A 72,089-nucleotide genomic window follows, 5' to 3' on the forward strand; every position below is an offset into this window, starting at 1 on the left:
CAGAAAAATGACTTATGTAATGGGATAAGACTCAAGGTGATAGCATTTGACAAACGTGTTATTGAGGCGCGTATCATATCTGGAACTAATATTGGAAACCGCACTTTTATTCCAAGAATGTCTTTAACTCCATCAAAAAAGAAGATTCCCTTCAAATTCCAAAGAAGACAGTTTCCATTGCTTGTATGTTTTGCAATGACCATTAATAAGAGTCAGGAACAGTCATTATCCAATGTTGATTTGTTTCTCAAACATCCCGTGTTTTCACATGGTCAATTATATATTGTCTTATCTAGAATTCAAAGCAAAAAAGAATTAAAATTATTAATTCTAGATAAGAATGGTAGTCTCATAAATCAGACTTCCAATGTTGTTTATAAAGAAGTTTTCCAGAATTTATAAACAGTGTTTTTGTACCATCTTTTATTTACTTTTCAAAAATAATACGTCATCCATCATATTAATTAATTAATTTATAATACTTTATTGCATTTCATTTACTCATGTTAATTACAATATCACTATTCTTTATTTTTTGTAAACTTTGATATGTTTTTTATTACTCAACCAAAATGAAAATTATAATTCTATTTCAAATTCTCAACTGTTAGTAACAAATGAAACAAAGATAACTTTGTTGCATAAATAAATTATAATCATTCATCCATGGATATTAAGTACTATTATAACCTTCTATGTTCTATCCAATACCTTTTTATCTCTTATGTGCAACTCCATAACAACTCAAACGCTACAAGAACACACACTCAAGGTGTGATTTTTGTGAATGGTTTATCTCATCTCCCATATAATGACATAATGTCATTATATACACATAAAATTGGTTTCTACATATAATAAACAAAAGAGAATATAACAAGAGAATGAAGCAACATCAACATTAACATGAGATTCTTTTATCTTCCCAGAAACACATCATAGTTTTACAAGACAATATGACAAGTGAGACCCGAAACAATGGCATTCAACAGAGTTACAAACAAACAAATACCATTTTGATTTTTGCATAAACACCTTCAACCCCCCAAACTTTCTCCCAATTTGCAAAAAAGACCCTTGGGAACACAGACTTATTTCCACCATGACTTCATACTTCATATGCACCTGGTGAAGAAGGTCTGGCCCACATACCCACCCGCCATTGCTCTTCTCACATTCGACTCAAACATCTTCGGGTTGTCTCTCAACACTGCAGCTGCCTCTCTGTTCAATGGATCCTCATGATTCGGCTCCTACACAAAAAATTAATAATCAAAAGGGCATTCTCATCTTTTTGCACACGACAAACTCCTTATCCCACCTTTTTACATAGCACAAAAAGTCAAGCTTTATTTTATTGACATCCAAGTCATGCAACAGTACAACCTGTTCTGTTTTGTCTTGTCTTTATAGGTGAGAGAAATGAAGAGGGCGTTTATGTCTTTTGCAAAAAAGCAAAACCCTCCCACCAAGTTTCGCCTTTTTGGGTGGTATAAAAAGTGAAACTTTATCCGACTGACACTGACTGATGTATGTGAAACACAGCACAACCTGTTATGTCAGGTGATGTTAAAGATATGGAGTTTACCGTGAAAAGATGATACAAGCCATAGATGATGGTGTTTATGTTGAGGACTGGTTTCCAATCTTCACGAAGAATGTTGAGGCAAACATTTCCATCCAAGTCAATGTTGGGGTGATAAACCTACATACAAATGGCATAATCAATATAATTATATGTTGAATGAGAAATTTTAATTAAAGAAATCAAAATTGTGAAGAGTGTTTCTCACTTTAGTTTTGCATTTGACCTTTGGTGCTTCATGGGGATAGATGGATGAAATCTGGAAGGTGAATGTAAATGTGCCACCTCTGAAATCAGATAAGAAGATAATCAGTTGGATAAAAGAAAGATAAATATGCATAGAAATTGATACACATATGATTTTGTTGCAGATACTTACAAGTAGTATCCATCATCAGGCCGAATGGTTACTTCAAAGTTCATGAGATCATCTTTTCCATTTGGGAATGATATGCTACATGTCTTGGGTAGGTTTAATTCACTTATATCTGCAAAAAGAATTTAAAAAAAAATGAATTTTGCAAAAGCAGAATCATGATTTGATTTGAAGTAACTTTACCTTTGTGAAGACGCAATTCGCCTGCACTTTGCTTCTTAACAGGTGGTTTGCCATTAGAATTTTCTGCAAGTTCTCTTTGTTTCTCCTTGACTTTAAACAATTTAATCATTATACCTATAGTGAAACAAGAGAGAATAAGTAAAATTAGTGTAGGAAACATTAGTATTTAACTATTTATGTATTGACCTTTATAAAACAGATGTACACACAAGCAAGATCCTGTGATATTGATGATCAAATGACAGCTGTTGATGGAACTAGCAACAAAATGAAAATAAATCTAGAAGATAACTGAATTTCACTATCAATCTCAAATTTTGCACTCTAAACACTATCTGATTCACAGAAAGGGAAAATATGTTCCCGAAATACTACGTATTTCACATTTGAGCAAAACACAGGGTAAATAACCGATGAATAAGATGGATTTTCACAGAATCTATCATGAAAGTCAGCGTAAGGGTAAAGCGAACTATAAGAAAACAATTAAAGGAAGCTTAGCAGTTGAGGAAACAATAAAAGCCCAATAATATCATCGGTTGCCAAAATTAGGGCACAAAATCAGTGGCCGGGATATTTAAAAGCGGAAACTAATCCGGTCAAAAAACAACTACTAGCTAAACCCTGAACAAGCAAATCCAAAACGAAGAAAGTCGAAACAAATACTTAGATCAAACCAGAAAAAAGAGAGAAATGAACTCACGATTAGTCAAAATCAAAACCTGAGCTACAGAATTGTTTCTTAAAAGGTAGCAATATTGCGATCTGATCGAATAACACGGAAATCAGGCGTCTTTATTCAATGATTATATGCATGTACATGTGATTTACAAGCATAAAGGAAGCTAACCTGTTGGATCAAAAGCCGAGTAAAAGGAGAGAAGAGAGGAGGAAAGAAAGATATTTGGGATTTCGGGGAGAGGGTTCTTATCGAAACAGATGGTGAGAGAATCTACACGAAACGACGCTGAAAGCAAGTCTACTTTTTCGAAATATGGCTTCTCCCAATTTATATTCCTAATAGTGATGTATTTTTTATTTTTCTTGTTATTGTATTATACTTCACATTTTTTTGTTATATCTATAAATTATCTTTACTATATTATTAAACATATTGTTTGTTTGTTGAAAATTAAGAGGTATAATACGTATTACCTCATATATAAGTACACGTATTACACGGTATTACCTTATCTCTTGATGTTACCCTAATCTCCTCTACACACAAACAGTCGCCATCAAACCAAATATCATGTCTCTGTTTATCTCTTCACCCTCGCGACGTCAGGTGTTCTTCCCTGACTCCGGCAACATCACACACAAGCAGCGCACCACCACCTGTCTCCACCAAAGATGCAATCGACGCCCTGGAAGTCCACCTTTTCCGCCACCGTTGTCCGCCACTTCTACCTTTTGTCAAGACGAGTAGCCCTAACCCTATCATGCCACCATGATCAACCACCATCTTGTCGTCGTCACTACAACCTATCAGTGGGTTACCATCCACCTAAATGTTCCTCCATCTCAACTGCATTATTGACGCCATGGAAGTCCACCTTTTCGTCCGTTTCTTAGCAAGCCACAACGATCGGATACAAAATGGATGTGCACCGATTTGGAGGAAACTCTGGTATGTTGGTGTGTTCATGTAAATCATTGTTACTAATATCAATTTGTGACACGGGTGATGTTTCAAGTCAATGTGTTAACTTCGGCATTACTAAGGTAGTGTTTTTTTTTGTCTGCAGATCTGCGAGATCTCTTCTGTCTACGCCGTGCAGACCACGCGCAGACATTAGTATTCGCAGACTGTTTGTTTTTTTGAAAACTACAGACCTAAGAATGTCTGCGCGCCCTCTTCTTGGCGCAGATGTGGACCAGAGTCTTCTAACATCTTCAGACATCTAAAAAACATATATATCTTTATTTTTTTTAAGTTTTTTTTCAATTTATATTTTTTCCAACTTTATTAATGATAAACAATTTGAAAAAAAAAATTACAAAACTTAAAAAAAACATTTGACGATACAAACATGATATTTTTAACAAATTTATAAATAAAAATTTATTATAATAATAGTCGTTGAAGTTGTTTATATAGATATGAAAAAAAATCATAATATATTCTTATATTTTTTTGCCAAAATTTTGTAAAACTTTATTTAATAGAGTATGATCAATTTCTCGAGAAAATATTTATCGTACGTTTTTAATAGATTTTAATTGAAAAAATCGATGTTTATTTTCATCTATTTATGTATCAAATTCTTTGATCACTAATTATAATGTTTAGTTATAACATTTACAATCAAAGTTGTTCGTTTTAATCAAATATGTATGTGAATTAATACCATTTTTATTTTTATTTTTTATATAATAATCCATAACAGTTGATCTAGATTCGTTATATATTTATAATAAAGTCGTAAAAATATATAAAAAAATCGCTTTGAAGTTTTAAAAAATCAGTTTATTTAGATTTCAGTTTATTTTAATAGCCCACAGATGTTAAAAAAACAAACAGTCTTTTTTTTTCAGACTGCAGATGTTTGGTCCACCTCTTCTACTGCAGAGGTCTACAGATGTGGTCCGCAGATTGCAGACATTTTGCCTCAGAAAAAACAAACAGCACCTAAATTGTTGATCTATAACGTCATGAACGATAGAACAACTAGTTAATTTGATGATGGTGACCATGTTTTTTATCTCACTACAGGACGATTTTGAATTCAATTAGACCATGGGTGATAGTTAGTACTCTTTCTCTCTAATAACTTTCAGGTATAATCTACATGTTAATTTCTCGAATGGTGATCAACTTTGATTTCACTTGAAATTACAAAATTGCTAGAACCCTTCATCTTATCACTACTTGTTGGCAGTCCTTCTGGGAAGCTTGCTTGTTCATATTGAACACGCCCTAACAGTTGTTGGCTCTGGTCAAACCTCTTTAGGAATGAAAAGTGATTACACTTTACAAGCTTGCATTTCTTGTTATAACAAATTTCTATAGCATGATGGGATATCATTTGAGGCTTGAGCAACAAGTTTACTATTTGGAAATTCGTGGTATAAAACTCTATTTGCATCTCATAAAATTTAAGTGATGACTTCAAAGTTTAGGTTCATTTTTCTATAACTATTAGAATCTGGTCATGTAACAGATTTTAATTCTATATGAAATTCTATAATGTGAAAGGTGTTGCACTAATTTACCTGATATCATAAACATAGAAATAGGTGTGATATGCAAATGTAAAAGTAAATGGATTTCCATCATTATTTGTATTTCTGATCCGGGATATCAACATCAAGTCTCCAGTAGGTCCCTTAGTAATCCTCAGTCAATATTCAAAGCTACAAATGAACATAAAAAATAGAATATAGTTATTTATGAGAAAGATAAAGCACAAAGTATCTAAGATTAAAAAAAATAGAATAAAAAATGTGTCTGTGAGGCCATACCTTCAGATCCTCTTCAGCGGGCTTAAGTAGCAAATCAACAAAAACTCTACTGGTGGTATTGGATGGAAAACGAGGTGGATTAATGTCTACAATCCAAATTCTATTTCTAGCAAATCCATGTGCTTCAAGAGTTCCTAGATTTGAGAATTGCATCAAGGAAACATGTTACATTGAGTATAATGAATCCAAAAATAGTGTATTAAATAGAAGAAAGATATAGGCACATACTTGAGGAAAGCATAAAGGAATACCCCCATGTATTGCCTTTGGAGGCTTAAAGATTGCCTGAAAAATACATGCATTTTTTGGATTAATCAAAACAACATAAAAATCACATCCAATTAAAGATTATAAATAGGAGTGTGAAAGCATTCATCAAAAGAGAATTTACGGATAGCTGACACCTTACTACTACCGACAAAAAGCAACTCTTCTCCATGTTCATTTTTCCAAGATGTCACGTGACCTCCATGCAGATATACTTGTAAGAATAGAAGATTAATAACATTTAAGTGGTTCTTACATAGTAGGCAACATAATTTCAAACAGAGATCTACACTTGCCAAAGATAATTCTGATTAAAAAAAACATTCTAATGGCCTTAGTGTTTGAAGGCACAAACAAACATGTGAAATATAATGTGTTGCAATTCCTCTTTTGGCTCCACAATTTTTAAATGAAAACCAGGAAATATAGTTCACATATTCCACGATGACTATCCCAGTAATATTAAATTTTATAAGGATATTGACGTAATATTTAAAGTTTGCAAGGATATATATGAAATTCTCCCATATATATATATATATATATATATATATATATATATATATATATATATATGTGTGTGTGTGTGTGTGTGTGTGTGTGTATCATCAATATGGAATTATTGTTTTTGTTAGTGTTTGATATGCATTTATTCTATTGTCTGTTAATAATTAGTAGAGTTAAGTGTTACAAATACAATACAGCTATATATTTATGTTAATTCATATAAAATATTTTTTAACAATACAAATGTAACAAATTATTATTTTTAATTATTTATTATAAATATGTTGATCTTATGCCCTTTTATGTTTCATAAAATAGTAATTTTTTATGCAAATAAGATAAAGAAATTATGCTATATAGATTAATAAAATAATCTAATTTTATTGCACTTTTTTGCTATAAGCACTAATAACCAATTAGAATATGGTCATGGCTGCTATGTTGAAACTATTTCACGTTCTTTGTTGTTATATTGCTTACATGTTTTACCTGCTGATTGCAGCTGCTAATGGTGTTGTAATTGCAATAGAAAAGAAATTACCATCCATTATGGTTGACGAAACATCTGTGAGTACAAATTTCTTTCTTTTTATTTTTTACTAAAACCAGTTCAAGAGGGTTAGGTTAATCTTCGATTCTAAAATCCAAATTTGTTGACTTCAGGTAAAAAGATTCAGATATTAACACCTAACATTGGAGTGGTATATATGTATGTTTCATAATATCTATCAACATGAAATAACATGGCACTAGACCAAGTGATGCTACTCAAAATGGTCATGAAGCAAAGTCAAATATTCATGAGGTTCATGTGTCACAAGTAAAACTTTATATCATCCATTTTTTTATCTATGTTATTTGTAATTAAATTTTATTTTATACAAACAGCTAGATGAATAATTTTTGGGGAAAATTATGAGAAACCATTATGTTTTTGGAAGTTTTGTTGTTTTACCACTTATGGTGATATATATATATATATATATATATATATATATATATATATATATATATATATATATATATATATATATATATATATCCAACTTCACCATTTTTCTTACTTGTATCATGTTTCAAAACTAATTGTTATACAATTTTGTTTAAAAAATATAATTTTCCTTACTTTGTCGTGTTAAGTTAATATATATATATATATATATATATATATATATATATATATATATATATATATATATATATATATTTTATTTACAATTTACTAACACATTTTCAACTAATGATTTTAATAAAGCTTGGTTGCTTACATGTTTTCCAAAAAAAAATCCAATACAATGTCTTTATCTTTGAAAATGATGTCATTTTATGAAACAAAATAATTACAATTTTTAATTATTTTTTAGTGAGGATTATTGATAAAACAAGTTTTAATTATTTTTTGTATGATTTAAAATATTTTTGGTATGATTTAAAATATTTTTGGTATGATTTATGATAGTTATTAAATTGACTTATAAATTATTTTAATATATTTGTTAATGTTAGTATTTATGGTATGATATCAATTTTTTAATGTTAATATTTTTAGTATGATATTATCTTAATTAAAATATTACAATAATATGATTAATTTTGGTATGATTTAAAATATTTTTGGTATGATTTATGAGAGTTATTAAACTGATTTTTAAATTATTTTAGTATATTTGTTAATGTTAGTATTTATGGTATTATATCGATTTGCTTAATTTTGGAATGATTATCATTTTCCAAAATATATCATAGAATATTTTATTCGAGCTATAAATCTAATATATGTTCTTACTTTTTACTCTTACAACACAATTCACCAACAAGGAATCAGGAACGAGAATACTACTTCATATCATTGCATTGCATTTCTGGATACAAATTCAGGTTATTTTACTTCTTCTATATGTTATAACTTGCAGTGAGTATGATATTTTATTTTTTACTTCTTCTGTTTAAAGTGATTGACTTCTTCTTATCTCTTCTATTTGAAGTGACAAACTTATTCTGTTTGAAATGATAAAATTCTTCTGCCTCAAATAATATATATATATATATATATATGTGTGTGTGTGTGTGTATGTGTGTATTTGTTTGTGACATCCTATATATGTATATGTATATGTTGGGACATTGTGTGCTTGTGTATTTGAGTGAATATTGTTTCGAAAATATGTCATGTTCTAATTTGTGATATTATATTCGAAAAATATCATATTCTAATTTATGAGTGAATATTGTTTCGAAATTTGTAGTGACAAAGAACATCGTTTGGCATGCAGAATTAAAGCTTGCACAATTGAACATGGTGATTTGGGTGTTTAAGAGATATATTGAATGTATATGGTGTTTACAAAAAGGATCTAGATCTAGATTACATAATTAACACACACTTACACACTCACTTCTACATCTCTCAAGCACACCTCTACAAGTGGTATGAACCCACTATTTATAGAGGTGTTTACATGTCTCTCTCTCACTCTAACTAACAAATGGGCCTAAAGGCTAAAGCACCACATGCAAGTGGGTTTTACAAAAGTCAAACATTTACAAAGTCATGAATGAATAACTTTGCACCCCAACATTCTCCCCCTCAAAGTTAGGAATGAATGACTCACTTCAAATCTTCCAAAATCAAGCACTACGCGGTTCGAGCCTCAAAGGTGACACATGTCGAAACGAACTTCAATCTTCAATTCTTCCATGACTCTTCAATTTGGGCTCTAGGGTGTGAGACCATACAATCCGAGCAGCAACGAATGATCAAGAGTATTCCAAACTCCAAAGAATCACCCAAAATTGCGCATAAAAACACACCCCAAAAATCTTCAATAAAACCAAACCCATTTCGAATACATCACTTCCGAACTTCCAATTGCATCATCTCGTAGCTTCCAAACTCAAGATCACTTCGGTCTTCAAATCCACGTAATATGAAAAATTCAAGTTCGAATTTCCATATAAAACTTCTCCCCCTTTTTATAATTGAAATTTGATTATAAAACTCCAAGGAAAAAGAACGTGCTTTATTTAGAATTTTTCATGTCAAAACTCCCCCTTAACATGTGACATAAACTTTGTGCTTCAATCCGGAAAACCCAAAAAATAATCAATTTTTATTGCCGTTCACGGATCGCCTTTGACAAAATTTCTCAAAAGTGGGTAGAAATTGTCAATTTCAAAATTCTGCAGTGACCCGTTGCGCCAAAAACAACCAAATATGCGAAACACACTCCCATTTGCGAAACTGGGTAGAATGTGAAAATTTGCACAAACTGCAGGGACCAAATTTGAAAATTTTGCAATTTCATCATTTTATGACCCCATTTGCGAAATTGGACCACTTATATTATTTCTTGAATAGAGCAGGGGCCAAATGCGAAACTCTTACCTTTCTTCTTCCCATATTCACTAATCAGTAAAAACTTCGCATTTTCATTCAATTTCCTTCTTCTTCGCATCTTGTATCCATCCGTCTTTGAGTTCATTCGCATTTCAGTTGTTTGAGAAACCCAGATGCAAAACCCATCAATCCATAGATGCGAACACAATACTGATCTTTGACTCCAAACATGCGAAACCAAACTATCAACATCGATTTTGATTCCAAGCCATCGTCAATTTATCAAATGTGAATTGCTTCAACTGTTCGCATCGTTTTCTGATTATCAAATCGACTTCAATCATGCGAAATCTTCAATCGTTCATTCAAAATCATTCAGAAATCGACATCAAACAAACTCTCATCAACATTGATCCATACATCGATTCTCCGAACATCGATCCTTTAGGGTAGACCTTCCTCAGTTCGTTCTTCAAACACTTAAACAATCTACTCCAAATGTTCGAAGAATTCACCCCAAAATATTTGTCGATTGAAAATCTTCATTCACGAACACAAGTATTCATAAAGTTCATTGATTCTAAATCAGAATTGTTTTCCAGTTCGTTATCAAAATCATCATCACCAGTATCAAACACCTTCCAATTATCAACATCAGGATATCAAAATCGACTTTCCAACCATCTGTAAACATTCGACTGAGTATTCAACATTCTTTGCTTTTAATCTCTCATCCTTCCCAATCGTTATTTAACAATCAACCTCAAATCATCAACATTTGAAGTCGATTTCAATACCAAAATGATATTCTTTGTTCATTTTTAACCATCGAACAATAAATCAATTTTGATGATTTCAATTTTGACTTTCAAAATCTTGTTTGATTTTTAATTAAGAGACTTGTGATACAAAAGAACAACGAAGATCAATTAAATCATCATCGATTGAAAAAAAAATGAGAAACCGAGATGAAGAACTCAAGAACAATCGATTAAGAACAGATACAGATGAAGTCAATGGTACAACTCAGTAAAGTGTATGATAAAGTCGACTGAGAATCGTATTTCTTTTGGATTAACTCACATAGATCGGATCTTTTAATTGAACAATTGAGCCCCAAATGATTTATCAATGAACTGTGAGATTGGGCTGAAGATTTGGACATGAGCAGTAAACGATCATGGGCTTATTTTGTTTAACTCAAAATTTTGATTAACAAAAGATCGAAGAATCAAACTAATTTAGAATTAAAATTTGGATTCAAGTGATCAATTTCAAAAATTCGAGAATCGAATCAAACAACAAATATGATTGGATCGGGCTTGATCAATGAAAAATTATTGGATCACAACAAATGGAATTTTCAACGAAAATTTGATCCAATGAGTCAAACGATCACAAATCAAGAACACAACGCACAATTTTAACGAATTTACAAGAGATCATAGAGTGAGACTCACCAAAATTGATCAAATTGCGACAAAAGTTGCCGAACCGAGAATCGTTCTTCAAAAGTCACGTTGATCGTGAAAACCAAGCTCTGATACCAATTGTAGTGACAAAGAACATGGTTTGGCATGCGAAATTAAAGCTTGCACAATTGAACATGGTGATTTGGGTGTTTAAGAGATATATTGAATGTATATGGTGTTTACAAAAAGGATCTAGATCTAGACTACATAATTAACACACACTTACACACTCACTTCTACATCTCTCAAGCACACCTCTACAAGTGGTATGAACCCACTATTTATAAAGGTGTTTACATGTATCTCTCTCACTCTAACTAACAAATGGGTCTAAAGGCTAAAACACCACATGCAAGTGTGTTTTACAAAAATCAAACATTTACAAAATCATAAATGAATAATTTTGCACCCCAACAAAAATATATCATGTTCTAATTATACAATAGATTAAAATTCTCCACCCTTAGTTACAGTAAAGTGACTAAGGGATTAACATAATTGGTCTCCAGGTATTTGTATATGGTCAACATAATTGGTCTCCAGGTATTTGTATATGGTCAATTTTTTTTTTTTTTTTTTTTTATTTTTTATTTTTTATTTTTTATTTTTTATTTTTTTATTTTTTTTTTTTTCAGGGCCTTTGAGATCATTTTTGAAATTAAAGTTGTATACGTCTTCTTTGTATTTGTAGTTACCTTTGTAAGCCAATGAGATTAAAATCAGTGTTATTCTTATTCACACCTACGTGTTATGGTTTGCTCCCCCACCTCCTACTATTACCAATTACATACGAACAACTTGGAAATATCCCCATATACTCGACTCTTCGTCTCTCTTTCTTCATTCTCTGGATTGTTCTCTCTCTATCCCTTTCTATTACAGCCAATCGTTTCCACCTTCCGCCTCCTTCCTCATCGCATTCTTCCCAATTCCCTAAATCGCACCCTCCATTATCTCTAAAACCCTCAATCTACACAAACGGACGTTACATTTGGCTTCTGTATCTCTGTCATCTCTTCAATTTTTTGGATCATGTCTCAGATAATCAGAGAAACATTTGAAGGTGTAGAGATTGGGGGAGATTGAGAGGGAAGAACGAAGAAGCAACAACTTACACTGGCGCTCCATCATTCCACCGATTCCCCCCTCTGCTTGCTTTCATTCACCAAAAAAACGAAGACGAAGAACAACAGTGATAACCCACCAACTTCTACAGCCTTCTGCTAGTAGGAGGGAGCAATAACTACCTAAATTTTTTTTTCTTCATCTGCTAAAGAAGCATCAGACCTCTTTTTTTTATTTGATTTTGTTGGTTTTTTGATTCTCCATTCTAAAGCTTAGTAAAGCCTCAACTGAATTATGCCCACCAACTGTTTGTCAAAATGCCAAGCAGAGATTTTTGGTTTGTTACATCATTGGTTGCACATATGGTCAATGTAACCTCACCAGATCTCTATAATTTGTGATTGAGGACAAATGCTTTTCTTGATTCAAATGATTCTTGTGTTAAATCATGAATTGATCCTCATGTCCCCCCCCCCCCCCCTTTTTTTTTTTTTTCTTTTATATTGAATTATTAATTATTTCTACAAACACGTGAAATGCTAGAGCAGAAAGAAAAAAGGCTTCTAAAGAAAGTTGGTGTAAAGGTTGAACAGAGAAAGGGGTTCACTAGAGCGAAAAACAAAAGGGGTATTAATACTTAACCTTATTATTCTGTGCACTCTTAATCTCTTATTGTTTGCAAAGTCAATTTATTCTAAAAATGTTGTTTCTCATTATGGAATAATTCAGCTGCAATACAGAGTGTTTGAAGCGAAAAGTATTTTATGAACAACAAGTTTGTTTAATAGTTTGGCAATTTTCAATTCCGTGTTCATGATCAGGTGCCTTTAAATTTTTGTATCATTATTAAATTTACTGTTGAAATAAGAACTAAGCCTCATGTACTTACATGGATGGTGTATGGAGATTTCAACGTGTTCGCCCTCTATTGTCAGGTTTACATTTTTACTTTTTGCTAATGCAACTTTTACTTTTTGCCCTCCATTGTCAGGTTTACAGATTTCAACGATGGCGGTTTCAGGTTTCGTCAAATAGGAGTAGTTGATACCTCCTGCAAATGGGGTTACTTTTGGGGATTATGCAGTAAAAGACACCTCAAGAAGGTTAATATCCAACATAGTTTTTTGTTCTTGATTGCTTTTATATTTTTCTTTCAGGTTTTGGTGTTAACATGAGTTTATATTCAACAGATGCATTAGAACCTCAAATCACTTCTTTATATGCACATAAACAGTGTCATACTGATAAAATGCTATTTAATTATCGTGTGTACTCTTTGACATTTTTTGGTGATTTAAACAATTGCATTATGAAGTTGCATGTCACAGCTGTTCGCATGTACACAGTTCAATCTGCAAAATATTTCGAAAAGGAGAAGGATGCTGGTATGGTTCTTCAACATGGTTAATTTTTTTTGGTTCTCTTTATAACAAAGGTTACTGGGATTTGGTATCTATATGAAATAACAATGGGGAGGGATTGTCACATCCTAATATAATATCTCCTATATCTAATGACCTGAAATAAAAGAAGACAGTTGTTGCTACATCTGTTGAAATGCAATCGGTTGCTTTAATTCCAAAAATAATTGCAAGATTAGCCCTTGATTCTTTTTGTTATGTTTTAGGGTTTTTTGAGAAACACATCTTTCGCTGTGCAACTAATCAAATATATACGATAATCTCATGAATTCAGCACTTGAAGAACACAGTTTTGTTATAGATATTGTTTTCAGATATCGTTAGTTTGCATTCGGAAAGTTTTCTTCTATTTTATTACGTTTTTACATAAATGGGTGAATTGCAAAGAATACCAACATACTTTACTGTGACTACCAATGAAGGAAAAGAACTACAGTTACACACAAAAGCAACAACTTCCAACCCCCGCAACGTGGGGGAACACGCATCTAGTTTATGATATTAAGTTCCATGAAATTTGGTTCGACTATTATATGTGCAAATCTCTCAATACACTCTGATCCTAAATGTATTGTTGCATCAATAGTTGGAGAAAAACAGACTTCAAAGATCGAAACATAAAAGAATCATCATCAGAAAAAGATTCATATTTTATCAAGATTTACTTTTACACACAGCTTTTTACTATTCGAAAAAGTATGATTTTTAGAGCAGGGGTGGAGCCAGTAGGGGGGCTAGTGGGTGTTTTGCCCCCCTTAACTCTATTGGTATTAATGTATTATCAGTTAAAGTTTCCCCTCTATATTTTTACGATGTATGTCTTAGCCCCAGTTAATATAAAATTCTAGCTCCGCCCCTGTTTTAAAGGTCAAAACATTTTAAATAACATCAATATCAAATAGTAAAAATCATAAGGATCATATGTATTATCTTTCATTTCTAAAATATAAGTAATATTAACATTTATAAAATTCTAATATCTTTACTATAAAGATAGTTAACCGAATATACTAAATATGAACATTTAACAAAAATTAACTTTTTATTTATTAATATACTATTTTTTTTTTTTTCTATTTTCCGTCCTTTATAATTTAGTTAATTAAGACACGCGCCGCATTTCATCCGATTAATTCTAGATTCATGGATTTTTAGATTAAAAACAAAATAAAGTAAATACATATTTTTTGTTAACGATTAAACCAAATTTTTAAAAGTAAAATGTTTCATTTAAAATATAAATATACCTATAGTGGTATTTTTAATTTTTAATGTATATTTGTAAACATCTAACTCTTTCTTGTATGAATGTGACGTAGATGAGTTTCACGAGATGATTTTAATTCAGTTATATTGTAGTTAGTTAATTTAATCAAATACAATTATGACTTTTACACAGTTAAATCGAGTAGATAGGATCACAATGAATAGAAAATACTTATGATTTTGCTAATTAAGGGGATTCTTTCCATTTTTATCATATTTACATGTTTCAAATTTCAATTGGAAATCAATAACAAAATTAAGAATAATATAATATATAATAATAAATAATAAATAATTCATATTTTTCCAGATTTATATTAATATAGGGGTAGTTTTGGAAATTCAGTTTGACTATTGGAGGCTTAAGAAGATGCCATGTGGCATAAAATATACTCTTTTATTAGATTTTCAAAAGCACGGATTACCACAAACAAATTTTCTCTTAATTATGACACCTAGATATAAGATGAATAATAAACTGGTGTGTGCAACAATTCTCGACCCAATAAGGTTTCCTAAAATGGATGATCTTGTCAAAAGTCACATGATACACGGTCCTTGTGATAGCTTACGAGAAAAAAAAATCCATGTATGTAGGGTGTGCCAAAAATATGTCGTTTCAGATATCATAGTCAATTCAATGAAAATACATCACAATGAGAGGACTCATATCCATTATATAGAAGGAGAAATAATGGAATTGAGGTGACTATAAGAAATACAACATTGGATAATAGATGGGTGGCTCCATACAACCCAAAGTTGTTAATGGTGTTTAATTATCATATCAACGTTTAGGTTTGTTCGAGTATAAAGTCTTTAAAGTACCTCTTCAAATATGTTTATAAGGGTCATGACAAACAAGTTATCCATATTGATAAAGACCAAGAAAATATTTTTATTAATGAGATACGAAAGTTTCAAGACGCACGTTATGTATCCCCTCCTAAGGCATTATGGCGAGTTTTTAACTTTCCTCTTTCACAAATCTACCCTTGTGTGATGGCCTTTCAAATACATCTCCCAAATCAACATTTGGTAGGTTCAAAGACACTGACAGAATGGAAGACATTGTTAATAGGGAGAAAGGGAAAAAAAAATCAATGTTGACGGCTTTTATCGAGAAGAATAAAGAAGATTCCAATGCGAGAAAATATTTGTATAAAGATTTTTCCAAACATTTTACATAGAATTGGAGCAACCATTGTTGGAGGACCAGGAAACATAAATCAATGATCGGTTGACTTTTTTATGCAAATCCAGCTGAAGGAGAGACATACTACCAACGCCTGCTTTTATGTTATATTACTAGGCCCATCTGCTTTGAAGATATATACATAGCCAATGGTGTATTACACCCTACATTTCGAAAAGCAGCTCTTGAAAGAGGTTTAATAGAGACTGATGATAATTTATCACAATGCCTTGTAGAGGCTTCCTTATTTCAATTTTCCAACGCACTTAGATGATTATTTGCAACGATGCTGATTTTTTCTGAACCAGGAAATATTCGCAAGTTATGGGACGACCACTATGATTCTTTCTGAAGATTATAGGAAACAATATGGATGTCCCGAACGAGTGCAAAATATGATCCTCATCGACATTAGAGTCTTCCTAGAATCTCTGAGTAAAAAGCTTAGTGATAACGACCTTCCAAATCTCAGTGCACATATCGATTTACAATCAAGAGGCTATCGTGAGGTGTGAGAAGAATACTCTATAAATGTGGAATATGAAGACTTACATGCACGATACTCTCTCAATCCAGACCAGAAGTTTGCATATGATGAGATAATGAGGCATGTGGATGAAAATATTACGGGTGTGTTCTTCATAGATGGTTCCAGTGGAACTGGAAAGACATTTTGGTACAAAGCTTTGTTGGCCAATATTCGTGCACATGGTCTTATTGCACTTACAACTGCCACGTCAGGCGTTGTGGCTTACAACATGCTAGGAGGGAGAACAACTCATTCATGATTTGGAATTCCCCTCAATCTTAATAATAACTCGATGTGCAATATAACAAAACAAAGCGGGAAAACTCAGCTACTTCGCAAGGAAAAGGTAATCATATGGGATGAAGCAACAATGGCTAAGAGGCAGGCGGTAGAAGCAGTTGATCGGACAATGCAAGACATCACATATGAGAAGCTTCCTTTCGGTGGGAAGATAATGGTTATGGGAGGTGACTTTAGACAAGTGTTGTCGGTTATGAGACGTGACACTCGAGCACATATTGTGGACTCTAGCTTATGAATGTCACCTCTATGGGATTCAGTTAAAAGGCTCCGATTAAATATCAACATGAGAACGGTAAATGACCCATGGTTTTCTGGTTTTTTATTACGAGTCAGTGATGGAAAGGAGGAAACATTGGATGAGACCTTTATTCGTATACCTGATAACATGTCCATTCCATACACTGATAAAAGTAATTCAGTGGACACTCTGGTTGATGCAATATTTCCTTCTTTGCAATCCAAAGGCGTCGATTCAAAATTTATAATTTCAAGGGCGATATTGTCAACTAAAAATGAAAGTGTTGATGAGATTAATAATAAGTTGATCGAACGATTTTTTGGTGAGCAAAAAGTTTACTATAGTTTTTGATGAAGTGGAAGATGACAAAAATACCTTATATCCGATGGAATATTTGAACTCGCTAAATGTTAGTGGTATACCCCCTCATTATCTTCGATTAAAAACCGGGTGCCCAGTAATACTTTTGCGAAATATCGATCCCTCAAATGGGTTATGTAATGGCACCAGATTGATATGTCGAGCTTTCCAACAAAATGTCATTGATGCAGAGATAGCTATTGGTCAACATGCTGGAAAAAGTGTGTTTTTACCAAGAATTCATCTATGTTTGTCTGACGATGAGATGTTCATATTCAAACTAAAGAGAAATTTATTTCCAATTCAACTTAGTTTCTCTATGACAATCAATAAAGCTTAAGGACAAACAATTCCAAATGTTGGTGTTTATCTACCAAAATCGGTATTCTCACATGGCCAACTTTATGTGGCGCTGTCCAGAGGAATATCACGTGTCAATACTAAGGTATTAGTAAAGCCGAAAAAAAACATTTGATAATGATGGAATCTACACACATAACATTGTGTATAAAGAAGTTTTATGTGATTAACAAGGTACAATCAACAACTTATTATTTTACAATTTGTTCAAATATGTATCTTAAATGCTCATTTGATGTTTAATGTAGGGCTAGCCGATGAAGCAACATAATTGCAGATTGTTGTAGTTTATATATTGGACATGTTATAAATGTATAAAACTATATGATTGCAGATTGTTGTAATTTATATATTGTAAAATCAAGTATGAGCTATTAGATGAAATTCCAAATGTATACTCAACTTCTGCCGTATTGTATGACTATGCACCTAGCTAGAAACTTTGGGTTGAAATGAATTATGCGAGACAAAATAGTCTACCAAAAGGTCACAATGAATAACTCACGTCTAAAAGAAACTAATCATCACAATAAAACTATCTTCCGAAAGAAACTCTTTGTCACCCGACGCTTGGTGCAGGTAAACGGCTAGTTTTATATAAAAGCTTTATCTTTTAAAAACTATACTATTATAGTAGCAAACTAGAGGGATTCATGTGTGGCAGCAAATACAATAAAAAAGGATAAAGTCACTCTTCGCCCTCGTTAGTGTCGTGCTCCGCTCGTCCCCTCTCCACCATCTCGAGGAAATCGTTCGTTCCAACTACGAAGGTATGTCATGTGAGCGTGAAAAGGTGGTGGAGGTGCTAACTCCATGTGTTGCATTATAACCTCTAATGAACTACCAACCAACTCATCACGAGACCCGCACATCATGTAAATACACACCAAGTACGTATACCCCTCTCGGATAGTTGTGCAACCTGTGAAGATATAAGATCCATGGGCGTAGCCAATATAGGGAAAGAGTGGGTCTTGGCCCACTCTTGCCCTATATTGACTACACCCCTGGACCTTAGATCTTCACAGGTTGCACACCTATCCGAGAGGGGTATACGTGTATATATATATATATATATATATATATATATATATATATATATATATATATAGTATGTAAAAAAAATATTTTTGTTAAATAAAAGGAATTAGGGTTGTAATATGGTATATTCGATTCAAAACTTGAAATTAGTATAAGAGAATACATTATTGTCTATGTCGATTAGACTCCATTTTAGTTATTTTAATGATGTAAGACAACATTGTGTGCAACTTAAAATAAACAATTTGGTTAAGAATGCATATATGGTTACATTTTGTTATCGTTTGAAAAAAATTTCCACTTGTTCATATTTTGTATATTATTTGGCCAACCCTATAACAAAATCCTGGCTACGCCACTACTAAGATCAATGACGTGTGTTGGCTCATGGATTGGTCCCTCGTCTGGTCTCCTTCTGTTTCTACGATGTTGATGTATTGGCTCCTCCATTCATCTTACCAGGTCATCTCGTGGTATAACATCTCCATCGCCCACATTCTTGACTATGCGCATGATTTCCAATTTTCTAATTGTGATTTCCTTTCCCAGAATAATAGTCATTGTGCGAGTAATAACACACTCTAATAACCCATATGAACAAGCAAGTTAGGAAACTAAGTGACCCCCATAAATTGGGCTTCCTCCTCTAGCACTAGTGACCCGCGTAGCGAAGAATGAAGCGATAGCATACGGAATATTACAGAAAACGCTTAGGGTAAGGATGCACCATTCATAAAACAAAACTCACTTAGGCACTTTGTCACCACCCTTCTTGTGATTCACGCTAAAAGTAACCAATATGTGTGTAAAGCGGTGAATCGACGACCGAATGTCGCTAGCCTATAAAGTTCCCGACTCGAATACCCCTTTTGCCATAGTAGCCCAAAAATAATACGAGCAAACATTATCAGGAAAATCTCAAAGACCAACTTCCAAAAATGAAGAATATTGTGGCATATCCAAAGCATTGTGGCTGTAAATCACCAATCAACAAGTTCTGCAATACTACAATCTCGTGTCTCCCCGCCTAGCATGAATTGCAATGCTCCATTGTTTGTCATATCTCCATAATGGTATTGAAAAGTGATTGTTGAGAAAAAATATACACATAATTCTTTATAAACCGACTCATCAATGTTAAAGAGATTCCACCACCCATTGCATGCAAATGTGAAAACCATCTTCGACATACAATTTCTCTAGATACTACATGAGTTGATATATTACTCCCACTTTATTCAACCAATGCCAAGTAATAGTAGGAGTTCCCAAAACATCGTGTTGATGAAGTGCCATAAACATGCCACTACACTGTGGTAAAGGGCTCACCAAGTCGTGGTGGACACTTCTTTTACATATGCTCCAACCTTTTCATGCAAACATCGGGGAAGCTTCTATGGTTGATACGTCACCACATCGTGGCATGCATATCACCACGATGTTGCATCCACTTTTGTACACAAATTCTTCCTTTTGATGAATACCTCTAGTCCATAGCTTCCACCTTGACTTTTAGCTCCTTTTTCCATAAGAATGTCTTTGTCAGGACAAAAACGAAATATAAATGTATTAAGTACCAAATATATTCATAGATGGATGTAACTAAATGTACTTAAACATTGCACAAAATATATGACTATATATAACAATATCAGAAACCCAAAGAAAAACGCAAACATTTTTAAACTTTGAATCGGATTACATGTTTCAAGTTTGATGTAGATTTCAACATTATTTTTTGGTTCTGGTTGATCTCTATTAATCTATTCTGTTGGGGGTTTGATTAGGTTAACGATTTTCGTATTTTTAGATTTGATTATGATTTAATTTTCAGAAAGCTTAGTTGATATTCAGATTTTCAGTTAGATAATGTTTGATAATTGTTTAAGGTTTCATTGTGGTGGTGTTGCAAGTTTTCGATTTATTTTTGGGTGGTTGGTGGTCAGTATCTAACGGTAGCTGGTGACTAGGGACTAGTGACTAATGACAGGTGATGGAAGCAGCAACAGAAGTAGGAGTGCAAATGGGTTTATGTCAATAAATCAATTAATTTATTTTCTGTAACGTGAGTAAACTTCAAATTTAATCTTTGTTGTTTGCAAAAAAATTGTATATCAAATCCAAAATCTTTTCCAGTTGTACCGCTATTCAAAATCCTAAATTTTTTGTGGCTTTAGTAGGGATGAGCATGGGACGGAACCGGTACCGACCCGTACCGTTCCCGATTTCCCAAAAATCGAATTCGATCAAAAGTTAATCCCGAGTACCGAAACGAATTAAAATCACCAGTACCGGTACCGGGAATGGTACCGGTTTTCGGTACTAGTACCGATACCGTTAGTACCGAATCCCGAATTTTATGTATTTGGAGTACCAAGTACCGTTCCATATTTTTAAATTCGGTACGGTTCGGTACCGGTTCCAGTACGGTACTGGTACACGATCAGGATTTGAAAAAACCTGCTCATCCCTAGGCTTTAGTCTCGAAAAACTTAAAAAGAAAAAAACTGTTTTACCCTTTTTTTTATTTTTTATACTTTTTTATTTTTAAAAGAATAATAAAAAGAATAATGAACCCAATCCACCCCGGCCCACCCCACTACCCGTAGCTTTCCCCTTCCCTCTTCCTCTCTTTGAACCTTTTTTCTTCTTCTTCTTCTTCTCTCTCTCTCATTGACTCCATCGCCCCTCTTCTTCCTTCTCACCCTCCACCTGCAAATCAAACCTCACACACATACATTTGTTCATTAGTGGTGAAACACGATCTAACCTAGTTACAAGTGATAATGGTCACATTTACTCAGTCTATCACACGTGAACATACGTGTCGCTGAAGAGCTGGAGCATAATACTCAGTCAATTCCATATTCCATACAATCAGGATTACCGTTGTATAGTGCATTATATATATAGGATCACTGTAACTCTATGCATTCATTCATAATTACACAAACAGAAGTTGAGAGCATTACAACTTACATGGTATCAAAGCGTTAGTGATTATTAGAATTATTATTTTTTTTTCTCTCGATCTCTCTTCATGGCTACCAATCAGCTTCTCCTTGGTCTGGTGACTACCTCTTCCCCCTCCACCTTTAATTTCCATCGCTGAGTATCAAGCTCGATCGCAATAACTACTGCTTCTGGCGTTCCATCATCATCTCAGCTCTAGAAACTTTCGAGCTCGATGCCTTTGTTCTTGCCCCAAACCCACCCGCTGAAACGGTGACGGTACCTTCCAACGACAATCGTGCAGCCACCACTCAACCCAACCCGGAATTTCAGATTTGGAAGAAACGGGATTGCCTTGTCCTTCTATGGCTCAAGTCGACTCTCTCTGAACAAGCACTTGCGATCGTTGCTCGATCCACTTCCTCTCACCAAGCCTGGACAGACATCGATAAAACATTTCAAGCACAAACCAAAGCTTGTCGGATGTCGATGCACACAGAACTGCAGAATCTTACAAAGGGCGCCTTGACCATGATCGAATATGTAGAGAAGAGAGCGATAGCCGATTCACTTGCAGAGAATTTACACCTAATTTCTTCAGATGACCTAATTGGTCATATTTTAAGAGGACTTGACGGGTCTTATGGCTCATTTATTACTACCTTTATGGTCAAAGATGACCAGTCCACTGTTGACGACCTTGCTGGGCTACTTCTTCAAGAAGAAGCCTGTCTGGAATACGACCATCATCGCCACACCGTTCCACCACCAACTTCATCTCCAAATTCTTCCATTCCAATTGCCTTAAATGTGAATCGCTCTCTTCCCCGCTCCAATTCCTCTGGATACAATTCTTCACATTCCCACTTGGCAACCAATCAACTGATTCTCGTCGTCATCCTTCACAATGCCAACTCTGTTCCAAGCTGGGTCATGAAACCATCGATTGCTGGTAGCGTAACAATCAGACTGACTATCCTTCTCGACGACCCAACCCACACAATCAGAATCGTCAGGCCCACATTGCTCAACACCACGGTCCTTCTACTGTGATTGATCCTTCCTGGTACTTCGACACCGGTGCTACGGACCATGTTGCCCCTGACCTACAGAAACTCAACATTGCTGAAGAATATCACGGCCCCGATAAGGTCTAAGTTGGCAATGGTAAACTTCTGAATATTTCTCATATTGCATATTCATCTTTTCATGGCTTAAAATTACCAACAGTGCTTATTGTCCCACAAATCAAAAAAACGACTCTTGAGTGTCTCTAAATTAACTTCTGATAATGACATCTTCATGGAATTTCATCATTCTCATTGCTCCGTCAAGTCTTTGCAGGGTCAAACACTTCTCAACGGGGACGTTAATCATGGTCTATATCGTCTTCCTTCAAGTTCAAATAACAGAGCCTCCATCATGGCGCTCACTGGAGTATGTACCACTCTCCATGGTTGGCATAAACGACTTGCTCATCCAAATGTTCTACTTCTTCGTCGCTTGCTTTCATCATTCAAGCTTCCAACATCCTCTAACGACTTCCCTGCTATTTGTGACTCTTGCCAACTAGGAAAAAGTCACCACTTACCTCTTTCTGATTCTCATGTTGTTTCTACAAAACCATTTGAACTAGTTTACTCTGATGTCTGGGGGCCATCACCCTATTTTTCAATAAATGGAAGTCGATACTTTGTATTATTTGTTGATGATTGCACAAAGTTCATTTGGATTTACTTTTTATTAGTTAAATCACAAGTCTTTGATATCTTTGTGACTTTTAGAAAAATGATTCGCACTCAATTTAACTGTGATATTAAAAGTCTTCAAACAGACTCGGGGGCGAGTACAGACCTGTTTCCACGTATCTTTAACACCTGTTTCCACGTATCTTTAACAGCATGGTATCATTCATCGCATGTCTTGTCCATACACACAGGAACAAAATGGTGCTGTTGAACGTTGCAATCACACTATTATTGAAAAGGGCCTTACCCTATTAGCTCAATCCTCCCTACCACACACATTCTGGGAACATGCTTTCCACACTGCTACATATCTATACAATCGCACAATCACCCCTGTTCTTGATTTTCTCTCACCTTACCACAAGTTATACAACAAACTTCCAGATTATAAATTTCTAAAGACGTTTGGTTGTCTCTGCTTCCCTTTTCTTCGACCTTACAATACACACAATATCGATTTTCGATCTCTTCCTTGTATTTTTCTTGGATATAGCAATTCACACAAAGGTTATCTGTGTTTTCATTCACCTTCATCTCGAATATCATTGAAAGACATGTAGTCTTCAATGAGAATGTTTTTCCTAACCCGACACAACCATCCCCATCATCCTCTACTCCAATCCCTTCCCCTAATCCTATTTCACCGACCCTTTTACAACAAGCCACTGATCTATCCTCGTTACCAAACCAATCCCCCCCCCCAAATTCGTCTCCTTCTACTCCTATTCAAATACCTACAGACTTGCCCAATCCTCTCACTAGCAATCCTCATTACCAAACCTCAACCATCAGCTCACGTGCGAAGCAACCAACCTCTATTCCCACTCATTATCGCCCTGCAAATAGAACAACTCATCCCATGCAAACTCGTGCCCGTACAAATTCCTTGAAACCTAAAGCTCTTGTCTCGATACTTTCAAGTGATCTTCTGTGTGAACCCAAAACCTTTGCTCAGGCAATAAAACACAATTGTTGGAAAATAGCCATGCAAAATGAATATAATGCCTTAATGAGAACTAGCACCTGGTCTTTAGTACTCTGTCCTCCTGGTGTGAATATTGTAGGTTGCAAATGGAAATACCGGATCAAACGACACTCTAACGGCAAGATAGAACGATACAAAGCGCGCTTGGTGGCTCAAGGGTTCAGTCAAGAGGAATCGGCCGATTATTTTGACATATTTAGTCCAGTTGTAAAGCCTACAACTATCCATCTAGTTCTATCAATTGCGGTGTTAAATGGGTGGTGTCTTCGACAATTGGATATCAATAACGCTTTCCTAAAGGAAGCAGTCTATATGAAACAACCTCGTGGATTTGAGGATTCCACACAACCCAATCATGTTTGTCGCTTGCACAAGGCCCTTTATGGCCTTAAGCAATCTCCTAGATCTTGGTTCACAAAGCTCAAGACATATCTGATCTCTCAGGGTTTCCATGCATGCCAATCCGATACCTTGTTATTTGTTCATATCTATAATGGTCAACTAATTTACATTCTGGTCTACGTTGATGATCTTGTCATCACATGTACAAATGCTAATTTGATCCAAAGATTCATCGACAAACTCAACTCTGTTTTTGCGCTAAAGGACTTGGGTAATTTGCATTATTTCCTTGGAATTCAAATTCAACAAACATCAGATGGTCTATCTCTGAATCAGACCGGTTACATTCAAGATATTATTGATCGGGCACACATGACTAATGCATCTCCCATCTCTACTCCAGCGGATTCTAATTCCAGATTAGTTCTTGCTGGTGAGCCTTTTTCAGATCCCAGATTGTATCGTTAGGTGGTAGGTTCCCTGCAGTATGCCACCATCACGAGACCAGATATCGCATATGCGGTAAACAGGGTATGTCAATATATGCATTCCCCAACCATTCAACCATTCAATATATGCGCATACTTAGATATCTCAACGGTACCCTCGAACACTGTCTCCAATTTAAACCAACATCCGAGAACGCTCTACATGCCTTTTCTGATGCGGGTTGGATGTCAGACAAAGACGACAGTCGTTCACAATATGGGTTTGCCATATATGATGGTTCTAACTTGATAAGTTGGACATCCAGGAAGCAACGTGTTGTAGCGCGTTCAAGTACGGAGGCTGAGTACAGATCCGTGGCTTATACAGCGACTGAATTACTCTGGTTGAAACAACTGTTACATGAGTTAAAACAGCCGTTACTGCATTCTCCATTGCTCGTGTGTGATAATGTTGGTGCAATTTTCATGACCAAAAATCCCATAATCAGCACTAGATCAAAGCACATTGCATTGGATTTTCATTTTATAAGGGAACAAGTTGACTGTCAACAACTCACGATTGCACAAGTGTCTTCTAGTGATCAATATGTTGATATCTTCACCAAGCCTCTTTAAAAAGATCGCTTCTCCTACCTTCGTCTCAAGCTTCAAGTTTGTCCCTCTCATGAGCTTGTCGGGGGGGTGATAACGGTCACATTTACTCAGTCTATCACACGTGAACATACGTGTCGCTGAAGAGCTGGAGCATAATACTCAGTCAATTCCATATTCCATACAATTAGGATTACCGTTGTATAGTGCATTATATATATAGGATCACTGTAACTCTATGCATTCATTCATAATTACACAAACAGAAGTTGAGAGCATTACAGCTTACAACAAGAAAATAACTGGAGGAGTATTAATCATCACCGGAGCTCAGCTCGTAACAGAAGGAAAATGGCCCAAAACTATGTTACAACTCCTGCTACTCTTCACCCAGCTCCCCTAATTCCCCTTCCTTCTCTTTATCTGATCATCTTTTTCATCCCATCTTTCTCCCCACAACTCAAACCACATACACTTCACAATACAAACATACTGAAAATTAAAAAACACACATAATTACCGATCGATAACTACAACTCAAACACAGACACAAATTAATCCAAGGATTTACTTTAGAGCATGTTCTTATTCTCCTTAACTCAATCCCAATTGATGTCATCGGAGCCATATGCTTTGTTAAATGAACTTTATAACATGTTTTCTAACAAATTACAGAGTAAATTTGAACAGAAACCTGCCCCACTTGAAGTTAAAATCAAACCTAACTTCAAACATAATTGGGGACGAAAAGGGAAGATTTCGTAGCTATTATTGTTGCATATAAAGAGAGAAAGATAGTAGGAATAAAGAAACTTCAATTGCATCAAGACATAGATTAATCTTATCCCCAAAATAAAACCTGAAAATCTGCAATGCTCTCGACAACCATTCCGTGCTCACTGTAAGATCAGATGAACAAGTTAACAACCGTTTAATTCCTTTTCTTGAGTTCGAAGTCTGGAAAGGAAAAATGCATTACCTCTTTCAATGAAAGATAACAGAGAGGCGTTGAAGGAGGGATGGCAAGGAAGACCACCAGGTTGAATCCAGTGTCGGAGAAAATCACCTCCTTCACAGTGAAATTGTTGGTCGCCGGAATTCAAGAACGTTGGCAGCAGTGCCACAGACTCCGGGTAAGCAGCTATGGTGGGATCATTAAAAAGAAGAGATAGGAGAAAGATGCAGATTTCATTTAAGAGAAGGAGATGGCGTATTGATACATGTATTGATTTGAGAGAGAGAAAGAGTTTTTTTTTTTTTTTTTTTTTTTTTTTTTTTTTTAAGAGAAATATTAAAAAAATATAAAAAGCAAAATGGTAAAATACTCATTTCAACATAGAACTAAAAAAAAAAGTTTTTGATTTTGAACTAGTAGTACAAAAAAATTATCATCTAATGCAAGTTTAAAAGATTTTGGATTTCATCCATAATTTTTTAAAATTTTTTTAATTAAAAAATAATAAAAAAAACTATAAAAAAATATTAAAGGCATTATAGTAATTTCCTATTATACGTATACCATAACAAATTCAAAACCTAGAATAAAAAAATAAAATAAAAAGGATCAGATATGGAATTTTGATAAACCATAAAATTAATTTTAGTTGTATTTGACGAGCAAATACCTTTTAAAAAAAATAATTCCAATTTTGTTGACAAGGAAATACATTTGAATTGAGAAAATTACTAATCTAACCAAATTCATTAATGACTTATCACTTTTTAGTCAATAATTAGGATTTATCCCAAATTAATCCTCAAAATCGTAGGTGGTTAAAATGGTCTACTGTTTCACCGTATATAAAGTTTTTTTTCCCACTACGAAACCGTAAACGAATAAATAGTTTATTGTTTCCTCTGAGAAGTCTACTGTTTCCCAAATAGTATATTAAAAATAATCTACTGTTTCGTCTAAAAAACTACGATTTTGGGTTTTTTTTAAATGAAAAAAAAACACTTACTTTTTTACTACTATATCGTACCTACTATATATTAAAAGAAAAATCTCTTTTACAGTAAAAGTTAGTGTTTTTTTTTTCACTAAAAAAAACGTAGGTTTTAGACGAAATAATACTATTTGGGAAACAATAGACTTCTCAGAGGAAATAGTAGACCATTTTTCCGTCTGCGGTTTCGTAGTGAAAAATGAAAAAAAAAATCTTTATATACTAAAATCAAAACAGTAGATAAATAGGCGAAACAGTAGACCATTTTAACCACTTACGGTTTCGTGGGCTAGTTTGGGACAAATCCTATTTTTTGGCTAAAAATTGTTAATCACTTCTTTAATTTGACTAGATTATTAATTGTCCCATTTGAATTCTATTAGGCTAATTTAATACCTTTGATCGTATTTTGAAAATAATTTATGTTTTCAGAATTATAAGAGCATAAGGTGTCGACAACTAGTCATAACACCATTTTGGTCAATGTTTTAAAACCCGGGTCGACCCGGCCGGTTCAACCGGTTGGACCGTGACCCGGGGTAAAAAGCGGGTCAACTGAGATCGGTTTTTTATAAAAATACAAACCGGATCGAATCGGCCGGGTTTCCCCTAAACCGCGGTTCGACCACTTATGTTGAACCGGTTAAAGCGGATTGACCCGTTTTAATAGACCTTGGATAGTTGGATACAAGTAGTGAGCGCCAAAACAACGAACCGTTTGCGGTTTCTTCAATATTTAAACTTTGTGGACATCAAATTATTGGTTTTATATGTTTATGCATTATGCATGAAAGTAAAAATATATAGAAATAGAAAAAGATCATAAACCGGGTTGACCCGACGGTTCAACCGGTTGACCCGTGAACCGGTTATCACATCGGGTCAACTAAAAACCCGGGTTTTAAAACATTGATTTTGGTGTCACCTCACACGCCACAACACCAATGGTGTTATAATACAAAGTGAGGAAATGGTCACTATGTTGCATCTTGTTATAATACCAATTTTTTTTTTCCATTTTATAATTAAATTTTTTTCATTTTTTTTTTAATTTAGACAAATATTTTTTAAATATAACATAATAAATAAAACATAATGTTTAAAAATTATAAATAACATACAATAAAAATAATTTTTAAAGATTAAAATTAACATAGAAATTAAACTACACATAACATCCAAATTCCAAAAAAATAAATAAATAAATAAATAAATAAAAAATACAACGCTAGTCGTTATCGTTATTGTTACCATAGAATATATAATCCGTCTGGTCCTCTCGAAGTTGTCTGTGTTTATTTGCGTCTTGAATGTCAACAACTCGATGCAAATACTCTACTGTTCCTGGTTGAAACTAAATGTGTCTGGGCTCCGTTGGGATATAATGTTCTATATTTCGCCCTTTATCTTCTACTACCATGTTTTGCTTTATGATACATGCATACATGATATATCGTAGAGTTTCTAAATCCAATGGTCGTGCTGCATGTTCAACTATATGCCATTTCACCTTCAACACTCCAAAAGCACGTTTCACATCCTTTATGTGCTCTTTCTTGTCTTGTCTTAAAAAAATTGTCTCGTTCTTCAATCGGGTGGCAGAATGCCTTCACGAATCTAGAATACTGAGGATATATTCCATCTGTAAGGTAATATCCATATTTGTATTCGTTTTCATTCACCGTGAAAGGAGCATCCGGGACCTTTCCATTCAAAAGATCGTTGAATATTGGTGACTAATCAAGAACGTTGACGTCGTTGTTGGAACCGACAACCCCCAAAATGCATGCTAAATCCATAAATCTTGAGAAGCAACAACCTCTAAAACCAATGAAGGTGATCCGTGATGACCACTTACATATTGCCCTTTCAATGCTATCGGATAAATTTTCCATTTCCAGTGTGTGCAATCAATGCTCCCGATCATTCCGGGAAACCCATGACGTTCTTTATGCGCCACATACAATTCTTGCAAATCATGCAACGAAGGTTTCCGCAAATACACGTCTCCAAATATTTCAACAACACCCTTTGATAATGTATACAAACTCTCCCTTGTGGTTCTTTCGGACATTCTCATATAGTCGTCTATGGTGTCAGGTGATTCCCCCATAGCCGTCAAACGAATGACCGCAACACATTTCTGCAACGTTGTAAATCCTCGTCTACCTTTAGCATCATATCTTAATTGAAAAAAATCCGTACCTAAACATAAATTAAGTACAGTTTAAAAATATATTGCATATGTTGTAAAATTAAAGAAACATGTACTAGATTTTTATTTATTTTGTATAAAAGTATAGTAACGAAGCGATACCGGCTTTCCAAGACGTTGGTGATCCGTAGAACACATTCTTACTCAAACGAAATCTTATTTTGAAATCCTTTGACCCGTACACACAATTATCCGCAAAGTAATCACGATATAGATGTTTGTGTCATTCCTCGCGATTTTTGTTTAACATCGCACATATTGTTAGTAGCGGAGCTGAGTCTGGTTGTAGCAGGTCGGTAGTGTAATAATGATACATCATCCTGAAGAAAATATCATCATCTGAATCATCGGACGAGTCGAAATGGTCCATATTTTTTTTGAAGATAATTGAAAGTATGTAGAAAGGAGAAGAGAAATTGTGTGAAATTTTTTATAAAATGGTAGGTATTTATAGGGTAAATGATTTTTTTTAATAGTTAATTTTGTTTTTATACCGTTGCCATTTAAATGTTTGAAAACGTTTAAATTTTGTGCGTTTCATCCGGTCGCGACGCCAACGAGCTTCAATCTGCAACAAGCAAAAACGAGGGGGGGGGGGGGGGGGGGGGGGCGTCATGACTAAACCTGACAATAATTTAAAGTAAATTACATAAAGTTTGGGGTGACCACTAATGATATTTTATCACATTTTTGGTTCCTGTCATAACTATATTACCTTTTTTAATATTTTTTTTTTCAATTTGATTATTATTCATCTATTATTTATGATTTAAAATAAATAAACATGCCAAACTTCTTCCCCAATCCAATCCAACCCCCCCCCCCCCCCCCCCCCCCCCCCCCCCCTCTCTCATTTATTTTGTAAAATAAAAATTGCAAAATTTGTTTTTGCAAAACTCTTTTACGATTATAAAATAATCAGTAAATTTCTTCTTATAAAATAATAACGTTATCCGGAAAAAGTAAATTTGAATAGTGATTTCCCAATTCTGTTTTACAAGATGGATAGTCAAACCAACATATTTGTTTAAAAGAGATTCTTTAATAGTAGTCCATCAATTTTAGTTATTTTAACCATTAAATCTTTTCGAATTTATAACCATCTAAATTAAATATATAGTCTTATGATTGAATATGTACTTCATAGTACAAGTATTTTCTTCCCATATTATCATTTTGTTTTTCTCATGCTGGCTAGATAACAAGGCTAATTAGTAATTACTAAAATAACCAACCATTTATTTTGCAAAGTCCATCGTGTCGTTTCTCCTTTTTTTTTTTTTTTTTTTTTTTTTTTTTGTAAAATTGTTTTATGAATTATTACCATTACAAAACCCATCAAAAAAGAAATTTGCAAAATGGCAAAGCTTTTTGTAAATATATATTCGAATATGATTACCTATAAAACAACTTTAATAACCTAATAATTATTTCACAAATATTTGTTCAAATAACACTATCCATTCCGACCATTTTATTGATTAATTAATGATTAATGATTTTGTGAATACAACGTTGAAGATTTCATACAAAGTAGCGACGACCGGATTCAATAAGACGTGCTACACCACTGAACTACGGTCTACGGCGGCTTAGATTTTACCAAAAGAGCTAACCAAAGTACTAACCCATTACAACCATAGTTAACATTCCCCCTTATATTCATAAACCCCTATCACTCTTCCTTAACTTCATTAAGCAAAAACACACACACACACAAACACATTACGCACACAGAGTCGGAGGAGCAGACGCCGGAGTCGTCTACTCCGGTCGCCGGAGGTAATCTTCCCCGTTGACCAACCTTCGAGTGACGGTGTATCACTGTATCTGCACCCTAATCCACAGAAAACCTGGGGTGGACCGGGTCATCCAGCCCTTTGTGGGGTTTTCTGTGACTTCGTGTGTAAATACGTCCCAGATCATCTGGAATTATACATTCTTTGAGTAGTATTATGCAAATCATTGGTGTTTTTTGAGTGTTCATACCGTGGATGTGTTAGTATTGATGTTTGTACGATGTTAAATTAAATATGCTGTTCTGATGTATAGGTCTGAGGTCGATCGATTTATGTTCATATTTGTGCTATCGTTTTGTGTATCTGGTGTTGAAGTTGTTGTATTGAATGATTCTGATGGGATTTCCGTTTTCGGTGTTTTTGTTTCGATGATTTTGACTGTGTTGTCTGATTTCTAGTGTTTCTTCGTTTTAAGAAATAATCTAACAACGTCAAATCAATAAATATTTCCTCCCTTTCCTTTTACAGCTTGATGAAAAGATTGATTATCTGTCTCGAATTCTGATTTACTCTTTGTGTTCAAAGGGACAAATTGATAAGTTGGGAGATTGATGATGAAATTTGCACTCTGATAGGACAATCAAACGTTTATATCAACTATTGAAATAGATAAAGTATCCTTGAACTTTATTGATTCATTCGATTAGATTCTCTCAACTTGTGTATCAATTACACATCATATCTAAATGATAGATAGTTTGCTTTATGTGTATCTTGTTTAAATTTATCCATTTCTTAATTCATTCTGCTCCAATTCTGAATTTTATTTAGTAACTTCAATCATAATAGGTTACCTATTCAGCTTATTAACATTTTAGAGTTATATCAAGTAGAAAACATGAATCCCAGTTTAACTAACACTTTCATTTTTCATGTAGAAAATTAGATTCACTTCCACAGAATGTGTCCTCCAGCATCCTCCATTCTTCCTGCAGCTCAACTTGGTGACTACTTAACAGATGAAGGGATCTGTAAGTTCTTGATGATGATAAAAAATGGATCCTCCTCCTTACCTGACTACATACTTCCTGATGTGGATCCTTTCCAATTCTCACCTGCAAATTACCCTGGTTAGCATGATAGCATCCATGTTTATACATATGTCATAGCTATTATGCTCTTTTGTATTTCATACTTATAAAAGATCCCCAATGGTTTATTATGATTAACAATTAATCAAAATCAAAACTTTTGTAGAAAACATGTGGTACTTTTGGGCAGGGAGAAAAAGGGAAACAGAATTTGGATTCTGGAAGTCAAAAGGGGAGGCTTGTGAGATATATTCTACCCCTTCAGTTTCTGGTTTTAGAAAGACTCTTGAGTTCTATGAAGGGAAATCCCCTGATGGACAAAAGACTAATTGGGTGATGCAGAAGTACACAGTAACTGAAAAATTTATCAGTAAGCCGGTATATATCATATTCTCTCCATTTCTACACTCTTACACCTCATTTTTCTTTTTCTTTTTTTATATAAATTTCATCATGTTTCTTGTTATTTATATATTTAATCCGATCTGCTAGTCAACTACTGGTTTGGTTGGAAATTATGCAGGATCCTAGAGCACTATACAAGGTCTTTTTGGTAGATGAGAGCATCAGTGGAAGACTTTCTACCAAAAGTCAACTTCTGGTGAGTCATGTACTCATGTTGTGAAATGTAAGGGTAAAACGGTCATTTAGTCTTTCTTTCCGAATTCAGACAGTTCATTCAGTCTAGAAAAGAGAAAAGAAATAGACTTCATGTATACAAACACTTTATCCATCAAGTCAAAAATACACAACACCATAATTTATTCCAAATTCCAATAATACCCTTGTAGGAAAAGAACGTGGATGATGTAGCGGGACCATCAGCCATGGCTAATGACTCACCAAGTGGCGATTTCTTGGAGTTGGATGATCTTGCTGTTCCCTTACCACGCACCCCCGATTCTGGTGATGTAGGTGATTATGTCCCAAGGGGTGGTGATTATTTGGAAATGGATGATCTTGCTACTCCATTGTCACGTACTACAAGTGCTACTGATTCAAGCTGTATGACAATGACATCTGAAGAATATTTTGATTCAGAAGCTTTAATGCGTGAACTTGAAGATGATAATGGAGTTCAAGAGATTCAAGAATCAAAAATTCAATTGAATCTCTCTGTTCCTTCAAAGTTGAAAGAAGTGGTCATCAACACAACAACTTTAGGTATGGACTTGTATAATCTTGTTTCTATTTAGGTTTAATGTCATAAAAACTCTCAAGTTTTCAGGGTTTTGTTGGTTTTGCCTAAAGTTGATTTTTATGTCTGTTTTTACCCTCACATTTTTCAAAAAATGTTTGGTTTTACTCTTTTACCGGTGATAACAGTTTTCTAGGTTACCATTATATTAACTTCGTAGAAAAACCCTTAAGTTTACAGTTATTTTACGTTTTAACCCTTAAGTTTATAATTTTTTTTCATATTATACGTATTCATGCAGAAAAATCGAATTTATATACGTAAAAAATGCTTAATTATATATATATATATATATATATATATATATATATATATATACACACACACACACACACACACACACACAGAGGTTTATGATTGAACAAGTTTTTTTTATTGATATGTATTTTTTAAATACATTAAAATAGAGAAATCTACAGAAAAGTCCAAAACTTTTGGGAAAAGGTTCAATAAAGTCTTAATTTTTTTTAATAGAAAAGTCCCATTATTTTGAGAAATATAATCTGTCATTTGTTGGTCAAAAATAATAAAAAAAAAAAAGACTTTTTCGTTAATTTGGGCAAAACATTAAATATTCGGGACTTTTCTGTTAAAAAAAAACTTTTAGGACTGTATTGAAACTTTTCTCAAAAGTTTGGTACTTTTCTGTAGATTTCCCCATTAAAATACGTAAAAACATATTATTTTTTTTTTTTTTTTACATTTTAAACGGTTTAACCTGGAAAAAAACCCACACACACACACATATATATATATATATAAAAGAACGTAAATACAATATTTAATTAAACTTTTTTTCGTATATAAATATGATTTTTCTGCATGAATACGTATAATATGAAAAAAAAAATACATAGGGTAAAAGTGTAAAAAAATTATATACTTAAGGGTAAAAACATAAACTTAATGTTTTTTTTGCAAAGTTAATATAATGGTAACCCAGAAAACCTGTTATCACCGGTAAAATGGTAAAACCGAACATTTTTTGGAAAATATGATGGTAAAAAGGGATATAAAATTCAACTTTGGGTAAAACCGATAAAACCCTAAAAACTTATAACACTAACCTTTCTTATCTAACTCAAGAAATGGAAATGAAAATGTGGTTTTGTTGATTTGTTTATTAATTATTATACAACGTTGTACTTTAGGATCTGTTGAGAGTGACAAGGATCAGAAACCTAGTACAACGGGCCCCACTTCTCAAAACGAGCCAGGTGGCACTTCAAATGCCACCAACAAGTCTCCAGCATCAAGTAGTTCGTCTGAAGGATCTTCCTCCAAAGAAGAAAAGAAAGATCGTGTTAATCGAACCAAAAAACGTAAGGTTATGAAGTATTTATGTTTCTTGGCATTCTAAATAGTAAGGGGTTGGTGGTAATTTCTAGAGAAGTTGGAGGGGGTAAAACCTAAAATGAGGTGGTTTATACTTTATAGGTATATATAATTATATATATTATGTAGAAATTTGCATGTGAACAATGTTCATGTGTGTTGTAAGGTGTATAAATAGGGTGTCCCTTTAAAAGAATTAAAAACAACCAATGATGGGCTATAAAGTTATTCATGTGAGGATGAATTTTGCCTTGAGAGTGAATTAGATATTATTATTATTATTATCATCATCATCATATCATATGTACATAGAATTAAATTGATGATGTGGAGCTTGAAATTTTATGTATTGTGATGCTACGTTATAGTTGGAGATAATGGATTACTTTAGTGGTCTATATGTTTTATTTAGTTGTTTAGTTTCTATTTTTCTATATTGCAAATATGTATTAAAAATGTGTTTGGTGGAACAAGCTCTCCACTTAAAAGCTTGAATAGCTTGAGAAAATTTGTAAGAACTATGTTCAATAAAACAAGCAAACATGATATGATTTTTGGTTTTAAAAATATGAATACATAGGTAAGATTTGTGAAGCTTATTAAGAACTTAAGTGAAGTCTTTATAAGCTCGAGCTCAACTAGTTATATTATTCTTGTTTTTCTTTCGAAATTGAGTGGGCCATAGCTTTTTTCAAATACGGCAAAGTTCGGTCAAGATAGTCACATTTGAAAAGTTGGCCCCCTTTGACTTGCGGTCAAAACTAAAGATGAGCATTTGGACATCCGGGCTGGACTCGGAACTTAGGCTCGTTTCAGAGTTTCAGAGGATGCGTGATAGGGGTAACTATCTATGATTTATTTTTTAAAAGGTCCAAATTTTTATGGAAATTGTTATATTTAAAATATAGTACAAGTAATTTTCTTTCGATTATTGAGTTATTATAAAAAATTTCATGATATTTATGTATTTTAAAGGTCCATTTTTTTCTCTCGCTCTGGGTCAAAATATGTTTGGAACAACTCTATAGGAACCGATCTTTGCTAAGCCATAACATGTCTGGTCCTATATCCATAAATTTCTACAAAACATGTTCGGTTTAAAAATCGGTCCAGTCCAATCCAAATGCTTAATTTTACATCTGAGAATTGGGAACATGACCTTGACATCTGGCATTGGTAAGCCCTTACTATAACATGTCTGGTCTAGGGTTCATCAATTTTAGTAAAACTAATTTGGTCCAAATGTTCATCTATAGTCAAAACTAGAATATCATTGTTTGAAAAAATCTAGTAATTTAACTGAAATTCTTATTTTTAAACTTGTAAAGATGTCAATTATAGAAAGTATTAGAAATATTAAATAAATGCATCATTCTATTGTAAAATTATAAATTACTATAAGTTCCAAAAAAAAATGCATCATTTTAATTTATTAAGATATAAAATTCCATATGAACACTTTAAGTAACTACTTTATAAATTCAACGGTTAAACAAAACATAAAAAAAAAAACAAAGAAAAAAACAAAAAGAAAAGAAAAAAACAACATTATCCAATGTTTATTAATTCTTAAAAAATATTTAAAAGGCCTTTCCCCGTCTGTAGTTTTAAAATTTTGAACCGTTCAGAACTTTATTTTTGAACTGTTTAAAGTCCGCTATTTATTTTAGCCGGAAGACAAAATAATCTCAGCCCAACAGAACCTCTACCTATCATTGGAAAAAGAAACCATTCTTTTTATCGGACTTTAATATCTCTTTCTTAGAAAAAATACAAAACTCTTAGTCCTTCCTCTTAAAGCCTTAATACATTTTATTTTGTTAAGGCTTCTTCTTCTTCTTATTTATTTATTACTATTTTTTTTTTGAGAATAGATGAAATATATAACTAGCAAGATGTTAGAGTTGAGAATAGATGAATTACTATTTTTTTTTTTTGAGAATAGATGAATTATACAACACTGAGTTTTGAATCTAGGAATTCATTATATTTTAAGCTTATGGTCTATTCCCATACCATTTGGGCTCTTGGTTTGGATAAATTGGTTTTTGATTCAATCCAATCAAGTAAATTAAAATAGATTTTGGTTTTCAAAACATTGATTCGAATAGTCCAAACTAAATTTAAATATGATCCGATCAAATCAAATTATAATTCAATTGGATCGGTTTTCACAATTCGGTTTTTAAGAGGCAAACCATTTTAAAAAATATATAACTTAAATATTTGTCAACTATATAAAAATAACTAAACAAAACTTTTTATTTATGAACTATAATTTATGATAAATCTACAGAAAAGTCTCAAACTTTTGAGAAAAGTTTCAAAAAAATCTTACAATTTTTTTAATAGAAAAGTGTCATTATTTTGAGAAAATCATATAATCTGTCATTTGCTATTTAAATATAAAAAAAGAATTTTTCGTTAATTTGGGCAAAATGTTAAATAATCGGGACTTTTCTTTTAAAAAAAAAACTTTTAGAACTTTATTGAAATTTTTCTAAAAAATTTGGGACTTTTTTTTATAGATTTCCCATAATTTATAGATAACTATTATGACAAATTGATTATAGTTTAATAGTTCATTGATAAAACTTTTTTTGATAAGAACATATAAAATATATTATATTATATGAAAGTTTTTAAAAATTAAAAAGCAATTTAGTAAATTTATAAATGATTAAAGATATATATTAAAAATAAATAATAAGTTGTTGTTAGGGTTTTCTAGAGTATTCGGTTCTTATTTTATAAACCAAAACCAATCCGATTTCCAAAATAATAATTCGGTTTAGCTTAAAATCAATTTAAAAATCCAAAAATCCGAACCAAATAGTCAAATCCAAACTGTCAGATTTGATAATTCGGTTTTAACCAAACAATAAAGAACCCTACATACCACATAACAAACATAGTAACAATATTATCAAATAACCCTTTTGTCTAGGTATCTTACCCCTAACAACTCAGTTATGGATTTGCAAATACTCTACCATGTCGACTTAATTATAACATCCAAGACGATACACCTTTTTAAGACAAGAGAACATTTTCAATCCACAACACACCCTATTAATCGGTTAATAGGGAAAGTCAAGTCGCACCAATCGCGACTTTCACCAATAATTGAATTGCATTTCACATTCCCAAGAAAATATGATCAACTTTTTCCAAGTGGTTGTTGCAACTTAGACATAAAATACAAGGAAAATCAACACCTTTAATCTTCAAATTCTTTTCAAATGAAATATGATCTAATAAAGTCATTCATATAAGAGTTGTCACTTTCTTCGAACATTAATATATGATATTCATTTAAAATTGACCGCAAAAAATAGTTAATAAAATAAAGATTCTATTTGAACTAAAAGAACCAAAGATGAGAAGTATGATTTTTCAAAAGGTATCATGTGTCATTGGATGCATGCAATATGCATGATACAATATATTTTAAAACTAGAATCGAAAAACATATAAAAATCTCTTTTTCAGACGCAAGTCTACAACGTCCTTTTGAAGAAACACTTGCACATAATTTATATGGTCATTGTGGGAAAAGAACATCTAACTATTTGAATTATCTTGTGATGGCCGAAGTGGTTTTCATGATTCCTATAACTAGTTATGGGTCAATTTCGTAATTTTTTTCAAGTTAGATGATTTGATTGTAAATCTTTTTGCAACAAAGGTCACCTTAGAGACTCGAGCCATAAACGTGATCAAACATGTCAATTAACAAAATGTTCTTAAGGATCCTATACCTATAGGATTTACATTTTGATGTATATAGTAAACACTACATACCTTGTTGAATTAAATAAACAATAAAAAAAGATACCTAACTATTTATTTGTTTTGTAACTTGGATCCCAGTCTTTAACTAATCAATGTTTTAGAAATATAAAAGAGCATTAAATTAAAAGAATTAAACATTGAAAATACTAAATAAACTTTGTTAAACTTTTTGTACTTGGCCAGTAATGCACTCGCACCCAATTGTTACACATTCCAACATTTTATACCTTCAAGCTTGAAAAGAAGTTGTATGTGCTTGACAACCCGTTAGGTGTGTCAAACCCAACAAATAATATGGGTACAACAGACTCCAGATACTAACTGCTTTAATGCATAAAAAGTCGTACAAGGCAAACATAATTGAACCACAGAGACATAGGACAGTCAGTCTATACCTCTTTGTGCAAGGTAGTTTTATCATAAAGGGGGATTTTGTTTGAAAAACTCTAATAATGAAAACAACAATCTACTATGAGAACATGCAGAAAATGAAATAAACTTATAAACAATTTGTTGGAATGGCTCTAGTTCTAATTCTCAATGTTGTCATTTTACTTGATTATGACTTGACGTAATTAATTATTGCTATTCTAATTTAGCACTAGAAGATATTAACATGCTCTAATATTTCTTGCTTGTTAAATTATCTAACCAAAACATGCTCTTTGACTTGACCTAGCTTCACCAATTCAATGTAAACATGCTTTAAGATTGTATTGAAAAACTACATTAACTTTGGTACAAGTTTCCTAACAATGTTCATTTCTTCCCATATGCTCGGAAGTGTGAAAACATGTGATATATGTTCTACAATAAGAAAACCTATTGTTTGTTACCAATCATTAACTTTATAGAACAATTAGGTGCCCTAAAAGTTAATTAACTACACAAGAATTCAATTCATATAAGTGGCCAATCAAACACAAATCAAATTCAAGGATTCTAGTTTAAACAAGAACATAATCACTAGCATAGAATCACAAATAAAATATCGAGCCATATGCTTCAAGTCAAGAAATCAACATTTTTTGAACAAGAACTAGAAATTAGGGTTTCTTAGCCACACATGGATAATAACAAATCAATCAAAAAGAAAGATGGAATTGGAAATGTTTAATGCTTACAAATGGCTTACAAATGGAAATCAAAAGTGTTTGCAGTGATTTAAAATCTTCAAGAACTTCCAAAAATCTCCCAAAATCACCAGAAGTTGCTCCAAAACTGTTCCCCTTGTCTAATGGTGATTTCCTCATTTTTAACCCTTGCTCATGTGCTTGATGTAGGGCCATGCATTTTTAGCATGGCCATGTGTTTTTATCATGACCATACTTTTTGCAAAAACTCCAATAAGCCTTAAAACTTTGCTCAATATTCAGTCGAGCTTCACTCTGAGTCATGTTGCTCAAATATAAGATGAAAAGGAAAAACATGAGCCATGTCCATGTGACACGGACCGTGCTTCAAACATGGTCCTTTTCTATGATGAAATGAAACTACTCGGATTGTGTCTTCAAGTTCTCTACCGCTACACGACCAATCCATCTTCTCTTCATGCTCCAATGCCCCAAGCTCCATGCTCGTCTCCTTAGCTCCAATGATTCGTGCCCCATAGCCTGCAAAATAAATCAAAAGATAGTAAAGTACCAGACACTCTGAATAAAACATGTAAGTACCCAAATAGTTAACTAAATGTAATAATTAGGAAGTAAAATACAATGAAAAGACAAGAATATACATGCAAAATAGATGCACAATATGTACCTAACACAAATAGTTAACTAAATGTAATAATTAGTAATCTAGCTTCTACCTCTTGGTCTCACCGAGCTTTTGGACCTCTGTAAGTCATAAAGCTCTTACCTTTTTGCCTCTTGCATGCTAGATCTAGGTTTTGGAGCTTTTCTTTGCATGGTTGGGTTGTGTAACATGCATGGGATCTATAATGTTGGCAACTTTATGGATCATTGAGACATCTTTTATATAAGAAGCCTTAGATTTGAGTTTGGTGCTGGTTTTAGACTCCAAGCATGAGTCTTGATCTTATTACCTTTCTTTTGACCTAGTTAGTATCTAAGTCATGCATCGAACATGCATGAATGAAAATATATGATTTTTATAGTCCTTAGGTTCGAGGATGGTCCTCTAGAAGGTCCCAAAGAATGTTTTAAAGGATTAAGAGCTTAATGCTCAAAGTTGGTAAGAATAGGTCTCACGACATGAGAAATGGGAATCTCATGACGTGAGAAATGAGGTTGTCCCTATCTGAGAAATCTGGTTTGATGAGTTGTGACTGAGTCGACTCGCCGAGTGGGGTCGTGTCGAGTCCATTCTCACAGCGTGACCAAAGAACAGGTCACAACATCAAGGTAAACTATCATAACCAGAAATTTTGATGTTTTGTAACAACAATAATTATACCAACCTTTGTAAACCAAAAATGTGAAAGCATGTATGATGCTTATTCAATAACGACAAAACTTCAATCAAACACCTTATACAAGCACTGCAAATACTCAACAAAGACTTGGAAAACCTAGAAACCCCGTTTAAGTCCATGTTGGACTAGGATTTCCTTATTGGGCCCAATGGGTCAATAAGCCTCTAATTTGACTATCTTTGGCTTAGAACTCTTAAATGGGCTCTAATTGGACCAATATACAAGAAAACTTAATATTATGGGCCTTACAAGCCTAAAATGAACTAGTTTATCTTAAATGGGCCTTATTGGGTCACAACAAATTTATATAGCCCTAATGGATCATAAAAAATCATTTATTGATTTATTTTGGGCCAAAAACTATCTAATTGATTCATAATATGGGCTTAAGCATTAACGGGACCAATCTCTCTTCTTTCTTCTCCTCTTCTCTGCCCAACAACACAAAGGGGGAAGGAGTTGACTTTAGGATTGCCACCTCATTATTATATGTTGGTCTTCCATGCACCAACACATACTTCCATACACACATCAATTCACTCACTTCTCTTCCTCTCTCTTTTCTATCCTCGGCCGAGAACCACAAAGGAAAACACACACACGTTTCACTCAAACACTCTCAAAGAACTCTTTTCATCCTTCATCAAAATTTCAAGATCTAAGGGCTTTTCAAGGAGATTATTACATAAAATTCATCATCTAAGGTAAGTTGATGTTTAATCTATGATCTAACTACTTCATTTCATCGAAAACCTCCTCCTAATCTATTCAAACTCATGCTCACCATCTTAGAAGCCTCTAAGTTCGTGATCTTCCTATAAGACTTGCTAGGATCGAAACTTTCTTCATTTCTTCCTTCAAAACCGAACCCACAACTCAAGGTGAGATTCATACCCCTCTATTTTCAGTTTTCATAAGTTTTATGGGGGAGAATACAAGCAAAATGTGTAGATCTATGTGTATGTGTGTGCTATGTATGATTTTATGCATGTATGTGTGATTTTATGTGTTTTTGTTATGAATATGTAATCAAAAGGGAAGATATTTCGAGATTCATACCATAAGAATGAAAAACAAACATGATCTAAGTTATATTATACTAAAAAATTCAAGAATAATAACTTATAAGATTGTGATAAACATATTTCAACATAAAACCCATTTTGGGGCTTAAATTGTCAAATATACAAAAGTTGGGTCAAAGGTTGCCAATCATGGTTTCTTAAAGGTCAAAAGAGTCAAAACAATTACAATAGTTGTTTTTATGAACATTATGACCTTCAAAGGACTTAAAATGTAAATATTATCTTAATGGGCTCAATTTTGGGCTTTTCGGCCCAATAAACCCAAAACTTGCGAAAATATGACATTTAAAGGGGCTGAAATGGTAAATTCTTCAAAACAAGGGATAAAAAGTGTAACAAAACTATTTCAAGGGTTAAAAATGATTTTCTTTTCCAAAAAGGATATAAAATGCAAAGTTTTTAGATTTTGGGCTAATATTGTGAAAATTGCAAAAAAAAAAAAAAAAGTTGGGTTTTAACCAAAAAATATAATATTATGGAAGGGATGAAACTACCAAAGAATAAGTCTTGATTTAAAAATATCACTTAAATAAGTCTATGATGCAAAAGTGTCAAGAAAATGTTTTAAGGACGTAAAATGGCTTTTCTTTTATATAAAGGACTAAAATTGTTATTTTATAAAAAGAAAGAGGCTGAAAAGGGTCAAACCACTATTTTTAAACCGATTATTTTATTTATAGAATAATGAGTCAAAAATACTAATCTACGACTTACAAAAATCAAAAGACAAATACACGTATGACTCCAAATATCGTTATAAACGAATCACTCGGTCTCGAGTCAATACAAAAAGAAAAAAAAATCATTCAATCAAACCCTCCAACAATTATACAATGCCTAAGACAAGTAAACATTCCAAAAACCTTGGGCTGAAAGCCTCAAATCATGCTTGTTGGATCTTGAAGTCCATTAACATGATCTTTGGGCCCAAGGGGATAATGATTATATGTTATTGGGCCTTTTATGACCCAATTCCATATAAAGGGACCTTCAATGGATTTTGAGTGCTTTTGGGCCCTAGGGACCCATCAGTATTGCCAGTAAGGCCAAAGTAATCAAATGCGAGATGAGCCAACGTGTCTTTCGCATCCCCGACAACCTAGAGTAAACTCACGGAAGTAGCAAGATTTTGTACTCCTATTTTCCTCGTTTGCTAGGCTTATGAGTAATCAAAGTAAACAGATTCAGGTTGTTAATAAAAAGTAATCAAGGTTGTTTGGATTTAAGTGAGTGATAATGGGCGACACCTCTAAGGATCGTTCGTAGTCTGGAGTTATAACTAGTCATTGTCATGCGTGGTTATAACGACTCACAACCATTAATTAATCCAAAATCATCCGAGTAACCAAGGAAGAGTAATCAAAATATTTCATTGTGGCGGTATATTAATATGAGAAGTCACTGTATTTTATGTATTTGGAAAACATCGGGTTTTCCGGGGAAGTTCAACATTTTCACTTGTACGTTTAATACTAAGTTCTTCAATTATACATGTTTTTGAAATCATCATGCATATATGAACGAATCTTCACACCTTTTTACCAACAATGGTCTTTTACGAAAATATCGAATTTTCTGGGTTGTCACACCCCGAAACCAAGGCGGAAACATTTCCGGGGCGGACTCCACGTTGAGTATCAAATCCAATGCACATAGTAAGCAAAGTAAACAACCATTACATTACATATAGAAATTTACATTTGTTCAAAAGTATAGTTGTGCAGTGTGATACATATGTATATATATGAACAAAAGCAAGACGTGTCTTTGATGTACTTCGTCTTCGACAAAAGGATCATCGGGTACCTGTCTAATGCGGATCTGAGAATACAAGCAGTTTGAAAATCAGCATAAAGCTGGTGAGTTCATAAGCGGTTTTATTTTGTGAAAATCTACGAGTTTCCTTTTGGTTTCTGAAAATGTTACGACCCATGAAAATCCCATATTTTCTTAAAAGTAATGTTTGGTTAACTGTTAGGTTACACGGTTCTGGTTATGTTCGACTGTGATCCTGGGAAAATCCCATATTTTCCTAAAGTGAAAGATGTATACTGAAAACCTGGTTATCCTTGTAAAGTTTATGTTAGTTCACCTATCCAAATGTAATGTAAAAAATGTACACTGAAAATGTATTAGTTTTAACACGTTTATAAAACGAATAAATATCAAGTAAACTACTTACTAAACCCATTATTACTAAAATGTAAATATCTGTTATCCAAATTGCGAGTTCCATAACCATACAATAGACTAGATATGGCAATATGTAGTCCACATCCTTATGACTTTCGTCACCCTTGAACCTTTCGGTTCGGCTGTAGCTAGCAGCCAGGTGTGGGGTAGTCAGCCCCGTATAGATCTATACACTCAAGTCACGCTCCCTATCTAAGAGATTCTGGTTACGGGGGCGGTCCTCCACTCGCGTATCTCTGTGGAGTGTTCACTGAAGATGTGTCTCCAATTTATAGGAATAACAAATTTACTAGTAATAATACTGAAAGATCAAATGACTATCCTCCACTCGCGTATCTCTGTGGAGTGTTACCGAGGACAAAACCATGTTCAAATGTTATGCTTTTAACTGTTATAATGTGGGAAAACATTTGTAAAAGTATAAAATACAACAATTTATACTGTTCTTCACAAATAATATGATAATGTATTCTGTAGGTTCAAACGGTTACTTGTTATGACTGTCAGTGTTAAAAGCATATGTAATATGAAACATAACATATATAAAACAAGTTTTGAGTACAAGTATTACTTGTACTTTGCTTGTATTCCCCCCTGAAAACATTGAAAACATTGAAAAAGGGTAGGGGTATGAACTCACCAGACGAGAAAACGTGACGGTTTGGATGTTATGTGTCTGTTCGGGGCTTGATAACGCACGAGGTTCCTATGTAATATGAAATGGTATACAAATGGATCTAATTAGACTTTAAATCACTAATTAGACATGATTATACACTCCAAGATGCGAAAACACTTCAAATCAAGTGTTTGGAGTGACCCGGGTGACATCTACGGACGTATATGGCTTGGATAATGAGTTTGCACTTCATGAGTAAAATCCTTAGGGATTTTATGGCCCTAATACCATAACCATATGAGTTCACGGCCGTGAACTCATGAATATGGGTTTTTATGGTGCCAAATAGTCAATTAACACTTGGGAAGGGTTGCTATGATTAATTCTAAGGCATAGGAATGAGTTTTACCACCAAAGGTACCATCAAAGGGAGTTTACGGCCCTAAAATAGGAGTTTACGGCTGTAAGCTCCTATACCCCTCTTATATTGATGATTTGGTGGCTTTAGATCAATCACATGTGATTCAAACCAATTTTACAAGCCTTAGAATGAAGTTAGGGCATCATTTGACTTGTGTTTATGAGTTTATGGCCCAGGAACCCTTTATAGGGGGTTTACGGCTGTGAACACTCCAAGGGTTTGTTTTCATCAAGTTTAAGGCCCCTAAATCGATTGTGGTTGATTCTAGAATTTATTCCAAGGCCATTGGTGTGTTTATGTGGCTTTTAAACACTCAAATGTGAGTTTACTCTCCATGAAGGTGATTTTATGGCCCAAGCATGTTCTTGGGCAGTAAACTCATGTTTACTCCTCAAAAATGATGTTGAAGGTGTTCTAAGTCCGAATTGGTAAGCCATTAAGTCATATATAAGTCCCAAAGTTGGTTTGGAAGGGTTTAAAGGCTCAAAAACCCTCTTCACATGTGTTTACGGCCCAAGCATGTTCCAGGGCCGTAAACTCATGAATATGGTCCTTTTCCAAAGATTAAACACGAATTTGAAGGCTAATGGTGCTATACTATGAGTTAGGGAAGTTACCTTGATGAATTTGAGCCTTAAATTGATGTTTTTGGACCTTATTCTTTGGTTTGAGGAGAGAGGTTAGAGAGAAAGAGTAGTGAGAGAGAGCAAAAGCTTCAAATGGAAGCTTAATCCTCTTTAAATAGGTAATAAGTTTTGGATACGGTGGAATTCTACCCGATACCGGCGTTAAACGATGCTTTTGGTCGCACTCGATTAAGTTACCGTAACCCGATATGGTTGATTCTAAAATGTTTCCGATTACTAATATGAAGTGTTAATGTGTGTTCTAAACATATTTAGACACTCATTAAGTCATAATAGAAATCCCACAATTATGACTTAATTTAATGACGAAATGGAAACGAAATCGAAAACGACGACTTTATTAACGGAAGGGTTACAATTGATGGAACGAACTTCAGCTTGTCACATTATCCCCCGTTAGAGGGAATTTCGTCTTGAAATTCAGAATTAAGATACAAATCATGGATCTGGAAAGATATGTGGATACTTCCGATTCATTGAGTCTTCACGCTCCCAAGTGAACTCCGGTCCCCGCTTGGCATTCCAGCGAACCTTCACTATCGGGATGCGACTTTGTTTCGTGCGTTTGATCTCTTGATCCATGATTTCGATCGGTTCCTCCACAAAGTTCAAGTTTTCGTTGATCTCGATCTCGTCTAGGGGAATCACGAGTGTTTCATCGGATAAACACTTTTTAAGGTTCGAGACGTGAAAGACGGGGTGGATGTTGCTAAGTTCGTGAGGTAATCAAAGTTTATAGGCTACCGGACCGATCTTGGCGATGATCTCGAAGGGTCCAATGTACCTCGGATTAAGTTTCCCACGCTTTCCAAAGCATACCATGCCTTTCTAGGGCGAGACCTTTAATAGGACACGGTCTCCAACATGGAATTCCAGAGGTTTCCGCCGGTTATCAGCGTAACTCTTCTGTAGGTCTTGTGAAGCTTTCAGTCGTTATCGGATCTGGATGATTTTCTCGGTGGTTTCACGGATGATTTCAGGACCAGTGAGAGCACTGTCGGGAAATCGACTCTTGTCTAGCTGCGTGTTCCCTACCTCGGCCCAACACAGAGGGGATCTGCACTTGCGACCGTAGAGGGCTTCAAACGGAGCATCCTTGATACCGGTGTGGTAACTGTTGTTGTATGAGAACTCGATCAATGGCAAATGTGTGTCCCATGACTTGCCGAAATCGATGACACATGCCCTAAGCATGTCTTCCAAGGTTTGGATAGTTCTCACTCTGTTCGTTGGTCTGAGGATGATAAGCCGTGCTCATGTCTAGTTTAGTTCCAAGAGCCTTCTGGCGAGACTGCCAAAATCTGGAGGTAAACCTGCTATCTCGATCAGAGATAATGGACACAGGCACACCATGCAGTCGAACTACCTCTTGGATGTAGATCCGCGCGAGTCTTTCTATTTTAAACGATTCTTTAATCGGGATGAAGTGAGCGGATTTGGTCAAACGATCGATAATTACCCAAATGGTATCGTACCCACTCGGACACTTGGGTAACTTGGTGATGAAATCCATGGTAATCATCTCCCATTTCCACTCGGGTATCTCGGGTTGCTGGAGCAGACCCGAGGGTTTCTGGTACTCGACTTTCACTTTGGCGCAAGTCAGACACTTGCCCACAAACGTAGCGATCTCAGCTTTCATGTTCGGCCACCAGTATTGTTTCTTGAGGTCTAGGTACATCTTGTCCGAACCTGGGTGAACAGAGTATTTGGTCTTGTGTGCTTCCTCCATGACAATCTCCCTGAATCCTCCGGACCTTGGAATCCAGATTCGGTCCATGAAACAGTAGACTCCGTCACCTCTGATCTCAAGTTTCTTATCCATCCCCTCGAGGCTTCGCTTGATTTTTTCTTGGGTTTGTGGGCTTCTATCTGGGCGTCTCGGATTTGCATGGATAATTGGGAATGGATAGTCATTGTCAGTGTCCTCACTTACAGCTTGAACTTTCCTTTCGGCTTACGACATCCGCTACCACATTGGCCTTGCCGGGATGGTAGCGAATCTCGCACTCATAATCGCTGAGCAGCTCTACCCATCGTCGTTGCCTCATGTTTAGGTCTTTCTGATTGTGGATGTGCTATAGGATTTTATGGTCATTGAAGATCGTACACTTGGTTCCGTAGAGATAATGTCTCCAAATCTTCAGTGCAAAGACTACGGCTCCTAACTCCATGTCGTGCGTAGCATAAGCAATCACTTTTCCTCTTTGCATAAGCACACAACCTAAGCCCTGATTAGATGCATCACAATAGACAATGAAGTCTTCTGTCCCTTCGGGTAGGGACAGAACAGGTGCGCTACATAAGGCTTGCTTTAACGTCTGGAATGCGGATTCTTGCTTTTCACTCCAACAAAAGGGTACACCTTTCCGTGTTAGAGTGGTTAAGGGTTTGGTGATTTTGGAAAAGTGCTGGATGAATCTTCGATAATAGCCGACGAGACCCAAGAATTGACGGATTTCTGTGGGTGTTTTCGGTGCCGACCAATTCTCTATCGCTTTAATCTTGGAAGGATCCACATGAATACCCTCCTCACTTACCACGTGACCGAGGAAAGTTACCTTCCGAATCCAGAATTCACACTTGGAAAATTTTGCGTACAACTTTTCGGATCTAAGGGTTTCCAACACTAACCTCAAGTGTTGCTTGTGGTCTTCTTCACTTCTGGAGTAAATAAGTATGTCGTCTATGAACACGATAACGAACTTGTCTAAGAAGGGACGACACACCCGGTTCATCAGGTCCATGAACACAGCCGGTGCATTGGTTAGACCGAAGGGCATCACTACGAACTCGTAGTGTCCATACCGAGTCCTGAAAGCTGTTTTGGAGACATCGCTCTCATGAACTCGTAGCTGATGGTACCCTGACTGAAGGTCTATCTTTGAGAAGTAGCTGGCTCCCTGAATTTGATCGAAGAGGTCATCTATTCGCGGAAGAGGATATCGATTTTTGACGGTCAACTTGTTCAACTCACGGTAGTCGATGCACATCCGGAAGGATCCATCTTTCTTCTTTACATATAAAATCGGAGCTCCCCAGGGTAAGGAACTCGGTCTGATGAACCCTTTGCTGAGTAACTCGTTGAGTTGGCTGGATAACTCCTGCATTTCTGCTGGTGCTAGGCGATATGGAGACTTGGCTACGGGGGTAGCTCAAGGAATTAGGTCAATGCAAAATTCGACCTGACGTTCGGGAGGAATTCCTGGAAGCTCTTCTGGAAAGACATCAGGAAAGTTACAAACTTCGGGGATGCTCGCTAGGTCTTTAATTTCCTTTTTCTCATTAATGACATGGGTTAGGAATGCTTGGCACTCCTTTCGCAAGAACTTCTGAGCTTTGATGCAGGAAATGATGCGAAGGTTGGAGCTGAGTTTATCGCCATAGATTATGAGAGTTTGACCCGAAGGAAGGTTGAGACGGATGGATTTTTCATAGCAAAGGATATCAGCATGATTGGGACTCAACCGATCCATGCCAATGATAACATCAAAGCTCTTAATGTAGACTATCATAAGATTGATGGGAAATGAATGATCGTTCAGGGTAAGGGTACAACCTATGAATACATCGCTAGCGCTTTCTTTCTCACCGTTAGCCATCTCGACAGTAAACATTTCGGTTAATGGTTGGGGGTTAGGTTTTAGATTATGTTTGAAAGAATGACTAACAAAACTTCTTTCAGCACCCGAATCGAAAAGAATACTAGCATAAGAGTTGTCGAGAAGGAACGTACCCGAAACAACAGTGGGATCGGCGACTGCCTCCTCCCGTACCATGGCTAGGAATCTCCCGGTGTTATCAGTTGTCGCCTTCTTGGGGCAGTTCCTCTTGAAATGACCAACTTCTCCACAAGTGTAGCAGGCTTGACCAACACCTACTCTAGAAGATTGGTTGGCTGACTAGGCTGGTGCCTTACAGAATCGGACGGTGTGCCCCTTTTTACCACAATTGGTGCATGATAGCTCGCAGCAGAGGCTGGGGTTATGGTGGTACTTGCACTTTTCACACAGAGGAAGGTTACCAGCATATCTACTGGTAGGGGTCTGAGTTGTAGATCCGACAATAGAAGCAGCAGCAACGAGGGTAGTAGCAGCATGGACTGCTACAGTATGCTGTTTCTTTGAGGATCCTTGAGAAGGTTGACCTTTCTTCTTCTTCCAAAACTTCCTCTTCTCACCACTAGTCTTGTTCGATTCAGGGGTGGCGGTTGTTCCCTCAATTTCATCACGGTGGTCAATCAGGATTTGAGCTAAACTTTTGGCACTATCATATGTATCCGGCCTTGCAGATAAGACATTTCCTTTGGTCGGTTGGGTCAGCCCCCAAATAAATCTCTCTATCTTTTTACTCTCCGGGGTAACCATTCCCGGACAGAGTAGTGCCAGGTCATCAAACCTCGAGGTGTATGCAGCAATATCGGAACCCTTCATCTTCAGGTTCCAGAGCTCGTTCTCTAACTTCTGTATTTCACCCCGAGGGCAGTACTCAGCTAGAAGGAGTTCTTTCATGGCTTCCCAACCCATAGCATTAGCTACATGTAGGGTTAGGGATTTGACTCGGCCGTTCCACCAAGTCAAGGGTTTATCAGTAAAGGTACACGCTGCGAACTTTACTTTATCGGACTCCGAACAAGCATAAATTTCAAAGATGGATTTGATTTTCTCGAACTATCGAGTGAGGGAAATGACACCTCCAGTGCCATCAAAGGAAGTGGGTTTTGCGCTCATGAAATCTTTATAAGAACCCCCTTTTCGGTGTCCTTGACTATCTTCTAGGTTTCGGGGCTGGGGACCACCTCCTAAACTACCAGGGTTCATTTGTGACACGGCGGCTGTCACTGCGGCAGTAATAGCTGTCTGAAGTGTTACAAGATCAGTTTGAGGAGAAGGTGGTGATGGAGGGTTATTGGTCTTTGAGCTGGGTCTCTTTCTTGGAGGCATCTTGATCTAATAAGATCAGGAAAGAGAGGATGATAAGTCCTCCGAATTGAATCGAGAGATACGACAATTATATATTCCGAATAAGCGATAAAGCAAGAAAGAGTTATCAAAACAGATAATTTATCGCTAAGGAATGATCAGGGAACATCGCTTGAATGAGGATTTCTACAAAGGATTGACTCGAGCAATACTCCCATAGTATTTCATGATTCGCTACGACCATGGTTCGATGTTTGGGATATTAGGGTAAGTTTTAGGCATGCTGAACACCACAGTCACTCCCAAGCACATGTTGGCCGTGTCTCGAATGAATATAGTTGGCCAGGCTATATTGATCCTAGACACGACTACATAACTGCCCAGGTTTAAATGTAGCATACAACACCCATTTACCTATGTTTTGTTCTACTTGTAGTTACGGATCTCGACGGTTAGGTATACTTGTATACTTTTGAAAATACTTTTACTTTGAAGTATACTTTTATTTTAGAGCACTTAGGCCCCATAGTGTTTATAGTTTTATACCATGTAAGGTTTGGTATACTTCATTCACTATAAACAAGGGCTCGGATACCAATCTGTCACACCCCGAAAACCAAGGCGGAAACATTTCTGGGGCGGACTCCACGTTGAGTATCAAATCCAATGCACATAGTAACCAAAGTAAAAAACCATTACATTACATATAGAAATTTACATTTGTTCAAAAGTATAGTTGTACAGTGTGATACATATGTATATATATGAACAAAAGCAAGACGTATCTTTGATGTACTCCGTCTTCGACAAAAGGATCATCGGGTACCTATCTAATGCGGACCTGAGAATACAAGCAGTTTGAAAATCAGCATAAAGCTGGTGAGTTCATAAGAGGTTTTATTTTGTGAAAATGTACGAGTTTCCTTTTGGTTTCTGAAAATGTTACGACCCAAGAAAATCCCATATTTTCTTAAAAGTAATGTTTGGTTAACTGTTAGGTTACACGGTTCTGGTTATGTTCGACTGTGATCCCGGGAAAATCCCATATTTTCCTAAAATGAAAGATGTATACTGAAAACCTGGTTATCCTTGTAAAGTTTATGTTAGTTCACCTATCCAAATGTAATGTAAAAGATGTACACTGAAAATGTATTAGTTTTAACACGTTTATAAAACGAATAAATATCAAGTAAACTACTTACTAAACCCATTATTACTAAAATGTAAATCTCTGTTATTCAAATTGCGAGTTCCATAACCATACAATAGACTAGATATGGCAATATGTAGTCCACATCCTTATGACTTTCGTCACCCTTGAACCTTTCGGTTCGGCTGTAGCTAGCAGCCAGGTGTGGGGTAGTCAGCCCCGTATAGATCTATACACTCAAGTCACGCTCCCTATCTAAGAGATTCTGGTTACGGGGGCGGTCCTCCACTCGCGTATCTCTGTGGAGTGTTCACTGAAGATGTATCTCCAATTTATAGGAATAACAAATTTACTAGTAATAATACTGAAAGATCAAATGACTATCCTCCACTCGCGTATCTCTGTGGAGTGTTACCGAGTACAAAACCATGTTCAAATTTTATGCTTTTAACTGTTATAATGTGGGAAAACATTTGTGAAAATATAAAATACAACAATTTATACTGTTCGTCACAAATAATATGATAATGTATTCTATAGGTTCAAATGGTTACTTGTTACGACTGTTATTGTTAAAAGCATATGTAATATGAAACATAACATATATAAAACAAGTTTTGAGTACAAGTATTACTTGTACTTTGCTTGTATTCCCCCTGAAAACAGTGAAAACATTGAACAAGTGTAGGGGTATGAACTCACCAGACGAGAAAACGTGACGGTTTGGATGCTATGTGTCGGTTCGGGGCTTGATAACGCACGAGGTTCCTATGTAATATGAAATGGTATACAAATGGATCTAATTATACTTTAAATCACTAATTAGACATGATTATACACTCCAAGATGCGAAAACACTTCAAATCAAGTGTTTGGAGTGACCCGGGTGACATCTACGGACGTATATGGCTTGGATAATGAGTTTGCACTTCAAGAGTAAACTCCTTAGGGAGTATATGGCCCTAAGACCATAAACATATGATTTCACGGCCGTGAACTCATGAATATGGGGTTTTATGGTGCCAAATAGTCAATTAACACTTGGGAAGGGTTGCTATGATTAATTCTAAGGCATAGGAATGAGTTTTACCACCAAAGGGACCATCAAAGGGAGTTTATGGCCCTAAACTAGGAGTTTACGGCCGTAAGCTCCTATACCCCTCTTATATTGATGATTTGGTGGCTTTAGATCAATCACATGTGATTCAAACCGATTTTACAAGCCTTTGAAGTGGTGTTGATTCTGATGGCATATGCGGAATTAGAAAAGATCTAATGATTCATCATACAAATTCAAGAACCCAAGGAGTAAATAAATCTTTGTAAGCTCTTATTAGACCTAGAAAGATTATACAAATGGGTCTTGTATACAATTTCTCTCTCTAGTCTAACACTCCATATGGACTCTTACATAATGGGAGTCACTCACTTCCTATTTATAGGAAAAGACTCAACCCATTTACACATACAAAGAGGAAAGCCTAAAACATTACATCCAAGCATGACTTTGCACCCTAACATTCTCCCCCTCAAAGTTAGGATTGGATGTCCGACTTTAATCTCCAACGAGCTAGCGTGATCAAGACCAAACTCCCCCTCGAAGTAACACCGATCTTCAAATCCGCAAATGAATATTCGACAAACCCGAGAAGCTTCGAATACCCATCATTTCTCCCCCTTTTTATAATAAAAAAAATGATTATAAAACCCACTAAGGATGAGAAGCGCCCGAGGAATAGTCTTCACAATACTCCCCCTTGATGTGTACCAAAAATGAATCACCAAAAATCGTGCACGGAAAAACAATCACGAAAAAGCCACAATTTTTTTTTTCCAATTTATGAATTTTTTTTGACTTTTTGGGTGAAAGTTGCAAGATTTTTCAAAAACCGGGTAGAAATTGTTACTTTCTGAAACTTGCAGGGACCTGTTGCGCCAAAAACAGTCAAATATGCGAAACTTTAGCCCATTTGCGAAACCGGGCATAAAGCGTAAATTCGCACAAACTGCAAGGACCAGAACTGAAAATGTTGTAATTTCTCAGCTTTTATTGCTATTTGCGAAGTTGGGTATGTAAAGTGCGAAACTCCAGGGACTATTTTCGAATCTTCTTCCCTTTTGTTCTCCAATCATGCGAAGTTGGATCAATTTTCTCACATCGTGAAAAAGTTCAGGGGTGCAAATTGAAACTCTTTGTGTTCTTCCCCAAATCACCATATGCAGTGAAAACTTCGCATGTTTCAGATTCTTTCGCATGTTCCTTACAAATACTTCGCATCTTTAACCCAATTAACTAAATGCGAACCTTGTTTTCCTTATATGCGAACTCTGATTTTAATATGCGATTCCAAGTGAGCTCTGTAACCAAATGCGAACGCAACTGAAATTTTCATAAAATCATTCGACAATTGATGACCCATTGGATTCGCTTTTTCATTCAAACCAACCTTCGCAGTCAACATTACAAGCAATCGAATCTTGGCAATTGATTTCCAAATGATTCAACTATCGACAAATGACTGGCTTCACTCTTAATCGACTTCGCAAAATCAACATACATTGAAAAATGACTCCAAGATTTCGAAATCCAGTCTTCCCAATCGATACAAATCACGTTGATATCACAAATCAAAGTCGAAATCTAATTACTCATCAAACCATCGATTCGTTAGTCTCAGGTCATAACCAACTATCGATTTCAACATCAACGAACATACATCCCTGAGTTCGTTCCCTTCTATCATTCATCAACATTTTCACAAATCCAACCAATTAATCTCCAAATTAAACTCAATTTCTTCTTTCAAATCACATATTGAACTCAAATCCATCGATTTCTTCTTTCAATTCCATGAATCAACCCATAGAAAACATGGTTGACTTTTTCTGTGATTGACTTTTCAAAATCAAAGATTAAGAAACATGAAATTGACGATTCTAACCACAAATTTCAGATCAAAACTTGTTCAACTAATTGTTCTTCAAATATTCTTCACAAAAATTTGAAAGTTCTTGATCAATTTCATCAAAATTAAAAAAAAATCGATCTCCGACTTCTTCACTGGAACTTGTTTAAGATCAAGTTCATCATATTCCAAATCATAAGCACTCGACACTCATTTTCAGATATTCATTCAACGTCGATTGAGAAAAGGAAAAAATAATGAGAAGTCGAGATTAAGAACTGAAGAACAATTGATTTTGAATGATCGATAAAATGCAATTGCAAGTTGACCGATTCAAGACTCGATAAATCGATAGAAGAACAATGATTAATATTCATCAAAGAAATTGATTTGATGCTACCGACGATCGATTCAACATAGAAGATCTTGGTTATTGATTTGCTTAGAACGAGAAGATAGATGTCGAACATTTGAAAAGAATCAGATACCACGAACATATCAAATGGATTATAAGATTTGGCTCAATATGTTTGAATGAACAGTATATGATCCACTTTTTGGGCTCAATAATTCGAATCTGATTCAATGAGATTTTGGGCTCCATTGATGAACAGTAACAACAAGATTATAGTTCTGGGCTTAGAAAGGATTAAATGAACAGTGGATCATCGGATATTTGGTTTTTCAAATCTGATTATATGAATATTGAATTAAAATGATTTTGAATTTTGGTTTTTGAATTGATAAAAAAAATAATTGGATCAATCAATGAGATTTGAAACGGATTTGATCCAATGAGGCAAATCGATCAAAAATTGAAAAACGAAAAGCACGAATTGAAATCATGGATGTTTTGGAATCCATTTGAGAATTTGAGATACCTTTTCGACGAATCGAGTTCCGTTTTCAACAAACGAATCAAATTTGGAAGATCTTGGTTCTTTTGTCGGAATGAGAAAATCTCCAAATCGAACATTGTACCACCCACCATGCGAGATGTACAACTCGTTCTTCGTGTTCTTCAATGATCCAAGAACATCTTCAAAAGAACCACCAACACATTTGGGTTTTGACTTCAAATTCAATTTGACACTTGGAGATTGTTGCTTTGGAACCCAAATTTGCTTCACGGATTTTGGCTTCACAACATATGACGATTTTTGTGAGTAAACCCGCTTATTCTTCCGATTCATCTTCTTCTTCTTTTTCTTTTTCATCTTTTTGCATCTTGAAGATTTGACTTCATGAACAAACCCACTTTTCACAACATCAACTTCGTGAATTTGAATCAAATCTTTTGGAGTTTGATACTTGTGAATTTCTTGGATCACCGGCTTCCGATAAGGAATCATTCCTTCAAACGAATCACAAGAACCCAAAATATCATCGGTTTGAACTCCAATTGAGCAAAAAAAAATTTCATCTTGAAAATCAACTTGAACTCCTTTTTATTGAACATCAAGAACATCTGGGTAAGAAGCAAGAACATTATCACCATATATGCATTCATCAAGACGAATTCCGTCAATTACTTCATCATCTTTCTTGTTCTTTCTTCTTTCATGATAAGTTGTTACCAAACGATTAAGCAACATCTTATGATGATCATGATCAATAGGATAACCAATGAATTTTCCACATTCACATTTCATACTAGAAATGAGTGTATTTTGTTTGAAATATCCGGTTACAAAACAATTGAGAACTCCTTCAAAACTAAATGGCCAGGGAAAATCCTCCATAAAAACTTCATAGATTGTTTCTTCCATCTTTGATCAATCGATATGAACTTAAGTTTTCTAGAGAGAGAAAGTGAATCTGAATCAAATTCTAGTGAGATAAAGTGATACAAACAAGTATTCTAGAGAGAGAAAGTCGAATTATGAATCAAATCAAGGAAAAATTCGACTTCAAGAACACAAAAACACTCTAATCACGAAGATCCATGATCAAAAAATGAATCACCAAATCAAAATCTCCATCAAGGATCAATTCTTGATGAAATCAAGAACACCCGCTCTGATACCAATTGAAGTGGTGTTGATTCTGATGGCATATGCGGAATTAGAAAAGATCTAATGATTCATCATACAAATTCAAGAACACAAGGAGGAAATAAATCTTTGTAAGCTCTTATTAGATCTAGAAAGATTATACAAATGGGTCTTGTATACAATTTCTCTCTCTAGTCTAACACTCCATATGGACTCTTACATAATGGGAGTCACTCACTTCCTATTTATAGGAAAAGACTCAACCCATTTACACATACAAAGAGGAAAGCCTAAAACATTACATCCAAGCATGACTTTGCACCCTAACAGCCTTATAATGAAGTTAGGGAATCATTTGACTTGTGTTTATGAGTTTACGGCCCAGGAACCCTTTATAAGGGGTTTACGGCTGTGAACACTCCAAGGGGTTGTTTTCATCAAGTTTAAGGCCCCTAAATCGATTGTGGTTGATTCTAGAATTTATTCAAAGGCCATTGGTGTGTTTATGTAGCTTTTAAACACTCAAATGTGAGTTTACTCTCCATGAAGGTGATTTTACGGCCCAAGCATGTTCTTGGGTAGTAAACTCATGTTTACTCCTCAAAAATGATGTTGAAGGTGTTCTAAGTCCGAATTGGTAAGCCATTAAGTCATATCTAAGTCCCAAAGTTGGTTTGGAAGGGTTTAAAGGCTCAAAAACCCTCTTCACATGTGCTTACGGGCCAAGCATGTTCTGGGGCCGGAAACTCATGAATATAGTCCTTTTCCAAATATTAAACATGATTTTGAAGGCTAATGGTGCTATACTATGAGTTAGGGAAGTTACCTTGATGAATTTGAGCCTTAAATTGATGTTTTTGGACCTAATTCTTTGGTTTGAGGAGAGAGAGGTTAGAGAGAGAGTAGTGAGAGAGAGAAAAAGCTTCAAATGGAAGCTTAATCCTCTTTAAATAGGTTCTAAGTTATGGACACGGTGGAATTCTACCCGATACCGGCGTTATACGATGCTTTTGGTCGCACCCGATTAAGTTACCGTAACCCGATATGGTCGATTCTAAATTTTTTCCGATTACTAATATGAAGTGTTAATGTGAGTTCTAAACATGTTTAGACACTCATTAATTCATAATAGAAATCCCACAATTATGACTTCATTTCATGACGTAACGGAAACGAAATCGAAAACGACGGGTTTATTAACGGAAGGGTTACAATTGATGGAACGAACTTCGGGTTGTCACATGGGTTGTTCTCGTTCAAACTACACAAATTTTTTTTCATATCAAACATACTTATGAACTCACTAACTGTGACAACCTGAAATTTCCATTCTGAACAAACCATATTAAGCCAATAGATGTAGATCAGTTACAGTGAAAATTCAAAATCCGAGTGTAAGTTAGGCAGTTTTCAGGATTTACACTTAAGAAGATATTAGGAGAGTGGTTGCACTAGGGTTATGTACAACACTGTTATTCCATTACTCTATGACATTAGAGTTCATTCCAGGAATAAAAATATTTTCTGCCAAAATATTTCAGGACTATAAATAGTTTTCTGAACCAAATTTATTCATTATTCACATTTCCAACTAGAGAAAAGCCATTTTCTCTCTCACAGATCTTCGGGTTTTTATACCAAAACGTGAGTAACTCTTTATAGTAATGTTAGAAAGCTTTATATCTGTTTATAACATGATTTAGATGGCTAAATCATGAGATCTAGGAGTTTACACCCCAAGGTGTTCTTGGGCGGTAAACTCCCGAAACGAAGCCAAAACCGACACTTGTGTTATGATAAGGCCTTAGATGCTTATGTATACATGTTAGGGACAAGAAAACAAGCCAAAATCCACCCAAGTTTGGGAGTTTACGGCCCTAGATAATCCTAGGCCGTAAACTCCAAAATCAAACACTAAAATGATGATTTAAGGACTCTAGGACTTTAAGGCTTGTATCTAGACTATGTTCCCAAGTAGTATAAGGCCTTAAACACATCAAAAGACACAAACAAAAGTGAGTTTACGGCCCAAGTGAATCTTAGGCCGTAAACTCCATTGAAATGGACAAAAGGGGTGTTTTCATGACACCTAAAGCCCTAGACCTTTACAAGAAATTGTACCTACTTAATGGAAGGATCAAACCACAACAAAATCACTTAACAAAGTGAGCTTACGGCCAAGACATGGTTCTTGGGTCGTAAACTCCTAAAAAGGGCACCAAAGTGTGCCTAATGCCTTCTTATGCTAGGAGTAAAAGTCTAGAACATATACCACAAGTGCAAGAGGCTTGAAAACAACAAAAACAAAGTGTGCCTAATGCCTTCTTATGCCTTCTCGTGCTGCGTATACTTGTCTTTTGTAGTATACCTTATTCGCAGCAATAGTCTGGTAGTAAATCTAAAGTACTGTAACTCTGTTCATGGTTGCACAGTTGTTTTTGTCTGTAAACGTTTTATGTTCAAATCTAATGTCTTTAAGTTTCTGTATGATTCCAACATTATCATACGAATCGGTTAAATTTGATCCTCACAAAAACAGCTTCATACGTACGTCTCCTTATCAGTAAACGTCATTTTAGCGAGACCGTCACATCAGAACACCGAAGTACTCATGCCAGGAGTACCTCTTAGTTATTTTCGTTCCGAAGAAATCCCTGAAGTACCACTCGTACAGTACGTCAAGTTTAATACAAGGATTCATGCGATTGATCTAGCACTAAGGAAGGTATACATAAGAGTGATATATAATCAAGCTTCTACAGGTTTAGAATTGATGATTCCACTTTAAATTCTTTTTCCCGATGGGATATGAGCTTAAAGAAGAATCAATTATTCGACTACCTTTTCAACCTTAATTATATATGACTCGTATACACGAAATGGTGATTGTGAACCAAGTATGAATTCTAATATGAACTTCAGGACGGAGAACTGCTTAAGCCTACGAGTAATTGCAACGTCATGCGAATAAACTTAGAACCTAGTACGACTCTTGTAAACAGGTCGCCCTATAGTTTAAACACCCACTGAGATTCAAGAACAGTCCGGACAACTTAGCGAACTACACAGAAATAGAATTAGAAGACTAGGTTTCTCACCCTGGAGAACCCCGGTCATATTCTTCCAGAGAACGACGGATCGCATTGTATGTACCTCGGTTATCGAGGACTCTGTCGAGATTTTTCATTAGAAATCGTTATCCCTGCCTCGTGTAGACGAAATGGTTGAGCAAACACAAGGAAAGAAACTACTTCCAGGAATGGATCTGAAATCCGAATATTACCGGTTCGAGTGTTAGGGAAAGATGTCCGGAAGACTATCTCCTGAACTCGATGCGGACACTTCGAGTCCGTAGTGATACCCTTCGGATAGGACCAATACGCCCATAGCTTTCATGAGCTAAACGTGTAGGGTACGTTTTTCTTACTTGGATCAGTTCGTCATTTCTCCATGTAATGACTTACTTATCTACCCTTGTAGTAAGAAGGAACCCATGGGAACATTACCTCCAGAGGAACTTCTTGTGAGGTTCTCTAGGCATGAGTTTTGAAATTGAAGAGTCAAATTTCTATGACACACTGTTAGTAATGTGAGAAATTATGAGCACTCTTTCAATTTGTCAAAGCCATTGAGCATTTATCGACACCAGAGACGCTGACAGTCTTTCGCCAAATTCTAGGTCTAACCGACCTACCGCCTTAGTTCATTCAGAACTCCTCGCAAGCTACAAAAACTCGTACGACTTTGACCCAGCAAGGGGTGGCCTTTGACTGGGAGGTTACGCAAGAAAAGGAACCTTTGAGATTCCAAGTGAGTGACCAAGTTCTTTAGGATAACTCACTCTGGGAATGGATTAATACGCTTTGTAAAGCGTGGAAAGCTAAATCCAAGTTAGACAGGACCTTCGAGATTCTTATTAGAATCGGTCCTGTGCCTCGCACAAACTAGACCTACTCCGCGAACTCAGTAACATACTTTCTACTCTTCCCTTCTCGATCGTGAAACCATACATTTCCGTTAGGACTCTTGCAAGTCCACTCGTCGAGATCCTCACCTTCGTATTAGAACCGTAGTGACCCTCGACCGAGAGGTCAAGCGGACGAAGCAACGCCGTTGCCAGTTAGTGAAGGTTCTTTGGAATGCCAACCGAGAGCCCGATTTCACTTAAGTGCGCTAGAACCAATCGATTAGGAAGTTTCCTCCTCACGACTCGATCATTCGTGCATACTTCCTTGCCTAAATTCTAATTTCAGGACGAAATTCCCTTTAACAGGGGGATGATGTGACAACCCGAAATTTCCATTCTGAAAAAACCATATTAAGCCAATAGATGTAGATTAGTTACAGTGAAAATTCAGAATCCGAGTGTAAGTTAGGTAGTTTTCAAGATTTACACTTAAGAAGATATTAGGAGAGTGGTTGCACTAGGGTTATGTACAACACTGTTATTCCATTACTCTAGGACATTAGAGTTCGTTCCAGGAATAAAAATATTTTCTGCCAAAATATTTCAGGACTATAAATAGTTTTCTGAACCAAATTTATTCATTATTCACATTTCCAACTAGAGAAAAGCCATTTTCTCTCTCACGGATCTTCGGGTTTTTATACCAAAATGTGAGTAACTCTTTATAGTAATGTTAGAAAGCTTTATATCTGTTTATAACATGATTTAGATGGCTAAATCATGAGATCTAGGAGTTTACACCCCAAGGTGTTCTTGGGCGGTAAACTCCCGAAACGAAGCCAAAACCGACACTTGTGTTATGATAAGGCCTTAGATGCTTATGTATACATGTTAGGGACAAGAAAACAAGCCAAAATCCACCCAAGTTTGGGAGTTTACGGCCCTAGATAATCCTAGGCCGTAAACTCCAAAATCAAACACTAAAATGATGATTTAAGGACTCTAGGACTTTAAGGCTTGTATCTAGACTATGTTCCCAAGTAGTATAAGGCCTTAAACACATCAAAAGACACAAACAAAAGTGAGTTTACGGCCCAAGTGAATCTTAGGCCGTAAACTCCATTGAAATGGACAAAAGGGGTGTTTTCATGACACCTAAAGCCCTAGACCTTTACAAGAAATTGTACCTACTTAATGGAAGGATCAAACCACAACAAAATCACTTAACAAAGTGAGCTTACGGCCAAGACATGGTTCTTGGGTCGTAAACTCCTAAAAAGGGCACCAAAGTGTGCCTAATGCCTTCTTATGCTAGGAGTAAAAGTCTAGAACATATACCACAAGTGCAAGAGGCTTGAAAACAACAAAAACAACACCCCAAGGGAGTTTACGGCCGTAAACGCCAAGGGGAATGGCCTTGAGGCCGTAAACTCCCATTTGGAATATTTCTAGACCTTAAACCCTTCCAAGGATTTAACCACCAAGTTAGAATAATTCTAGAAAGCATTTGGGACTTCAAAACACACCAAACACACATGTTTGGGAGTTTATGGCCGTAAACTCAAGAGTTTACAACCGTAAACTCCATGTGTGTTAGTATATGAGGAGTAAACTCAATTATAGGGTCCTTTGGAACCCTAAACACAAGTGCCTTGTCCCACATTGGCTTAGATGCAATCCTTAGGGCCTATAACACTTATATAAAGTGTTTATTATGCCTAGGATGTCTTAACTTTATCCATTAGTGATTTAAGACTAATTGAATGCATATATGTGTGATTATATGTTCATTAGGATCGTAGTGTGTGTACAAGTCCTCGCTTGACACCTAGCCATCCTATACCGTTCAGTTCATTCCAATCACCAACTACATGTGAGTTCATACCCCTAATCAATGTTTTAAATGATTTTAAATGCTTTAAAGGGGGGGGGGGGGGGAATACAAGTAGGAACAAACATGTTATTAAATCATGGTTATGTATTTTATAACTGTGTTTGTCATTTAACAGATTTCACATACTACAAAATGTGATGCATGAAATGGTTTTAAATCTTAAAAACGCATTGTTATCAATTGTTTTACCTTTGAAATGTATATTAAAAATGACATCAAGTCATTGTTAATTATTGTTCAAAACCCATAAGATGCCTTATAAAACCATTTTACATTATTGAACTAAACTATGCATGTACACTTATATTCTTATATATGTATTGATGTTATAGTTTACAGTTTTCATTTAGTTTCTCACACCCTTGAGTAGTAAGAGTGTATAAACCTACTTGAACAACCAATTACCTTCCAGTAAATTATCATAGGGATAATTTGGAGATATCAAACATAATTCCTATTACAAGGAATCACACAAGAGTCAGTTCATTCGTGAGTCTATACCAGTACATTACCTGATACATGAGTACCTTTACATTTGATTACATGATACATGAGTACGTTTACATATACTTACATGATACATGAACACGTTTACATGAACGCATTACATGAGTACCTTTACGTTGATACCTTTACCTATGTATACTTATTTGAATATTTGTATCATGAATTGCGAGGATAATTTATTAGTACCTTCTGTGTAAATTATCCTGCATATCCCCAGTACCTCAGGATATCTAGAATAGGACTCTATCCACAGTACCTCGGGATATCTAGACAGGACCCTATCCCCAGTACCTCGGGATACCTAGATGGGCCTCTATCCCCAGTACCTCGAGATATATGGACGGGACTAACCATTCCGGAACCCATCTGTTAGCAACAGTGGGTAATGAACATCTACGGATGCCTACGGTTATTACTTATATTAGGAGTACCTTTACAGGGACTAACCCTTCCTTCCCCCTGCTGCTACTACAGAGGAAAATTGGACAAATCTTCGGATGTTCATTAGGTTATATAGGTCGTGTTAACCCTAGTACCTTGGGATAACAATTACATATGATGTGTTAGTCCTAGTACCCAGTGACAACACTTACAGTAGTACATTTTCCTGTTTACTTTATTTTGTGATACTTTCACATAAACGATGAGTTAGACTACGTACTTTAGTACTAAACAATTAAAGGAAAAATATCATTTTACTTACAAAACATTCGGGTCTTGATAGAAGACTACATCTCAAACTGATAGGAAATAAGGGATTTTCTAGGGTTTTTCATACGTACATCAACATTTTCATTTAACGATTTACATGGTCTTTATAACATATTTTCACAAATAAGGCAATGACACTTATATACTTATGAATTCACCAGCTTTAAAGTTGATACTCGCTTTCAAAATAACTTGTATTCTCAGGTCATCAGTAGACAGGTACAGAGGCCAGGTTTTGAGAAGACGGAGCAGACAAGTCTCGTCTTTTATTTTGATTGTATATTTTTGGTGTCTTACTACAATGAAAGAAACACACATGTATTAAAACTTTACTTATAATGCAATGGATGACGTTGTTGCTTGTTTATTATTTTACACTGTTGTGATACTGTACATGACGTCCTCCACCCCTGAACGTTTCCGCCGTTTGTGGTTTTGGGGTGTGACAGATTGGTATCAGAGCATTGTTTATAGTGAATATAGTATATCAACCCATAAAAGATATACTCACTATAAATACATGGGATTAAAACACTCTGTCTAAGAGTTATACTTATAAATAATAAAATATTTAAGTAAGTATACGTGCCTGCGTTCATACTAAAATCAGTGTCACAATGACAAGAACAAAAGAATTACGATTGTTGAATATCACAAGTAAGCCTGGGGATATATGGTCAGTCTTGGGAATGGCATAGCTTTATCAACTATGCTGGTCCGAGGAGTGATTAGCATATACCCAAGAATGGTTGTGATGTGGCAACAAGTCTAAAAACTTACCAACATTACCACAATGAGAACATTATAATAGAACCTAAGTCTGAAATACCATAGAGGTATTTTGTGTTACTATAAGTACTTTACACTTGAGAATTTAAAACGGGATCTTCATTACTAAGTTGATAGTTGCTAAGTGGATACACTAAGGCTATATGTAATTAGGATGTTATAGACTTAGAATCTGTGATAATTTTGCCTTACCCCTATTATGTGTGAATTTGGAATTAAGGTCACTTATTTGAAGGTCTATCCTGTTTAGATTACACATAGCTGGTATGCGCTTCACAAATAGCAATGTAACTAATGAAGGTTTTCTAAATAATTATCTAGATAGTTCGTCTAATAATTATTCTCTTACCCTAAATTCTCGCATAGAAAACATAACTGGACTCCATCCCCTCAACAAACCCGTATCTCTCGACTGAAGTCATAGCTGGTTGGGTTGGAGAAGAACCAGATAATGATCATCCTATCCCCTTGAATGATCACCATGATGAAGACTTTTCGTATGATGCTAACTCCGAACCAGTGGTTGAAAACCTACCCCGAGCAGCTCCCTTTCCAAATTTCTAACCCTCATCCGGCTTTTCATGGCCCGACCCCTGAGTGAGTGGAATGCTTGGAAACATGGAGCCAAGGACAAGATCAGTCTATGCCATTTTATGGCGGCCGAAGCTTTTACGACTTGAGCAATGGGGGCTCAGCAGATAGAGTCTTGCCAATCTTGGTCCGCAGAGTGGCCCGAAATGAGATTCAAGGCATGACAGCCCTACATCAGATTACAGAAGTAGTCGCCTATGCTAGAATGCATACCCTCCACACCATTCATCTAGGAGATGCACACGAGAGATCAGAGAAAAACCATGAAACCCTGCTGCAAGCACTGGCTGAATCACGAGCCGAAGTCATAGAGCTCCGAGTACGCTAGAGGGTGTACGAAAGACACCTACTTGACATGGAACGTCAATTGGATGAACTGAGAGTTCACCAGAGGGATGACCGTCGCCAGTAGTAAACGCTTTACTTTATGGTCCTTGTTAAAAGGAATCGTTTTCTGTCTATGCCCGATGTGGCATTTTGTATGAAATTATCTTGTTCCGTTAGTGCTTAGTTAGGTCTTTATGCTGTTAAGAACTATCTTCTTTGGATATGATGTAAGACCTTTACAAGGTCATTTTCCCGAATCTTTACATCATGAATATCAAAGATATTGACAGCCGGCTAACTTGTGTGTCATTCTTCATACAAGTACTCTTATCATACCTTCATTGGAGTCTATCTGAAACATGCTTTAGTCAAGTCATTGGACTATGGTGATTTATCTCCGGAGACATTTCCAAGTCTCTTTCAGTGGTTGGATCTTGTTATTCACCAACCCCGATACCTCAGCCCGAACGTCGAATGTCTTGAGACCATTCTACGAACTTACTTCTACTCATTACTAGGACTGCATCATAGGGATGTAGGTCAAACTCACGAGAACATACTTCTATTCTTTTCTTAAACAGTAAAATTAAGTCTAGGTTCAACCATGCTCGCTCACAAATTCATTTTCTTTCCGTGAAACAGAATCATGTCGCCAAAGAAAGACGAGCAACCCATCAACCAAGCACCAACCCTCCAGATTGATGCATCTACCTTTCAAGCTGCAGTCTCGGCTGCCGTGTCAGCTATTCTGACCCACCTTCACGCTAACGATGCGAATGTTAGCAGAGATGTTAACAACAATGCCAATCCAAGTGACAAACCAATACCTCGACGAGCAACAAACCACCACGATACCCCGAGTGTCAGGACCAAGAGTAACAAACGGAAGTTTTGGGCCAAAAAGAAGGACAAATCGCTTCGATGGGCGAATAAGAAACAACCATCGGTAACGACCTTCACAGCTACTACATCTGCACCTCCTACCATCATTCCTTCTGGTGTCCCGATTGTCCCTACACCAGCCAGGCAATATGCCGGAAACCTACCAAAATGCTATGAGTGTAACTTTCATCATCTGGGTAGTTGCCGTCCGTTACACTGTTTTAGGTGCAACAGGAATGGACATACTACCAGCTGCTGTAGGATTCAGATTCAGCACATCACATCAACCATTAATGTCTAAACCTCTCAGATATGCCATTTATGTGGCGTCATGGGACACTTCAAGAGGGACTGTCCAGCAGAGAAGGACAACAACAAACCTGATGGAGTTTGATCGCAGGGTGGAAAGAGACGGTTAAGAACCCTAATATAGTATAGGTTCCCTCCAAATCGTCAGTTTTTGTATGATCAAAAACATGTTTAAAACTAGTGCAACTAGAGTCTTACCTTTTGCGAGACCCTATCTGTATAGGGATTCTCGTGCTGCGTATACTTGTCTTTTGTAGTATACCTTATTCGCAGCAATAGTCTGGTAGTAAATCTAAAGTACTGTAACTCTGTTCATGGTTGCACAGTTGTTTTTGTCTGTAAACGTTTTATGTTCAAATCTAATGTCTTTAAGTTTCTGTATGATTCCAACATTATCATACGAATCGGTTAAATTTGATCCTCACAAAAACAGCTTCATACGTACGTCTCCTTATCAGTAAACGTCATTTTAGCGAGACCGTCACATCAGAACACCGAAGTACTCATGCCAGGAGTACCTCTTAGTTATTTTCGTTCCGAAGAAATCCCTGAAGTACCACTCGTACAGTACATCAAGTTTAATACAAGGATTCATGCGATTGATCTAGCACTAAGGAAGGTATACATAAGAGTGATATATAATCAAGCTTCTACAGGTTTAGAATTGATGATTCCACTTTAAATTCTTTTTCCCGATGGGATATGAGCTTAAAGAAGAATCAATTATTCGACTACCTTTTCAACCTTAATTATATATGACTCGTATACACGAAATGGTGATTGTGAACCAAGTATGAATTCTAATATGAACTTCAGGACGGAGAACTGCTTAAGCCTACGAGTAATTGCAACGTCATGCGAATAAACTTAGAACCTAGTACGACTCTTGTAAACAGGTCGCCCTATAGTTTAAACACCCACTGAGATTCAAGAACAGTCCGGACAACTTAGCGAACTACACAGAAATAGAATTAGAAGACTAGGTTTCTCACCCTGGAGAACCCCGGTCATATTCTTCCAGAGAACGACGGATCGCATTGTATGTACCTCGGTTATCGAGGACTCTGTCGAGATTTTTCATTAGAAATCGTTATCCCTGCCTCGTGTAGACGAAATGGTTGAGCAAACACAAGGAAAGAAACTACTTCCAGGAATGGATCTGAAATCCGAATATTACCGGTTCGAGTGTTAGGGAAAGATGTCCGGAAGACTATCTCCTGAACTCGATGCGGACACTTCGAGTCCGTAGTGATACCCTTCGGATAGGACCAATACGCCCATAGCTTTCATGAGCTAAACGTGTAGGGTACATTTTTCTTACTTGGATCAGTTCGTCATTTCTCCATGTAATGACTTACTTATCTACCCTTGTAGTAAGAAGGAACCCATGGGAACATTACCTCCAGAGGAACTTCTTGTGAGGTTCTCTAGGCATGAGTTTTGAAATTGAAGAGTCAAATTTCTATGACACACTGTTAGTAATGTGAGAAATTATGAGCACTCTTTCAATTTGTCAAAGCCATTGAGCATTTATCGACACCAGAGACGCTGACAGTCTTTCGCCAAATTCTAGGTCTAACCGACCTACCGCCTTAGTTCATTCAGAACTCCTCGCAAGCTACAAAAACTCGTACGACTTTGACCCAGCAAGGGGTGGCCTTTGACTGGGAGGTTACGCAAGAAAAGGAACCTTTGAGATTCCAAGTGAGTGACCAAGTTCTTTAGGATAACTCACTCTGGGAATGGATTAATACGCTTTGTAAAGCGTGGAAAGCTAAATCCAAGTTAGACAGGACCTTCGAGATTCTTATTAGAATCGGTCCTGTGCCTCGCACAAACTAGACCTACTCCGCGAACTCAGTAACATACTTTCTACTCTTCCCTTCTCGATCGTGAAACCATACATTTCCGTTAGGACTCTTGCAAGTCCACTCGTCGAGATCCTCACCTTCGTATTAGAACCGTAGTGACCCTCGACCGAGAGGTCAAGCGGACGAAGCAACGCCGTTGCCAGTTAGTGAAGGTTCTTTGGAATGCCAACCGAGAGCCCGATTTCACTTAAGTGCGCTAGAACCAATCGATTAGGAAGTTTCCTCCTCACGACTCGATCATTCGTGCATACTTCCTTGCCTAAATTCTAATTTCAGGACGAAATTCCCTTTAACAGGGGGATGATGTGACAACCCGAAATTTCCATTCTGAAAAAACCATATTAAGCCAATAGATGTAGATTAGTTACAGTGAAAATTCAGAATCCGAGTGTAAGTTAGGCAGTTTTCAAGATTTACACTTAAGAAGATATTAGGAGAGTGGTTGCACTAGGGTTATGTACAACACTGTTATTCCATTACTCTAGGACATTAGAGTTCGTTCCAGGAATAAAAATATTTTCTGCCAAAATATTTCAGGACTATAAATAGTTTTCTGAACCAAATTTATTCATTATTCACATTTCCAACTAGAGAAAAGCCATTTTCTCTCTCACGGATCTTCGGGTTTTTATACCAAAATGTGAGTAACTCTTTATAGTAATGTTAGAAAGCTTTATATCTGTTTATAACATGATTTAGATGGCTAAATCATGAGATCTAGGAGTTTACACCCCAAGGTGTTCTTGGGCGGTAAACTCCCGAAACGAAGCCAAAACCGACACTTGTGTTATGATAAGGCCTTAGATGCTTATGTATACATGTTAGGGACAAGAAAACAAGCCAAAATCCACCCAAGTTTGGGAGTTTACGGCCCTAGATAATCCTAGGCCGTAAACTCCAAAATCAAACACTAAAATGATGATTTAAGGACTCTAGGACTTTAAGGCTTGTATCTAGACTATGTTCCCAAGTAGTATAAGGCCTTAAACACATCAAAAGACACAAACAAAAGTGAGTTTACGGCCCAAGTGAATCTTAGGCCGTAAACTCCATTGAAATGGACAAAAGGGGTGTTTTCATGACACCTAAAGCCCTAGACCTTTACAAGAAATTGTACCTACTTAATGGAAGGATCAAACCACAACAAAATCACTTAACAAAGTGAGCTTACGGCTAAGACATGGTTCTTGGGCCGTAAACTCCTAAAAAGGGCACCAAAGTGTGCCTAATGCCTTCTTATGCTAGGAGTAAAAGTCTAGAACATATACCACAAGTGCAAGAGGCTTGAAAACAACAAACACAACACCCAAGGGAGTTTACGGCCGTAAACTCCAAGGGGAATGTCCTTGAGGCCGTAAACTCCTATTTGGAATATTTCTAGACCTTAAACCCTTCCAAGGATTTAACCACCAAGTTAGAATAATTCTAGAAAGCATTTGGGACTTCAAAACACACCAAACACACATGTTTGGGAGTTTACGGCCGTAAACTCAAGATTTTACAATCGTAAACTCCATGTGTGTTAGTATATGAGGAGTAAACTCAATTATAGGGTCCTTTGGAACCCTAAACACAAGTGCCTTGTCCCACATTAGCTTAGATGCAATCCTTAGGGCCTATAACACTTATATAAAGTGTTTATTATGCCTAGGATGTCTTAACTTTATCCATTAGTGATTTAAGACTAATAGAATGCATATATGTGTGATTATATGTTCATTAGGATCGTAGTGTGTGTACAAGTCCTCGCTTGACACCTAGCCATCCTATACCGTTCAGTTCATTCCAATCACCAACTACAGGTGAGTTCATACCCCTAATCAATGTTTTAAATGATTTTAAATGCTTTAAAGGGGGGGGGGGAATACAAGTAGGAACAAACATGTTATTAAATCATGGTTATGTATTTTATAACTGTGTTTGTCGTTTAACAGATTTCACATACTACAAAATGTGATGCATGAAATGGTTTTAAATCTTAAAAACGCATTGTTATCAATTGTTTTACCTTTGAAATGTATATTAAAAATGACATAAAGTCATTGTTAATTATTGTTCAAAACCCATAAGATGCCTTATAAAACCATTTTACATTATTGAACTAAACTATGCATGTACACTTATATTCTTATATATGTATTGATGTTATAGTTTATAGTTTTCATTTAGTTTCTCACACCCTTGAGTAGTAAGAGTGTATAAACCTACTTGAACAACCAATTACCTTCCCGTAAATTATCATAGGGATAATTTGGAGATATCAAACATAATTCCTATTACAAGGAATCAAACAAGAGTCAGTTCATTCATGAGTCTATACCAGTACATTACCTGATACATGAGTACCTTTACATTTGATTACATGATACATGAGTACGTTTACATATACTTACATGATACATGAACACGCTTACATGAACGCATTACATGAGTACCTTTACGTTGATACCTTTACCTATGTATACTTATTTGAATATTTGTATCACGAATTGCAAGGATAATTTATTAGTACCTTCTGTGTAAATTATCCTGCATATCCCCAGTACCTCGGGATATCTAGAATAGGACTCT

The 72,089-nt window shown here is 35.6% G+C and overlaps 4 protein-coding genes and 3 long non-coding RNA genes across 8 annotated transcripts; 4 read left to right on the forward strand and 3 right to left on the reverse strand.

Moving 5' to 3' along the window:
- Positions 1-885: 885 nt before the first annotated feature.
- On the reverse strand, positions 886-3,145 carry RCE1 (RUB1 conjugating enzyme 1). 2 transcript variants are annotated; one of them, XM_078991818.1, is made up of 7 exons: positions 2,995-3,113; positions 2,848-2,909; positions 2,145-2,258; positions 1,965-2,073; positions 1,794-1,872; positions 1,589-1,705; positions 886-1,253 (listed from the first exon to the last, which is right to left on the reverse strand). In XM_078991818.1, exons 3-7 carry the CDS (start codon positions 2,251-2,253, stop codon positions 1,116-1,118), a joined length of 552 nt encoding a protein of 183 aa, XP_078847944.1. In that variant the 5' UTR covers positions 2,254-2,258; positions 2,848-2,909; positions 2,995-3,113; the 3' UTR covers positions 886-1,115. The 2 variants fall into 2 exon arrangements, with proteins under 2 accessions (XP_078847944.1, XP_078847945.1); XM_078991819.1 differs by lacking the exon at positions 2,848-2,909 and having other exon boundaries at positions 2,995-3,145.
- Positions 3,146-11,957: 8,812 nt separating this feature from the next.
- On the forward strand, positions 11,958-13,742 carry LOC145043236 (uncharacterized). Its single transcript, XR_013680926.1, has 3 exons — positions 11,958-12,884; positions 12,987-13,078; positions 13,249-13,742. It is a non-coding gene; the product is annotated as an uncharacterized LOC145043236 (long non-coding RNA).
- A 3,296-nt stretch (positions 13,743-17,038) lies between these two features.
- Positions 17,039-17,560, forward strand: LOC145040428 (uncharacterized). The gene is made up of 2 exons (XM_078988358.1): positions 17,039-17,135; positions 17,229-17,560. Exons 1-2 carry the CDS (start codon positions 17,039-17,041, stop codon positions 17,558-17,560), a joined length of 429 nt encoding a protein of 142 aa, XP_078844484.1.
- Positions 17,561-21,561: 4,001 nt separating this feature from the next.
- On the forward strand, positions 21,562-23,674 carry LOC145043238 (uncharacterized). Its single transcript, XR_013680928.1, has 2 exons — positions 21,562-23,089; positions 23,267-23,674. It is a non-coding gene; the product is annotated as an uncharacterized LOC145043238 (long non-coding RNA).
- Positions 23,675-26,553: 2,879 nt separating this feature from the next.
- Positions 26,554-27,233, reverse strand: LOC145043237 (uncharacterized). The gene is made up of 2 exons (XR_013680927.1): positions 27,017-27,233; positions 26,554-26,936 (listed from the first exon to the last, which is right to left on the reverse strand). It is a non-coding gene; the product is annotated as an uncharacterized LOC145043237 (long non-coding RNA).
- Positions 27,234-29,473: 2,240 nt separating this feature from the next.
- Positions 29,474-30,096, reverse strand: LOC145040429 (uncharacterized). The gene is made up of 2 exons (XM_078988359.1): positions 29,803-30,096; positions 29,474-29,686 (listed from the first exon to the last, which is right to left on the reverse strand). The coding sequence occupies exons 1-2, from the start codon at positions 30,094-30,096 to the stop codon at positions 29,474-29,476; spliced, it is 507 nt and encodes a 168-aa protein (XP_078844485.1).
- Positions 30,097-31,868: 1,772 nt separating this feature from the next.
- On the forward strand, positions 31,869-35,812 carry LOC145043239 (protein ATAF2-like). The gene is made up of 6 exons (XM_078991822.1): positions 31,869-31,980; positions 32,876-33,067; positions 33,195-33,406; positions 33,552-33,629; positions 33,820-34,192; positions 35,378-35,812. Exons 2-6 carry the CDS (start codon positions 32,899-32,901, stop codon positions 35,584-35,586), a joined length of 1,041 nt encoding a protein of 346 aa, XP_078847948.1. The 5' UTR covers positions 31,869-31,980; positions 32,876-32,898; the 3' UTR covers positions 35,587-35,812.
- Positions 35,813-72,089: the final 36,277 nt, after the last annotated feature.

Source organism: Lactuca saligna, chromosome 4 (assembly GCF_052625555.1).
Source record: "Lactuca saligna cultivar CGN05327 chromosome 4, ASM5262555v1, whole genome shotgun sequence".
In the NCBI taxonomy this organism is placed as follows: Eukaryota; Viridiplantae; Streptophyta; class Magnoliopsida; order Asterales; family Asteraceae; genus Lactuca; species Lactuca saligna.

Bases quoted from the DNA above. Each gene is read 5' to 3' on its own strand.
- RCE1 (XM_078991819.1), bottom strand. From the start codon at position 2,253: ATGATTAAATTGTTTAAAGTCAAGGAGAAACAAAGAGAACTTGCAGAA. The intron at 2,074-2,144 runs GTAAAGTTACTT...TTCTTTTTGCAG, and splicing joins CGAATTGCGTCTTCACAAAG to ATATAAGTGAATTAAACCTA. The intron at 1,254-1,588 runs GTAAACTCCATA...TTTTTTGTGTAG, and splicing joins GCTTGTATCATCTTTTCACG to GAGCCGAATCATGAGGATCC.
- LOC145043239 (XM_078991822.1), top strand. From the start codon at position 32,899: ATGTGTCCTCCAGCATCCTCCATTCTTCCTGCAGCTCAACTTGGTGAC. The intron at 33,068-33,194 runs GTTAGCATGATA...AAACTTTTGTAG, and splicing joins CTCACCTGCAAATTACCCTG to AAAACATGTGGTACTTTTGG. The intron at 33,407-33,551 runs GTATATATCATA...GAAATTATGCAG, and splicing joins AAAAATTTATCAGTAAGCCG to GATCCTAGAGCACTATACAA.
- LOC145040428 (XM_078988358.1), top strand. From the start codon at position 17,039: ATGGCTAAGAGGCAGGCGGTAGAAGCAGTTGATCGGACAATGCAAGAC. The intron at 17,136-17,228 runs GTGACTTTAGAC...TATGGGATTCAG, and splicing joins GAAGATAATGGTTATGGGAG to TTAAAAGGCTCCGATTAAAT.
- LOC145040429 (XM_078988359.1), bottom strand. From the start codon at position 30,096: ATGGGGGAATCACCTGACACCATAGACGACTATATGAGAATGTCCGAA. The intron at 29,687-29,802 runs GTTGTTGCTTCT...TTGAATGGAAAG, and splicing joins CACCTTCATTGGTTTTAGAG to GTCCCGGATGCTCCTTTCAC.